A 67164-nucleotide genomic window follows, 5' to 3' on the forward strand; every position below is an offset into this window, starting at 1 on the left:
CATTAAACTCGGCGTAAAAATAGCTTGAAATATGTAATTTTCCGGTTCAATTACAACGCCACATCAGCAGCAGCAGCAGCAGCTACCTCTGGGGGCAGACTGTGGTCCGCGGATCCACATCAGAGTGGAGATGCATGTCCGCAGATAGCTGGACTCGAACTGGATTGGATTGGATTGGACACCGCGATGGTGCGCTGTGCGGTCCGGATAGACTCCGTAATTTGTAGTAAATCTCTGGAGCACGTTAGCAGATAGCAGCCGGGGGGATGTAGGTTGAATCTGGCACTTTGAATGGAAGTAGCTCCTCCCCAAGGACGACCCCACTGCGATTTGTTTTTGTGGATTTTTGAAAAATTCGCTTGCTGCGTGTCGCATTTTAATAAGCCCCAAATCAGATGGGAATGTTTAAGCGGAGAATCGTGTGAAAGCAGCTTTAATAAGCAGACTACAAGCTGTGCCAAGCATTTTTAATTGAAATAAACACGTGAAAACTCAACATTATTCCGAATATAAAAGGAAATAAAATCAATGCAGTCGAGCGCAGTTCAAAAAAATGCCAGTCGAGTAAATTTGAAACCTTGCCACGTGGCCATAAAAACCAGGCTAACAAATGTACTCAGGCCAGGAGCTGCGCCTGGCAGCAGCAGGAGCCGGTCCAGGACTAGACCCGACATCGGGATGTAAGTAACGTTGGGGGGCAGCAACTGGAACTGCATTTTAGGGCCATATTTTATACACACTTAGAGTCACACACAGACACAGAGGACACTGGATAGAGGATACGGGATACTGGATACAGAGAGCGCTGCAGTGTCAAAGGCAATGCAGGCAGAGATAAAGAACCGAAGGCGAGAAAGGAGCATCGAAAAACAAAAGGTTAAAAACTTCTTTGCCCGCACCAGCCCAGAGAGAAAAGTGTGAAAAAGTGTCGAGCGCAGGAACTGGGTTAAGCAAATGCCAGGAGCCAAGACAAGCTTCCCAATATTAATAAATGCGTCTCGGAATTAATGTGTTCCTCCTCCCCACTAAACACCACCACTAAACAGCGAGAAGAGACCAGAGACAAGACGAGACACTTGGGTGAGGGCAAGTCAAAATGCCCAATTGAATTTTAATTAACTAACAATGTCTGAAGCAAGGGTCGCCATCTGCTTGGACTGAGCTGGAAAATACTTGCGGCTAGATGGATATTTTCCATAAGATGCAACACATTGCCCCAAATATTTTCCACTGTAATTGCTGTTCAATATGCCACATCATTTTCGGCTCATTAATCACTGAGCCAGTTTCATTAGAGCGAAAATGAAAATATAGAAGGAAATGCTATAGAATTATTAGCCAATAAATGGAAAAAGTAATGAATGAAAAGAGATTTCATAAGAGGGAAAACTCTGCCCACAGAATGTCTTTGTCCCGTTTTAAAGCTGCTTTCAGCTCTTGGCACATTTGGCACTTTTCCACTTTTGGGCTGCAACTGGGATGCCGTCCATTCAATTGGAAAGTGGCATGGATGGGAAAATGTTGCACGCTCGTGTACGAGTCCGAGGGGCATGTGCGGCACGTTCGCGAGATGTCGTTGCCGTTCCGCTGCCATTTTGTTTGGCTGCTGACAATTATCGATCAGCGCAGACAGATGCAGGGACTGGCACTCGCACTCGCAAGACAAGGGCAGGACAAGGGGAACAATGGCACGCACAATGGCCAAGCTTAAATGGGGCAACGCATCCTTGGCCTCATTTGCATAAATGACGCGAACATCCCGCATGTTATAGGCGGTGGCAGGAAGGCCCCGAAAGAGGCATTTATATGTGCATATGCAGGAGAATGCAGGAATACGGGAATGAAGAGGGAAAGGGCTGAGATGAGGGTCCACTTTTCTCGATTGCCTTGCGGCAATTGTTGCATAAAGAGTCCTTCGACACGGATCTACGGACTGCGGAAAAGTGCGAACAGTTTTGTAGGTATTTTCATTTGTTGGATTCAAGGCCCTCCCCCACCCACTCCCACTGGTCGAGAGCCTAAATCAGGGCCTGCAATGAAATGTCTTCATGAAATTAAAATGTTCAACTGACGAGAAACATTGGATTGGAGCGGCAGAGAGAGAGAGAGAGAGAGGGTCAGGACAGACAAGAAATATTACGAAGCCAGTGCCTGGCCTGGACTGGGACTGGGACTGGGACTTCAGGCCAGTGTAATTGCCAAGTGTTTTATTGCCAAATTTCGGAGCACTAAGTCAGTCGCCTCCGTCTAACGTCGAACATTTGTCAGGGACTCTCAGGGCCATGGCAGTCCTTGCCGCCTGTCCTCGCCCCGCTGTGATCATAAATTTTAGCCCACTTGACTTTTCGCGTGGAATTCATTAGTTTCTCTCGTCTGGGCTCAGCTGTGAGCCAAATTAAATTACGTTTAATTACTTTGGCCCGACTCATAACTTTTGTCCACTTCCAAGAATGCCATCCTCTGATAAAGTCTCCCTGAGTGTGGGCCATATGTTCGGGTTCGGGTTCGGGTTCGGGTTCGGGTTCGGGTTCTGGCCTGGCCTTGCTTGGTCTTCATCATTGCACAAATGTCCCCAAACGGCTTGTTTCGAAGTGCACTCCAAGATATCGTGAAAGAGCGTTAGGGAAGGGACACTGCAGCCGAGTTGGCCAAATCATTTTTGGCCAGCAAAAGTGGCCGCTGCAAGGGCCTCGCCATCGCCATCGCCATCGCCATCGCCGCCTGCCACTGACAGCTGAAAAATATTTGTGTTGATTCTCAAGTGGAGACGGCAGGCTAGGACTGAGATGAGTCCTTGGCCAGGACAGGACACGACAGCATAAGATAAGATGAGATAAGTTGGCCCAGGCTGAGAGTTTGCAACTGCAGGCGATGGCTAATACAAATTTCTATTTCGCTTCTGGCCAACACACTCGAGGCAGGCAACGAACCAACCCTGAAGGTGGATGCTATGCAAGTGGCTGTCCTCAAAAAGGAGATGGATTCTGCAGGACATGCAAGCACGGAACACACGTATGAATTCAGGCTACCTCTCTCAGACCAAAGATATTTTGTTTATTGAATTTGAATCAATTAACAGAAACTGTTAAAATCGTCTTAATCGTGTTATTCTGTTAGGAGAGCTGTTAACAGCCAAGTTTAACAGTAACGCTACCCTCTAACAGCCTGCAGCGCCAGCTGACAGAGCTTGCAGCTCAATATAACAGCTCAGTTTAACAGCTCAGTCTACAGTGCTGTTGCGCTCTCCGAAAGCGATCTGAGAGTAGTCGCTCTCACGATCGATACGATATACACACACACACACAACAAAAGCACCTCCGTTTACAGCTTCTATTGCGGTGTTTAACGTTGGATAACAGCAGCAGCAATCCACGCTCCTAGAAACACTTATTTATTCTAATGAATTATAATTATTTATTTCTTTCTGTGCAAAAAAATGAAAAATGGATTGGAAAATAAAATGGTTAGGTTAAAGATTGAATTAAATTGAAATTCCCCATAGCTCGAGTTTGTAGCCCGAACTTCTGTGCATGTTCCAGTCAACTTTCTAATTACCTGAGCCCCGCCCAGAAAATACCTCGATGAGAATGCCCGCTGCCAAATGCCTTTGCTTCCATTTTGGCTTTGCCCAAAACAAGAGCAAAACTAAAGTTGGCCAATTTCTGGGCCAGGCACTCGATATCCAAATTGATGTTAAATGCCAAATAGCGAAAAAAAAAACTAGTAAGGAGTTTGAAAGCTTGGCCTCAATTAATTTCGAGTGCGAGCGTCAGAGTGAAAGTTTTCCTGTTTTGTTAGTTTTTAAATAATTTCGCCAATTTTAATTGAACCCGGATGGCATCGAGTGCATATGTATATGTGTATGTATATGTATTTGTATGCATGTATTTAAAGCTAGCTGCAGCATTGTTGCCAGCTGCGATCTCCGCTTCACTCAACCGATTTGCAGTAAATAACTTTCGCCGGTTCCGCCGTTATTCCCGATTCCAGTACAGTACAGCACTCCAGCAGCCTGGCCTGGCCTGGCCTGGCCTGGCCGGCTCGTTGATGTGTGCGGCTGACCGCAGCATGTGGCCACTGTTTGCCAGCTTCTTTTTGGGATATTTCCACATGCACTGCACACGCATATAAATAACAAAGCGAAGAACTACACGCCAGTCCAACAAAAAAAAAAAACAGAAAGGAATGGAAAGAGAGCCACGAACGTGGCCAAAAGGCAGCAAGTGTAACTAATATATCAGTGCAGAGCGGCTGGAACGTGAATGCAGCGGGCCAAAAGGCACAAATATGCGCTAGCCATAAAGTTTGATATAAATATAAAGAACAGACAGACCACCCACCGATTTTCTCGCGGAAATTGACTAGTTTTGACAAGCTGCAAGCTATTTTGAACAATAATTGAAATGTATACGCTAATAGAGAAAAGCTCCACAAATATGATTGACTAGAGGTTGATCATTCGATCATAGGTTCAAAAGTAATATGTCTGAGTTGTCAGGTCAAAATCCCTGTTAACACATTGTTTACCCTGTGGCGGGAATACCAATATATATTTAACTTTATAAATATGTGGTTTAACACTGATTGAAGTCAACACAGAACTCACTGTCCGTTCGGTCATTGCACATGTCCGATGCAAATATTGGGGCGTTTCTCCTGGCAATTATTAAACTTAATCAAATGAAAACCGCGCACCGAACCTCAATTAACTCAGCTATAAAAATCATTTGCGGTCATTTGGCGTTTGCAAAACAACAGAGCAGAACAGCTGAGCTGGGAAAACCCAAAACGAGACGAGTCGAACGACACTTTATGCACATATGCATGTACATATGTACAATGTATACATACATATGTACATACATATACATAGTGCGTGTACATTTCCATAGTGATATGTTGACCGCAAATTTATTTCGACTTTGTGAGGACTATTCCCACTCGTTTATGTTGCAATATTAATCCGATTTACATTTGTAATTATGTGTACAATATTTTAATTTGCATAATTTAGTAACTGATGCAGCAGTCGGGGTTGGGGTCGGTGTCGGGGTCGGGGCTGACTGCCCCGAAGCCTTCACCTGCCTGGCTGATAGGATAGCCTTGATGCTAAAATATTTTACGAGCGCTCTCTTGCCATCGAATTAATTCGCAATAGTTTCGTCGCATTTCCCAGTTCGCATTTCCAGTTTGGCCAGATTGAAAAACTTTTACTCAGCAGACAATGGCAACGAGGGAGCTGCTGGGGGCTGGCGGGGGGGGGGCAGAGGTAATGAAGCATGGGTCCGGCAATTGAAATGTTTATCCTCGAGTACGCAAATCCAATTGCCAAAGGGGCCAAAACGAAAATCAAATGCAATGCATTTGCCTTGTGAAAGCAGACAGAGACAGAGATGAGAAACTTTAGAGACTGGCCTGCCTTTCCATTGTGGCACGCTCGAAAGAGGGTCCAATGATTATGGGATGGGCCATGTACAAATCTCTTGGGGGTAAGAACTTTGTGGATCTTATGTAGAAGAAAAATGGAGAAATATAAGAGCAGGAAGAACAACAAAAAATTGCATTAAGGTTGGACTTAAGGACTTTTTGGTTATTTAGTTCTCCCCACTTTACTTTACCTCAAATTAGATTTGAAAGTAAAATGAAGAGTGTACAGTCACCGTGTTACCATGGCAACAAATGTGCCAGCCACCCGTCTTCTTCGCTGGCAAATGCCAATTCATGCACAACATTTTGCATGCTCAGAAGTTGCATTTTTGCTCAATAAAATCGCAATAAAGAGGCGATGGAGGGGATAAACTGGACATTGGGCACTCGTATCGTGATGCCCTTTTGTTACGCTGCAAGGCAAAACATTTGCTCAAAGGATGCACAGGGATAGCATCAATATGGCATAAGCAATTGATTCGCAAAGGATGATCGAATTAGGGGCCAAGACCGAGCCCAAACCCAAGAGCAAATGCTTTGCATTGCCGAATGTCTCTCAGCCCCTTGGGGAGTGTGGAGAGTGCTGGACTGAGGGCTGCCCTGCCGCTTTGAGTGACAAATTAGCCACTTTTGGGTCTGTAATTCCCGTCGTGGCAGGCGACAACAAGAAATGACCGCAATTTGTGCCGAGAGTCGAGTGATTGGTGAGCTCGGCCAGGACAAGTACGAGCTCAAGCAAGAGAACGTGAACGAGAACGAGAACGAGGACAGGGACAAGGACCAGGATGCTCACCTACAAAACGGAATAAAGACGCTCGCGGACACCAACAACCAACAACCAACATCCAACAACCAAGGCAATGACAGTTATAAATAGCCGCAACAGAAAATGTCGACGCGACATCGGGCGGGCAGTGGGCACAGTGGGAGGTCCGACACGGTGGCTGTAAAGTAGCAGCAGCAGCAGCAGCCTGACACGATTCTTGGTCTCCTCTTCTCGCTGCTGCTGTTGTTGCTTGTTGCTGCCTTCCTTCTTGATTCCCTCAGACTGCTCACAGAAGTTCTAGTTTATTCAAAGTTACGGGACACGATGTCCTGCCACCCGGTCCGGCTGCCAGGCAGGACATACTATTCGTGGCAACGTCTGCTCTTGCTTCTGCTTCGTCAGCATCATTATGGCTAATAAACATTGCCATTTGCGGCTGGCAGAGGCAGAGTAGGGGCTCTGGGACACGGCCCAAGGAGACTGGCGAAGGCTGACAGAAGGTGAAAGTTAGCCGAGTGATGGGCAAAGTTTCCCTTAATGATCAATGAAAGTTTCAGCGGAGTCAGTGAATCAGTTGCTACAAAGGCTAACAGATCAAAGAGCAAAGTTGATATGGCAAGGATTATTTATGGAGATCGAGCTGCAGTAGCAGGATGATCTTGACCATCAAAGTGTAGAGTGTTGTCTGTAGTACTGTCTGTATACACTATTGATAGTTAAAGTCAGATGTAGATGTGTCCCTAGAGTAATCCCCACTTAACTCTGCGGAAACGTAAGAAGCGATTACTAACCACATCCCATTCCATTTGACAAACAAACATAAATCTGAAAGCTTGACACAGGTCGGGAGTTGAAAAAGTGAAAAAGAGTGAAAAATCATCGGAGGGGGGCAGAAAAAGCTCTTTAGAGCTTCTGATGAATCACCTGCTAATATATCACCTAGCTGTTCGGGTGGGTCCATTGTGCTGCGGACTTGTGCGGGTATGCCGAAAGCACTCAGCACTCAGTTTTGCGCTCCACGACTTTGCCAACCTTTTCATAAAATTTGAATCCCCCTCATCTTTGCTCGCTACTCATGCATCAAATGTGGACAGACTTAAAAATTGTTTGTGAATAACCAAACACGAAAGCGGAGTGGCCATGCTCAGGCTCGGGCTGGGGCTCCGGCGTAATGCATTATGATCCTGAGAGTGTTGAGGAGCAGCCAGACAGAAACAAAAGTGGCTTAAGACCATGTTTGTGCATAAACAAATTAAGTTTTCGCAAGTCTGAGCCCAAATACGAGAGGTCGAAGGCAGCAGCTGATGCTGCAACTTTCTCCACGCAGCTCCATCTAAACTTATCATATAAATACACGTAGCTAAAAGGTGAGTGGAGGAGCTACGAGCAGGCTAAACGAACGTTCGGATGTGGCTCGTCAGCCTCTAATTAATTATGAAAAGTGCGAGAGCACAGCCACACCTCCGCAAACACTGGTACAACCATATACTCGCACTCGTAGACTCGCTTTAAGCTGTGGCTGGTTTATGGAGCGCGAAAAAAGTATAAAAGTTGAGAAAGAAATCCGCAGCAGGAGTCCTAAAACAGATTCGACCTGGCAATACCTGGCAATGGATTTTTCACCATCGTAATGTTAGCATTGCAATGGAATGGATTCAAAATTGAAGTTTTTCTGTGTTACAAAATGTGATGGTTATAAATTGCTGCTTCGAGTTGCTTCGTAAATTCCCTGACACTTGCAGGGTATCCAACAGCTTTCGGCCTATCTAGCCGTATAGAAAGAGCTTGCAACAGGAGCCTGCTGCTCCACTTAAGGACTATCCAGCACATTCGCATTCCGCCTCCGAGAAGGCACACAAAGCAAACTGCTATAGTCAATTTAATTAAATTTGTTTGTGGGCCCAGCGAAGCGCAGTCGACTCCCAGCAATAGCTGCGGCTCTACTGGGTACGAGGGATGGATAGTCAGCAGCCGAAAAAAGTCCTAAATCTCGTTACCATCGCTAAACGTATCCGAGTCGATACAAAAGGATGCGTTTATCCCTATTCTATTTACTCAGAGAGAGTCCGGGAAAGAGCTTTGGCAGATTCCTCGATTGGCGCTGGCTTCAAAGCGCTTTTCAAATGTTTACCGTGGAATCTTTGCCAATGCAATTTTTCGTTGCCAAAAGACGAATCCATTAAGGGCAAAGCAAATTGTCTGTTGTGTGGCAGGTCTCTAAATCTTTTGCATTCTAAATTTGGCTGATTTCACATCACGCGCAGTCAGCAAATCACTTTTCAGCTTCAAATTCTTTTCTAAATTCGATTAATTGGATTCCTGATTATGTCCAGCGATATGCTCGTAAAGCCGCAAAATAATTCAATGACAGAGAACAATGCGATAACTAAATCCGGCAGAGCTGGCCCCAATTAAAATTCTCATGCAACAAGTTGACCCACGTCGGACTAATCCTAATTACAATTTGTTAGCTCTGCCCTACCCTTGCCAATCCCAAATTACATTCCTCTTTAATTTGAAAAGCCAATACAAGGGCAAACACCCATTTTAATACAACTTTTTTTCCATATGCTGTTGTTGACTGCGGGAACTTTAACGCTGCGTGCGTGCCATTTATTTACAGCCACAAATTATTTGACTGCCCTGTCTATGGGGCTAACCAGGATGTTGCATTGCTTAAACATTTATGCGGCCATCTGTGTGTGTTTGTCTAGCAAACACGGCATTCGCTCTTTCCAATTGAAAATTGACACCCAGCCCCAACAGGTGAGTCACGTCAATATGGGGTCCTGCATGATACTGTCGTGATATTCCCAAATTTTCGGTTTGAAAATATTCAATATGTCGGATCTTAATATTGTTTGCAGTGCATTCTTGGTTATTCACTACGAATTTGCTTGCAGTGCACTGCAGTGCTCCCTTGCGTTATCTGCTTTGCACTTTACCGTTTGTTTTTGGTCAGTTCTATGCATGCACAGTCTTGTCTTCGGTCTGCCTCATAGCTGTTTTGTTGTTGTTGTTTACGAGAGCCAGCGTAGGGAGAACGATGATGTTCAAAAGGGAGACGCAAGCTGCAGCAAGCTGCTTTGGTAGGGAGAGCGAGAGGGAGAGATTCATCGAGAGAGAGCTACAAGCTACAACGGTACAATCTGCAGACAGTGAGTCTGAAAGCGATGGTTCGCGATGCTCTCAGTACAGTTGTTGTATGGAAACTTGTTCGCAGGGGAATTCTGCTAATTGAACGACCTCAAAATTGGAGAGCAACGATGGCGTGAAACCTGACTGGCAATACCGACAATAATTCACTCCGTCACATACAAAATACAATTTTACCCGTACAACCTATGAACATATGTGCATATGTATGGGATAACACACAGGTGTCGCTTTGAATAGGCTGAACAAATATCAGTGGTTCGGGGTCCAATTGTGCAGCGGGAAAATGATATGGAATGCAATCTAAGAAGAGGGATGGAAGCCCTCACTCCTTCCAAATTACGAGTTTATTTGACTGTATTAGCCATTTTTCACGCTCATTTCCATTGCGAATATATTTAGATTGTCTCTAGTTTCGGCTGCTGAGTTCTCCCAGCTCATTAGGCGTGCTTTGAATGCAACAGTTTGGCGCTTGATTGTTTCCCTCCGCTTGTTGCATTCATTAGACAGCATCTCTCAGCACTTAATGCAATTGCCATGCACTCTTATGCAACAAGCCTGAGGACGAGTGCACGCTGTGACCTTGCGCCACAGCAGATGAGGAGCGGAGCACATCCCTTTCGGCAGAGGATGTTGCCTCATATGTACACACACTTGGCCACATCCACAGTCTGAGCCGGAGAGACTTGCTCTCGGCAAACCGTCAATTGCCAAGTAATTGCATTTACCAGGCACGTATGTTGACGATAGTTAATTTTGTAAGTGTATCTTGATATCGATTGCAGCAGCTGGCTCCTGCCTCTGCGTGGCAGAGTTTGTGCAAAGTAAGCGGATTACACCAAAACCAGAGAAGGCAGAGCCAAGGCAGGGCAGCTCATGCTCAAGTTATTTACGATGGCGAAATATTCAGGGGTGTGGGCGGAAGGCAGAGCCGGTTGGAAGACGAGGCTGCTCGATGGAAAAATGCAATTGCCAAGGCAAAAGCAACAGGAACGGCAATTGCAAACAATGATACAAATTCCACTAAGCGGAAAAACTCTCGAATGGCTTTCGTTTGAAGGACTTTGTACCGAAGAATTTCAATCGCAGCAGCGAAAACAGAGACCTCGAGGCGATTATGTTGATTTCTTGCCCAGAAGCTGAGGCTGGTCCAATTAGACCGAAAAATAGCTGAAGGAATCGGTTAATTACGCGCTGATGCCTTCAAGCTTGCACGTTAAGGTGCTGCCATCCTGCTACACCCTCCACTTGGCCAGGCTGGCTGTAAACTCAATCACTTCATGCATTTCTCAGAGCCCGAAATCATCAGCAGGATGTCCTGAAGCGATCCGCGTCTAAGGGACGTAATGGCTTTTTTAAAACCAATTTCCGCTCCATTCCAGCGGTGTAAGGAAAAACAAAAAAAAGACCCTGAAAACTAATAACCCGTTTCTCGTACTCGCACTCGCACTTGCACTCTCGAGGGATCGGAAAAGCTGGAGCCACTCAAGCATCTGTCGAGGAAATTGTTTCAATTTCAGGGAATGTTCGTTGTCGTCGAGCAAAGGGAGGCGATTAAAATTCACTTTCGTAATATTTATATAGAAACAAATTAAATTTTCCCTGCTTCGACAAGTTTTTCGGCGAAACAATTTAATTTCGCAAAACAAAGTTGAAGCACAAAATGAAAAAAATCCAAAGAAATTAAATAGTAAAAAAAACCTGTACTTAAAAATTTACGATCCCAAGCGTCTCCTCGCCCGCCTCGATTCTTGTGGCCATAAAAGAAGACAGAGACAGGAAGAGAGCAAAGACAAAGACGGCGAACATGGGAGAGAGAGAGAGAGAGAGAGTGAGGTAACCAAAAGTCAAGCCATTGACTGACTAGCTAAAGTTCTTCCAGGAGCATTGTATCTATCTGTGTGTGTGCGCTTGTAGGTGTTGCAGCTGCGAATTGAAAAAGTTTAGACCGATGCCTGGGTGCCCAAAAACTTTACGAGTGGCCCGCATGCTCTGTACACTTCCCCTTCGCCACCGGTGGATGGCGGCTTTTTTACGGCTATTTTAATGGCAGAACAGCGGCCAGAAAAACTTTGCCGGTGGTCAGCAGGGGCAAGTGCAACAGCTTCCCAGGGAAAGAGCTGGTCCCTCCCACAGGTTAGGGTATGGCAAGCTGATGTCCATATTTTAGTCAAAGAATCGTCAATGAGTGACACAAGACTTAACCTTAACCGAGAAACGGAAAGAGTTCAGTATTCTCCGAAATTTCTCGATTGTTTTTAGAAACATTTCACATTTTTCGGGATATGCCACATTTTCGAATTTTGAAATGGTTTTTAATCTGGATTTTAAAACTATATGCACTCAGAGGTCTGGGATGGCCTCAATCGGCTCTCTATCCCTGAAGAGACCGCAAAGAAGTCAGCGTGAGGAAGCCACGGACATACGAGTGTGTGGAACCCCTAAATTAAAGCCCGAGGCTGGCGGCAGGCGGCCAAACGCCAAATGGCGGACCATAAACCGCGCCGAAAGTGGCAGGATGAGGAGGATGCCAAAAAAAAGCGCGGCTGCCGGAGGCTGGCATGTGTCCGCAAAACAAAGAGAAACACGGAGGATGACCATAAACCAGAGGGAAGCAAAATTCGGCGGGGGAACGCGAAGACCAAGTAGCCGCAACAGGCAACGGGCATGAGAAGGCCACTGGAGCCAACGACCGTTGAAAAAAGCCTGGGAAACAGTAAAACCACAAACGGGTAACGGACAGAGAGAGAGAGAGAGATCGAAAGCGAGAGGAAAGCAGTGGGGTTAGTTGGTAGTCGGCCAAAGACGTAGCCAACTTCAATTTGGTTTTTTCGCCCAGTACGCCATTGCGATTCAAATCGCAGTTGCCCAATGCCAGTCCTCAGTCGCTGCCTCTATCGATGACATCAATTGCACCACCAACCATTCCGGCTGTTCTCGTTTACAGTGGTTTATTTTAGCCGATTACTTAATTTTGTTTTTTGTAAAGAATTTGCATGATCCGTTCCACAGTGACCGAAAAATTGTCATCCGTTAGAGCATTTCTGCTCATGCTTCGACGCCTGTGCAATCGCATTTGGCATTGATCGGGAGGGGAGCGAAACAAAAGACGAGGGGGAGACAAAGAAACCGCAGTTGCATTACTGGTTTCACCATTCTTTCTGTTCCCTTTCTGTGCGCAAATATTCATTAGCCTAGAGTGGAGCCATCGATATGGAGGGGAGGGGAAGGGCGGCCAGTATCCGAGTCCGTTCAGCGGATATAAAACTTTCCGCTCATGTCAGCTTATAGTTTTTCCCCGATTTCAGGCTCCTCCCCTGGCTATAAATTTCCCGGATGGCCAACTATTCAGCACTCGAGCGCATGCCTCGCTGTCTGTCTGTCTGTCTGTGTGCAAGCTATTTTGGTAAAAATTTTAATTAAAATCCCAGACAATTACACACACTCGTGGCCGCAAGTAGCTAACGCTGGAAGAGGGCGCAGCGGTATTTCCAGCTGAAGTGCGTCTGCCGTGTGCTCAGGCAAGCCAATCACCTCCCCATTGAGTCTTACTGCCAGATGCGAATAAAAGCCGCGTACCAGACACTTGGACGAGGCTGCACAGCGATGTGAACTGTTTATGTTCGATATTTCTTGTATACAATTTATTGTATTATGTCGAGGCACCTGTTTCCATATGCACGGCAGCACTCGGACGTTATACCTCTGATGAAAAATAGAGCCAATGATACGTATAACATATACACAGTCTGAACGACTGGAGCACTGTTTTGAAATCGGAAATCGCTTTCGTGTCAACTTCTAAATGCAAAGAGCTTTCCTTATGCACACACCTAATGAGGGTGTGTGGCGTGAATGTTGTCAACAAATAACTGTTATTACACCATTTGCATAAGGTATTAGACACAACAATTGAATCGTTTCGACACACCCTACCAATGGAAAGGGGAGAGCGTGTCACACTGCTCTCGTGCTCGCTCTTTAAAGATCTATGAAGCCATGCATTTTATCAAGAAATTGTGGATGTGTCCTGACGCTAGGAACTCGGTCATGGAGTGTTTCCAGAGAACAGAGACAGACTCCACAGTCGGAAACAGCTCGGAGACAGCTGCGTGGGTTGTGGGACGTGGGAAGTGGTACGTGGTACCGCCCCCTCTCCATCAGTGCTTAAAGTCAAGTTTTATTATAATTACAACTATAACAGTTATTAACGGCAGCTGTTGCGCTGCTCCTTGCTCCTGCTGCAGGTGCTGCCAGAGTCAAAAGTGTGGAAGTGGAAGTGGAAGCAAGGGGCCAGGACACAGCGAGGAACATAGTGTGTCTCGTAATATATAGTTGCATATTAGCGGAGGACCATGTACTTACAGTTGCCTGGCTTGGCCTGGCCACGCCCCAGACCATACCATTCCCTACCATTCCATAGCGTACACTTCTATTGCCCTATAATGTTGCGTGTTATGAAGCCATTACGGGCCAAAAGTTGTTCCTTCTTTAAGAGCTCTCTAATTTTAGTTTCTGTGTATGACGATGACGATGAAGATGATGAAGAGAGAGAGAGAGAGAGAGAGGGCGGGCGTCGGTGTGTGCCCAAAGATTCAGCTGCTGCAACGTTTTTGGCACTTAGAGGAAAAGATAATGCTTTGCCTGGATGTGCAGCAGCAGAACCCCAGCGAAGGAGGAAGACTGCTAAAATGAAAACGGCTCAAAGATGCTGCCTGAGATATGAGCTTGGGAAGGGTAAAGAGGCATGGCAGCGAAATTAAGTGAACGCCAAGAGCAACGTTTCTTCGCTTAAAGGTTACTCAAATTTGGGGCAAAATCATCCCCAGAAATATCTAAAAATGGTCGAACATTCTTGCAACATAAACACGCAGACCAGACCAGACCAGACGGACTCAATTTACGCATCTATGTACATCCCGCACGACTCGGTCCTCAGGCCAGCAAATTGAATCTTTCAAATGGCGGATTTGACTAGTTTTTCCGCATTCCTTTTTATCATTTTGTCAAGCGGTCATTTGGACAAATTGAAGGGGAGAGGAGAGGAGCTGTTGCCAGACAGCGACCCTTAATTCCATCCGCGGCATAATTTTGTCATTTTTACAGCAATTGATCTTGGATTGAATGACAGCATCGGAATGGGCAACATTTGTGTCGGTTGCTGTCCTGCTGCGATAAAACGGAAATGAAAAATGTAAATTTAATGGGAAAATGCTTTGTATTTTTGTGTCCTTAAAGCAGCTTTAATATGGGAAACGGACATATTTTTAGTGCAGCTGTAGGGCTGGCTTTGGCTTGCGCAAATGAGCGCAGAATTACTCACCCAAAAGTTGAAATAATAAAATATACAACATTATTTGCATGTTGATTTTCCGCCAGCATACTCGGAAACTAATCCATGCCCTTTCCCCCAGTCTGGCCATTCAACAAACTCCAAATGAAAGCCACACAATGAAATCAGTGAAATGTACTTTGTCTGCGCGTAATTGTTGGCCTTTTAGCAGTCGGCATTGGAGGGACAGGACAGGTCCCGCACCCGGCGAAACGTTTAATGAGGAGCAGCTTAAGTGAAGGATTAGCCAAATATGAATATATAATAACCAAAATAAGTGTAGAATAATGTTTTGATCAGTAATAGTTGCGTTCAGAGCCCGCCAGATCCGGCACAAAGTCTTTAGCAGATGCTAATGCCCGGGCACTTATTTTAATTTCCGACCACTCAAATGTATTATTAGCCCAAATCCCGCAGCCCTGAGCCCTGATTGTGTATGCAGAATCCGAAGTGGGCCAAAACAATTACCGCATAATAAATCAATTCCGAGCTCTATGATTTTACCAGCCACGCCCTCACCCATGCCAAACCGCCTTCAATCAGTCAGCCAGCAAGTTGATGGAGCTGCCCCTGATGGGTGTGGGTGTGGGTGTGGGCCTGTGCCCCGAGCAGAGCTCGTTGGCTGACAATTTTCAGCTCAAATATGCAAATTACTGACAGTTGCTAGCCTCAATTCGATTCGCAGGCGCTGAAATGGGAGCAGCAAAAAATCCACAGAAGGAGCACTCCTCCGACCAACAAGAAGGACAATTTCAAATGGGCACAACATATGGCAGCACACTTGCATTTTAAATATTTAATTGAGATACATTTTTCCCAGAACCGATTCTCATGACAGCGCTAGAATATTCAGAGCAAATTCTAACACTTATTTTTAGTGTTTTCTAGCATGGAAATAGATGTGAATCTTCATACATGTGGGCTGGGTTTTGCCAATTGCGATCCCTAGACAAAACACCAAAACGAGCAAGGGCGAATTCGCGTCACTGCGAATTCCAAACAAGAGAGCAAACGCAAAGAGAAGACGAAGGAGAGCGAGATGAGAGCGAGAGCGGACAACCGATCGGCGAGAGAGCGCCGAGGGAGAGTTTCTATCCAACCTCCGACGTAAAAGGTTGTGTGCGAGACCAGACGACGAACGACGCAGATATCTAATTCTTGTACCGTTATACCATACTTAATCACTTATTAACCTTTACTTATAAACAATAAACATAAACCCCCACATACATGTATTTATGCATAGATTTATTTGAAATGGGGCAAAAATACACAGAGTTAGAGTCTATAAATTACGATGGGAAATGAGATAAGAAAATGGCAAAATGTTCATATCCCAGCCATTTACAATATCACTTTAAAAGAACTTCGATTGTGTGCACAGAATTTATTTTTGAATTCCCACTGAATACTGATAATACTGCAAACAAAAACAACAAAACACCTACAACAACAAAAATATTACAATTAAAAAAAAGATGCTAATTAATTAGTATCGCTTTCCAGATGAAATGCAATGCATACTCGTCGTTTTTAATTGCAGGCTTTCAACGTTTTTGCAGCTATTTGTGTGAGTATAACCTGGCAGGGGCTATAATGAATTTAAGAACATTTAATTAAACTCTGCAGTGGAGCGAATAGAGATACAACTTTGCATGGATTATTTGCTGCAGCAGAACATTCAGTCAAGATTTCTGATTTCCAAATTCCTCCATTAGAACTTGCTTGTATTCAAATGCTGGAGATGTGTGATGCAGCAGCTTTGCACCCGGAGCCATTCCTTTGGCAGCGTGTGTCTGGCCTCGTGGTATTTGCACACTCGCGTCACGTTGCACCCGACACACGCCGTGAACTGCGCTTCATTTGATTTGACACGTTGTCCTGGCCGCAGTCACCCTGGCCCGTGTCGCTTGCAGCTAACAGAAGTGCCGTGAGGGCAGGTGCTGTGCGTGCCACAACTGCCACAACTGCCACATGTTGAATTTAGTGGACGGCAATGCATTACACCATGAGCTGCGAATCCGGCAAAGTGGTCAATATGCAATTATTTCCAGTGGTGGCTAATCGCTTTGGTCTGCTCCCGGACTGGGATGGGATTAGCTGCATCGAAAAAAGGTCCCTTCAACGACGCAGCACAGACCCAATGCAGTGCCAGTAAGAATGGAATTTATGCCCAGCATGCCACACATTAGCGCATTGTCACCGCACTCGGCACACTCTCAATAAATAACGCCAGCACACACACACACCACGGAGCAGAGGGGCAGGAGAGGCGTTGTGCCTAGTGTGCCTGGCGCCTTGTTGCGACATTTTTTCGCAAAGTACGTACAAGGTAGGAAATAGTAGCCGGGGGGCAACAGAAATCCGCCATAAATAAGGGATAACAATTTGTTAGCCGCGCAACAAGTGCTAACTAAGTCCCCAATGTGAGTAGATCTCGGCCCCACAGCTCGCAGCACACATGTAAACTGTGGCAACTCCAGACGTTACAGCTGAAACTTCCCCTGATGGAATGCTCTGCCTGAATGCATGCGCCTGTACTCCCCGCTGTATGCCTGAATTATGGCAGCCATATTTTATGGCAGAACAAACTGAAGACAGGCTCCGCTTTAAGAGCGAAGCGAAAAGTGAACGGGTTACCTTTTCTCTCTGGAGTTTATGAAATGGAATGGAAAAAAAAACAAAGGAAAACGGCTGCTTGGACCCTTGCTTTTATGTAGGTACTTTATGCGAATTTCCCTGGCCACAAGAGAACAGCCTTCAACCAACAGCCAAGTGTCCCTTTTTATTTAATATCATTCATGTAATTTTACGCACGCGTTGGCTGTTGTTGGGGCTTTCCCGACTGATGCCATTACTTTTTGCCTCAGGCAGAATATATTTTAGGCATCAGCGCTTCATTCCCTTTTACGTTGGCTCTAATGAGCGGCCACCGAATCTATTCTAATGCCCCCCCCCGGACAAAGAAAAGGCGATCTAAGCAGAAAACAATGAGGAGGACAATGGGAGGTGGGAAAGGCGCTGTGGCTGATGACTCCTTTGTGGCACTCACACCCGAATGGAGCTGCCGCTGACATGCTCAGCAGACACACAATGGGTGCAACAATTCGCTTCATTAAGTAATTAACACGCAAATTGTAATTTAATTAATTTTATCGAATGCACAAATGCAAATACAAGAACCAAGGCAAAGCATTAAGCCGTAGAATGGAATTTATTCGTACATTCCTACATTTCTTCCGCATTAAGATTAAATAATTAAAGTTCACTTTTACACGCCATCAGAGAACTGCATATTGAGTTCAGTTTAGAAACGATCTCCCAGCGTTAGCCATTCCTTCAGTACTTCAACTATGTATATGGCATACGGCCTTGTGGACACTATTTTTCCTTGGAGGTTTGAATGCAGATTGCTGCCCTACATATGGAGACTATTGCCTCGATGCAACCCGCGTTGTAGGGCATTATTGCGGTTATGGAAAATGTAATTTTTATGGATGCAATTGTGGCGGCGGGTGTGGAACACGAAACGGAACCATTGCCATTTTCAACTATACGTGTGGAGAAATTATCAGGAATATTTCGATTATATTGTGAAAATATCAAATGTAGTTTCTGGACACACACTTTGTGTTTTTGCCTTTTCTTTAAGTTGTAAAACACCCAATATATAGGATGTGAAATGCGGAAAATGCACTTGGAATGCTTTAAGGGAGAGAGAGAGAGAGAGAGCAGAAAGAGTTTCACTTTTACGCATACTCCAAGCACTCGGGCTCCACCTTCTGGACTTAACGTAGCGTATCGCAACACTTCGCGTACCCTTCAACACTTCACTCCCCTCCCACACTTGACCCACACTGCTTTTGTGCTGCACTTTAGATTGTCAAAAACACAACAGCCCGCCCCTAGGCCTTCTATTTTTTGTGCTTGTTCCTGTCATTCGCTTATAGAAGTGAGAGCCAGAAAGAAAAGCCAAAGAAAGAATTCGCAGAAGGCTCTGGCTAACCGGAAGTCGGGCATACAAACGTACTAAAAGCCGCACTCAGCAACAGCCTGTGATACATACATAAATACATACATAAATACATACTTTGTACATAAACATATTTCCTATGAATATGAGGCACAACTCCTTACAATGTGCGCCTGGTCGTGGACACACCCACACACTCGTACTCCACCGAAGGGGAAAACATTCAAATGGTTCCATATTTCTTGACAATTTAGGACACCATTAGCGAGAAATTATTGCTGCGAAACGATGGCTGCTCCAGTGGGAAGAGAGGGGCTGGCGTGGGCAACTGGAAGTAGTGCCAAATAGTGTAAAGCGTAAAAAAAAAAACACATTGTTAGTAAATAATTTAGTATAATAAATTAGAGTGCATAATTTGTACCTATACATGCAACACCGATGCAACATACCCAAGAATACCCTAAGAATACAACGAAATCGACAATGAGGCTGGCCGAGGGCGGAAGTCTTTCGAGTTCGGCATTGCCACAGCAGAAAATCAAATATTTTCTTTAATCTGTTGACTCACTCTCAAATATGACGAAATTAGGAACAAACTTTGAGAAATCTTTGCCAATTATGTATTTGATCAAATGTGCTTTTACTCAGTTTTTCAAGCGCCCAACACCACTGTGCATGGGCTGCTGTTTTTTGTTTGTTTTATTTTTCGGAAAACAGCGCGGAAAACTTATGTGGGTGCTTAAGTGAACCATTAGCGCCGCGCGTCATTAAGTTGTTTCCGCTTCGCACAATTCTTCTGCTGTTTTCCATTTTTGTTGTTTTTTTTTTTTTTGGGTGTATTTTTTGGGTTTTGTGTGAAAAGGGATCTGAGGCCTAGTCTCGTCCCAGACGTGGTGGAGGTTCGGCCGCACTCAGGGACATTCTCGCGGGACGTATTGAGTGTTGTGGGCCAAATCATTAATGGTTGTGGAGACGCGGACCCAGACGCAGACACCCAAGTGGAGCTGTTTGCCTTTTTTTTTTTGCCGTCGCGGTTCAGTGACCAGCCCAGGGGCGTGTTGATTTATGCCTGCCCAACGCCGGAGGCGTGGGACTCCATTCGTAATCGTTTCAAGTGGGCTCAACATGTTTTCCGCCTGCCTTCCTTTTTCAGCGCAATTAGATGCGATTGGAGCATATTGATGGCACCATGCGGTGCGGTGCGGCAAGTCTTGTGGCAAGTCAAGAGCGAGTCCCAGCCAGTGTCAAGAGCAAAATTCAATTAAACGCAAATCGGTACAAAAATCACATGAAACGTTGGACAGCAAGCCGTGCCAGGCAGCAGGCAAACGGAGGAACAGACCGCTTGGCTATCAATAGCAGGCTCCACCACAGTTCGTGTGGCTCATAAACACTAGATGCAATCGGCCCACACGCACACGCACACGCCTAGTCTGAAAGCTGAATACCTGACCAGCCGTGGTCGTGATGCAACATGGGGGAGGCACATACACACGCGTGCAGCAAGTTGATGGCAAATAAAAGCCAACGCCCGGCAGCAGCGGCAGCAGCTGGATCAGGAGGCACGACCCCAAGGCCTGGGAGTCCCGACACCCATTACGGCCTAAATGGATCTGATGAGCGTTTATGCGCAGCAGTGGTGGGGATTGCACGTTCTAATTATGACAAAGCACTGAGCCCACCCTGGCAGGTGGAGTCTTACGTAAGCTTGATGTTATGCAAATGTTTGCGTTTATCGCTGACTTACACTGAATTGAACTACAAGAAAATGGGCTGCTAAGCTGCATCATTAACGAGTAAAATGTGATAATGTTTTCCTATTTGAAGCTCCAGTAAGTGTGGCAAAAACAATGAAGTTGTTTATGAATACATTTCAGTCTATTGTGGCTGACCAGCTGCCGTGCATTCTATGCTTTATGGAGTCCAAAATGATGTATTTTCAATGCAAAATTCAATGTGCAAGGCATTGACCATTGAACGTTGTCCATGTCCGCCCCTCAGGGCTAGCCCTGAATGTGCATATTTATTATGCGTTGACTCTAAGGCGGTAATGGCAATAATTAAGGCTGATTCACAAGATCACATTGCGAACAGCACGGAGTGGCCCGGGCAGCTTACCTACTCGAGTCATGACAACGATGGGCAAACAGCCTGTGCCATCGACACAAATTTCCTGTGTGTGGAATGGGGACTGGGACTGGGACTGGGACATGGTCCTCCAATGCGTTTGGTGTTCAGCCAAAGTGTGTGGTCAAACTGGTAATTATTAGCACATTGGGACAGGGGACTAACAGACAACATGGAGCTGGATGGAGCTGGGACCAGGACTAGGTGCTCGGGACCAATCAGCAGGGAACTTCGAACAGGCACATGCACAGGAACTGCATGCCAATGCAATGCAATGCACTCAGCGAGCGCTTTTAGCTGGCAAATGAAATGAAATGCTTCCCGGATCGCCGATTGAGCTGCACCAATTTGGTTTATACCTTTTATGTGCCAAACAAAAACATTCTGCACGTAGAAGCAATAAACCTTGCACATGCCTCATGTGTGTGTGTGTGTGTGAGGCTTCAAGTGGGCTCCCGACTGACTCAGGGATTGCTCAGGTGATGGCATTGAAAATAAAATAGAGCCACTTTGGCCCAGCCAAGCAAAAAGAGAAAGAGGCAAAGCCAAGGAAGGTCCTCGTCAACGATGATATCATTCCAAATTGTTTTCAATCAAATGTGACTTGCATCTGTAATTTGTATGCAGTCGAGTAACTAGATGTCTGGGCATCTTCCTCCATTCCCAGCTGATTTGTGATTGACAAGTCGTCTTGGCGGAACATCAGAGCCAAAGCGGCGAAATTCCCTGTGGAAAATTATAATAACTAAACACATTAAAGCATTTAACTTAAACAGTTTTTAAGCTCCATGTCGAGCAGTTAAAATTTAATTTGATATTTTTCCTGCCAATATTTGCGGTTAGTTTGAAGCGAAACAAGATGATTTGTTAGTTTGAAAGTTGCACAATTATTTACACAGAGAATGGGGAAAGTCTTTGCAATATATTTTTGTGGGAGAATATTGGCATGTACACCTGATGCTGGTTTACTTTGCGTGACCTCTACACCCGCCAAAGCAGTTGCATCCAAATAAATTGCAATCGCCCCTTCCGCAATAGGCTCCATATACTGGCAATCCGTCGTCGCAGCGAGTTACTATGTTGATTCCGACAAGTCCATAGCAGCATACTGCCGCTGCGCCCTTGAGCAACACCAAGACCAGAAATACGTACGCCAGGAGGCACATAGTTTGGTATTTCTGCTGGCAGGTTGTGACTCTTACTGTTGAGACGATAATGGGGGATAAGTCTGAGAGCCACAAGCTCTATTCTATAGGTTAACACACGTGGAACGAAATAAATACTGTGCGCCTCGAGACATTGGAGTGCCAGATTAGTGTCGGTCAGTGGCTGCATCTGGGAACAGCTTACAATTGGCTGCATGACCTTTGGCAGTCCAAATTTACTTACCGAGTATATTCCCTTGTCTAGGCTTATAGGAACAAATTAGAATTACTTTGCTGCATTTTTATTTTCACCTTTCCAATTCTATGCACCCGCCATCACATCTGCAACCAAAAATATTGCAAGGGCCTCTGCCGCAATAAAGAGCCTTTGGCGGCTTGAAGTCCATACACTGAAGCCTTAGGTTAAGGCCGACCACTGCATGGCAACAGTCCGGCATGGCGCCTTTGAGGAGGAGCACCAATGCCAGAAATACGTACGCCAGGCGCATACTTCGGGTTGTGACTCTCACTGTTGAGACGATAATGGGGGATAAGTCTGAGAGCCACAACTCGAGAGACACTTCCTCTATTATATAAGTTAACATGTGGAACGAATCAAATACTGCGCGAGTCATTGAGACATTGGAGTGCCAGGTTCCTGCTCCTCTGCACCAGGAGTATAAGAAAGTGAATGTTTTATCTCCCCAATTGCATTCGTTAAAAACCAAAAAAAAAGAATAATTTGAACAGATTTCATATCAGATAGATCACACATAGGTATAAGGCTAAGGCCCATCATTGCATAGCAACACTCCGGCACGGCGCCTTCGAGGAGGAGCACCAATGCCAGGAATACGTAAGCCACCCAGCGCATGGTTCGATGTTTGACTGCCTTGACTTCAGCTCAGTTTCTGAACTGATCGCGGCAAATACCAATGGCAATGGAAAGATCTAATTTGGCATGCTGTTAATGTGATTTTCCGTGCTACTCAAATGCATTTGAATGGTTTCACTGTATTGCGGATAGTCCGTCTAATTGGACTGCACTGTGGTCCACGAGTACTCTGTGGAAAAGACAAAAACAAACTTACATGACAAGGATCGGGTGTGCTTGAGTATTTGTGCCAACACAGACGTAAAAAATCTGCTACTTATAAATTATGTTTGTTTACGAGTATTTATTATATTTTGAAGCAGCTGCGCCCAACTGCGGACCGAAAGAAAAACTTGCCGCTGTCAACGATTGTCGTGGCATAACAAAGCCCGATGCTTCACAAGTCCCAAAGAGAGGACTGACAAGACTGTGGGGAGACGGGAGCGAGTCCGAAAAAGTGTTCAACAAATGCTGTTGACAGCGGACGCACTCCAAATCCCGGCAGCCCATTCAGTTCCAGTGCCAGTCCCTGTCCGTCTGGACAAAATACCTAAAAAGAAAAGCAGAGGGACCAAAGCCAAAGACGAGGGTAGCCCCAAATTGGCAAAGCTGACAAAATTGGTCAGCAGTCACTGCCAAGACCAGTGGGACAGGACATCTTTGGGGGCATTTGCTGCTAATAATGTTATCGATGTGCCAAATACACACGGAATGCAATTTACATAAAGACTTAGAGAATCCTTTAAGAATCTCAAGTGCATTCGTATGATTCCATTTATGTATATGGACTTTGGGAAGCAAAAAAAAGGACCTTAAAATGTGCCAAAATGGCAAATTCGAGTGGAAATATTTTATCTATCATTTTTCTATTGATGAACGAATAAAATCAATCAAACCCGCTCATTGGCTTCATTAGCCCTGTCATTTGTCCTTCTTGGTTCTCGGATTGGACAGCGGCTCTCACGCTACTCTGCGGACTACAATCTAATCTGTCACAGAACCTTTCACTGCTGTCCTTTTCGACTCAAGACAGAGGGCTAAAGGCAGTGTTGTTGCTCATAAATTGCCTGCGCACACCCACCGAACACACCCATACACAGAGAGGACTTGCTAGCGGTGCGCTTACTGTTATTTATAAAGCAATTATTGGCACAATTCATTTGTGATTGCATTTCGTGCGAAGTGCTGCCGTCGCTGCCCAATGCACTGGTGGCTGGTGCAAGGCTCTTGCAGTGGCTGCACTTGTAATTAAGGATTTAATTGGTTTACATGGAGGTCTGGAGTCCTGCTTTATGATGCTAATTATCATTTTGCGGTTCAATTCAATTTCACTCGCCAGATCAAACAATGCTAATTGAATTGTGCCCCAGGACACAGCTAATGTCCCGCACAAATGCAGTAGAAGTTACGGAATTTAAGAAGAAACTTAGAGAAACTCACAAAACATTTGTCTCATATTTGTCTCACCTTGCAGCTGCCTTGCACCTGTTTGGAGTTCCATTTATTTTCCTTTCTGCATCTCTGAAGTGCAGAAGGTGCTGCGGTTAGTGTCGCCAAAGTGTCGTGAAAGAAAGTAAAAGACAAATGAAGGTGTTGGATGGAACACTTGGGCTGCTGTTCGAAGCGAGTGTACTCTGCAAGGGATCGGGTGGATCGGATCTGTGGTCTGTCACCATAATGCAGCTAATGCATCCACAGAAAAATTAGAGAGAGAAATGCCTACAGTCCCGCTGCCTTAAGGCGAAAGTTAAGTGTTTGTTGTCCTCCAACGTGGACTAAGGAAATCATAGAAACCGAAATTCAATTTGGCCGAAACGAGTGTAAGGCAACACACACATTTCCACTTGTTCCACCTTATCGGAATCACAATTTATGCGGTCCCAAAGGAAGTGGGATTCTATTGAAAAATGAATGAAATTAGAATGTCTGATGGCATTTTGAATTGGATTTTTCCACCGGCTCTTACTCTCTGTTTCCGGTTCTACTTTATGTGTTGGTTTCTGGCCAATTTCATGCAAACACCGCCAGACAGGCGGCCACAAAATGCTCTTCTGTTTGGGTGGCACCGGCACCGGCACCCTCCTATCATGGCACAGCCTTCGCTTTTGATTGCTGTTGCATGTCAAGATTTGTCAGGCGAATGAAAATATTTTTGGTCCGGCCGTCTCTTTTTTGAGCTTTATTTGCCACGTCCCTCGTCCCTCGTCCCTGCTTTCAGTTTTCAGTCTGTTTCGTTCGAATGTCATAAAACATTATTGACATTTCAATTGTAAAAGCGTTTTGTGAGTGACATTTTGTGCCGGCGGCCAGGGCACGACATTCCCTTACCTCTGGCCATGTACATACATTTACCACTTTGCTCAAAGGTGCCGCAAGGGCGACTCCGCCTGTTGCCCCTCGATTCATTAAAGAGCAGAGGGAAACCACTGCACGAGTATCTCCTTTGCGGCACACGCATTCTCGTAAAACTCCCGGCAAACAAAGGCGGAAAAGCGAAACAACAAATAAACAAAACTCAAGTTTTTCTTCCTCTCTGCTGGCTGTTGGCTTACGAAAACTTTTACGACCTTATAGCGGGCACAAAAACCGAGCGGACAGCAAACAAGGAGCAAACAAGACAAGACATGACGAAACACACGCACAGGACATGCTCAATAATGCCAAGCTGCAGTTTTGGACAGGGGCAGAGTGTCGGCAGGCTGGATTAAGACGAGCGGCAGTCACTTTTTGGGCATCTGTTTTGTTGGCACTCCAGACATCCGTTCAGGTGAAGTTTGGAAAGTTATAAGGTGCCAAAGGCCGTAAAAGATGCAATCAAAATCAAACCGATTTGTCCCCAGGGCGCAATGCCAACTTTTATATTTACCAGCCCCATACGAACGAAGATGGAATACACTTAAAGTTGATTTCCTTATGCTCACTTCACAGCAGCAGATATAGAAAATAATATCACATTTACTCGTCTCATCATCGTCTGCGCGAACAATACCCAACCTCTGATGCATTTTTTTTTGCAGCCTGACAAGGGGAACCTAGAGAGGGAGACTAGGACCCGGACTGGGACAGGAAAGATGCTCCGGCAGCTGGGTGCTTTAATTAGACAGTCGCAGTTGTGTGAACTTCGGGCCAAAGTTACTGGCAGGCGGAGGAAAAGGAAGCTGGAACAGGGACTGAGTCTGGAGTTTCCTCCCTGCAGTGGCCGTGGCTCGGCTCGGGGCGAGTCGCGGGTCGCGGGTCGCGGGTCGTGAAATTTATGCGTTCAAATTGCATAATTTGCAGACACAGAAAAACTTTCGACATAAATTCTAGGAGTCAAGGTAACGAGCCGAAACTTTTGACTGCCCAATGCTGAGCTGTCTGTGACCTGTCCAACTTATCCTGCCCCAGGGCCATATCAAATTAAACACTCTCTGTATTTGCTGTCTACTTGCAGCAGACACAAAAAATTGCTTACAAAATGAAGCGTTTTTCTTTTCACAGCATTACAAAAAGTTGCAAGCTTAAGCTGCAATGTTGTTAAGTCCGATTGATTTACAGCAAAGCAAAGATCTTCAAAAATAGCATTGCAGCAGACTTAGATGAATCATAAGCCATTCACATTTTTGGTGTAACGAAAAAAGAGGACTCTGGGACATATTTGTGTACAAATATTGATAGCTACGCTCGAGGCACACACGATTCGATTTTAATTTCCTGTTTCGGTTTCTTTCTCCTCTCCTCTCTCCCTTCGGCTCTATCCACCCTCGAACATTGCCATTTCGTTGCCTCTTTTCTAATTTGCAAAAATGTGGAGAAAAAAGAGCTCCCTTTTTTGTCCGTTGTTGGGCTGTTGTTATTCTAAGTGAATTTTTTGTTGCCCCTTAATAGTTTTTCCCTGCGAACTTTATTTAGTGCTCCTTGATGGATTTTCCCGTTTTCCCAATTTTTCACCACATTTTTCGGTGGCCAATGCCCAAACAATTTTGCAATGAATTTCGTTTTGGATTCTGTCTGGGTCTGGCTCTGGGTCTGGCTCTGTCCCGCTCTGTCTGTTTTGTCTGGCTGCGTTTTTATGAAGATAAAAAGCTCAGCCGTTCAGCATTCAACATTCTGTCTGGCCGAATGCCCCATGGCTGCCCGCCTGTGGCTAATGGGGCGCTGGCCTAGGCACCATTTGAGCAGCGCCAAAGCATTGACATTTCGGTCTGAGTTTTGTTTTGCCGGCAACAGCAATAATTGTTTATGGCCAGCAATGGATTTAAATGGTTATCGATTGCAGGGGCGAAGCAATAATGAATGGAGAAATGTGTTGCCAATTATTGGTAAGGGCTGTCCACATTTTGTATGCTTACAATAATTCTTCATTTATATAGCTAATACGTTATATGTTATCCTTGAATCTTTTTCAGTTTTCACTTTCATTGGGGTCATTGTGTGTTATGTGTGGAACTTAACCCTTTTTGAAGGTTACTACGGACTGCTTTAAGCAATACTCAGGACTGCCTTAAATTGCGAATCAGCAGCTTAGCCGTTTACCCTGATTGTGTCGGGGGGGAATTTTGCAGTTCCTGGGTTCCGCAGATGGCTTCCGATTGGACGAGTTGAGGGTTTGGGTTTAAGTTCAAGCGGCAGCTAACAAGATGCTGCCAAAATGCAAAATAAATACAACAAACTGAACAGTCCAGACGAGCAGCGTGAAATCAGTGGGAAAAACAAATCCTGTCGCATAATTTTTGGCAAGAACGTGAAATTAATTATGCGCAAAAGGAAAAGGCAAATGAGAGAATGGAACAGGGATCAGGGAACTGGCAACTGGGAGCTGGTAGCTGAGGAAGCAAAGGGCTAACAAAGGACCTCACATAGCATCCTGGCCAAGTCGCGTCAGCTGCCAACAATTTTGCAGGCGCGACTGCAGGGCAGTCCGCCCACTGGGAGAATTCAGGGATTATGTTAAATTTAGCGGTGACGATGACACACAAGACACTTGGCAAAAGGCTCTTACACAATGGCCGCCATAATTGCGCGGAATCGGGAATGCGGCAGGGGCGGAGGCGAAGGCAGAGGCGGAGGCGGAGGCTGAAAGGTGGCCATTAATTGTACCAAGTCAGTGCGGCTGGAAATGCCAAAGTCAGTGCCAACGAATGCTCCGTGCAGAGCCAGGACTGTCTGTACATTTCGTTGTTAGTTTTATTGTCATTTTCATGGCTCTGCAGTGTTTGTTTAATTTAAATACAAAGCCAAAGACAGACTCCACCCCACCAATTAAATACAATTTCGAAAACCCTGAAAAGTGCCGCGAACAAACAGCAGTCCAGCGCAGAACCGGAAGGCACAAAGATAAATCATTCACAATTCTCGAACGTTTCGCTCCTATTTATCAAGCTCAGCGGAATTCCATGCCAAGCGGAATTATTTGAGGGGACATATACATATACTCATAAACAATCCAAGTATATACTTATATCTATGTACATTTGTATGTATTAATGTACATGTGTACGAGCATGCCTGCCTGTTGTGCCCCAAGTATTAAATCCAGTTGCACCCTGCTCACATTTACTGGCAAAGATCGGTAGAAAAACCAGAATAGAGTGCTGCATATTTTACTTCGTTTTGCCAAGGCTAATTTGTTTTAGCCACTTCATTTTCCAATTCCACTTCACGTAGTCAGTGGTGTGGCAGCTGAGGGGGAGAAGGAAAAACAACATTCCAGGCCTTCTTCTTTTGCGGTTGGCCAAATATTTGCATTAAATTTGGCCAAGTGGCAACGTTTATTCTACTATAATATATTTTTTTTCTGCTCCGCTCCCCTACTCTGCCGTTCTACTGCTTTCAATCGCATTTTTCCTTGAACCGGGCTACTCCGTTTTCTACGCCACTTGATTTTCTCATTTTCCATTTCCTCTTCATTTTGCTTTGCTCTGTCTGTATCTGTGTGTGTGTGTGTGTGTGTGTGTGTGTGAGGTGGGTTTTTGTAGTTGTACAACAATTTCTTTGTTTGTTCTGTGCTTTCGTGGCGAGTTAATTTTGCATTTCCGCTCATTTAACTGCATTTTTTCCACTTGCGCCCCCTGCTGTGGCATCTGCTACTGCTGCTGCTGCCGTTTTGCCGACTCAAAGTGCCGTGAAGTTGTTTTGGCCACAGGCTGCCACAGGAAGTTCATTTTGAAGCAAAAAATTCATATGAACGTGCCCAGCAGTGGCCCAGTGGCCCAACAACAGTCCAGTTCCAGGCATGAAATTACACTCGGAAATAAAACAGAAATAAAAAGATTTCAGAGTCCAGCTCTTAGTTGAAGGCAGCAAACTAAACTACACAATTCTGCCCATTCAAATATTATTTTTAGTGGCTGGTAAGCAACAAACAATTCTGTATTTCGCAGCTCTGCTGCGTGAATCCCTTTGTGCATTCGCGTTTTAAATAATTTTATGCCTATGTGCTCGTTGCAGCTCCAAAATCTCACACCTCAGTCATCAAAAGTTGAGGCGAACGTGAACGTGCGTGCCAGAAGTTTCCTTCCTACGCAAGTAAGGAACACGGAGACAGCACACATACTGCGCTGAGCTGGGATGCGGTAGGGGTGGTTCCTTTAAAGGTGTTTTGCATACATCCAAGTCAAGGCAAGCACAACCCTATACCATTTTGCAAGATACATTTAGAGTCCCCATTTGGGCAACGGCCCTGCCCAGACACATGGACAGCGACATACAAATTATATATATGTCAAGCGCAAAATCTCGGGGAAACTCTTGAACGTGCAAGAGGCAGAAGCGTGTATCTTGGTAGAAAGGGAAGCTCCATCTGAGAGCGTGTGTTGCGGCATTGCGGCTAAGATTGTGGAGTGAATTTGGTTGAAAGTGCGAGTGTAGACATGTTGCGATGATGTGCACTCCGGAAATCTGATTATTTGATATTTAAGCTGCATCTCAAGCGGGTTGAGAGTGAAATTTGATTTACCATCGCCAGTCCTTGCCAGCCTGAAAACTTTACAACTTGACAAATTAAAAGGGGGACCTCGCACCTCATACGTGCTCGTATTTTCCAGGTGTACATTTCTATGCACTCTGAATGTATTTATGTAACTTGTGCGAATCTACTCCGAGAAATAGCAGCAGCAGCAGCAGCAGCAGCAGTAGCAGCGCCTTGCTGTCGCAGCATGACATTGCACTCAACTTTGCTTTCTGCAGCTCTTTCACCTTCATTTTTTTCGCATTTCTCTCGTCGTCTCCCCTTGCTCTTGGGGCTGCCACTGCCCACAAGCGGCAACCAGCTGTTGACTTTTATTGTGGCTTGACATTAATTTGTTAAGTGCGGCACGGCTGCCTGCCTCCCCAAAAAAAAAACCTTGGCCAAGTCAACTGTGAGGCAGAGACTTTGAGGTGAGAAACTTGACTTGTTCCACCATCTTCGGCATCCACCTCATCCATGTCCCTAATTGCGTTTGAAACGCTTTCGCGGCTGCCTTTTCCCCATGGAGTCTTCAGTCTTACCCATAAAATCTGGCCTTGGAATCGGAGTGCCGGAACCGGAGTCCCGACCGGAGTCGACATCATCGTTGCTTTTAATTATGGCCGATGCACTGCGAAAATGCTTAAAAATGCAAATTATGCGCTGTGAAATGCAACGCATGCCAAATGCTGCCGCATAAATTATGAACCGCATGGCGGGGCTCCACTTCGTCCCCCCCTCCCCGCCACATCCCACTGCATTCATTTTCTGCTTCACTTCTCTCCCCACACCTTGACGGGCATCGGCCATCGTTGTGTTGTTACACATTTGGTTTCGTGTCATTGACGACCGTCTCTTTCTGCCTACTGTTGATACAAGCTCCCTGATTTGCACAGTCGTAAGCACATAAATATGTTCGTACATATTACCAAATAGAGATGGAAATACATACTTGCGTGACATATTTGTCTCTACTTCTATTGCTTGGGACTTAACACTTTGAAAGCAGAATAAGTGACAAGACTTAATTATAATATTAAAAGACGATCGTGGCTATATATTTATGTTTACATATGTATGTGAGCTGGGCACGAGCAAGGGCGAATTGGCGTCACGGCGAATTGCAAACGCTATAGCAGAACGCAAAGAGAAAACGAAGGAGAGCGAATTGAGACGAGAGCGAAGAGCAGATCGGCAAGAGAGACGCCGAGAGAGTTTTAATTCAGCCTCCGACGAAAAAGGTGTGAGCGAGACAAGACGACAAAAGATTATCCAATTCTAATAACATTTAATTTTTACGCTATACTTTTAAACAATAAATATAATTGTGTACTATTTTGTGTATTTTAAACCTTAGCTTCATGGTTACCTCTGTATTCTTAAGGCTTTAGATGCTTTCAATAATGAACGGCAACGAAATGTAAATTTCTACAGCAGCCAGCCAGTTGTCCCAACGTGTCACGCTCTCATCTCCACCTACACCAGCCCACACTCGTGGGTCGTTCTCAGACTAGCGTAATATTTGTTTAATTAGCCCGTATTAATGAGGCTGCAAGAGCCCACAGAGGTGGCAGCTCGTTATGATAGCCGCCAAAGAGCCAATCGGGCATTGTTATGTGGGCATTGCATCCTGGTTGCCCGCTAAACAGAACCCAAACTCTGCTACGACACTCTCGCCACGCCAGCAATGCATTGATTGGAATTGCATTTGCATGGAATGCAAATGGGCTGCTTATGGGAAACCTTCTGCTGCTGACCCAGTACTCGAATTTCGTTTCATTTCATTTGTCTATTGATTGAGAAATCATTTGCATCCGCTCACAATAAAACCATTTGTGAATTCAATTGTGGCATTCATAATATTGTTCATGGGCTGCTGCCAAATCTCTCTTTCTCTGCCTAATGACGTGATTTCTGTTTTCATGTGCATGGCATTGTGGAGGAGAACTTGACATGAGCAGGAAATCGAGCACTGTATTATCGAAATTACCATATTTCACTCTAGTAATCCCCTTTCATGCTGAGAGCTACCCTTCACTTTCTCAGTTCACATTCAATACGTTCAACACCCATTTATTGTTGCCGCAATCACAACACACAACATGTCGTGCCAGAGGAAAACTAGGCTGTGGGACCCCATGGCCAAAGATGTCAACTACATGAAGACTGCCACTCAAGAAATGCTAGAAGAGGGGGCCAAAGTGCAGAGAGCGGTGCGTTCAGTAGAGCGCAAGCTGGTCAACTTTCAGTCATTCAACATGGATGAGTAAGTGGGGAACCATTCTCTGGATTATCCAACAATTGATTTCGTACCTAGTCCCCGTTATGGTTCTGCTGACATTGAAGATGATCTGGAATTGCCTCTGGTGACCAGCTACATGCGCCACTACTCCCAGCCTTATCCCTCGCGCCTCAAGGCCCTGGCGCCGAGGGCCGAAACTCCTGATCCCATGTTCAATCGTTTGCCCAAAAACGACTTTGAAGCCAAGACGGGACTGGCCTACAAGTTCCTCGATGATCACATGCACAATGTGTCCGAGGTGCGCAGGAAAGTCAACTTTTTCAGGCAACTGCGGTAAGTGGCACCGTGACTGGGTGAAACTAGCTAAACTGTTTCCATACTATTCCACAGAAACCAATCATTCTTTCAATATTAATCATGACTACCAATGGACTGCGGACCCTCCATCACTGCATCAGTCTTCGTTATTTTAATTTATAATTTATATGTGCCATGGGAAAGTGGTCGAACGCAATGTGGAAGGGGAAATAACAATGTGATTTGGTGATCAATTTGCGGCAATTTGGCCAATCATCAGTGGAGGCACGCCACAAAGTTCCCATTTTGTGCCACAATTATAAATTACCCGTCATTACTGGGGAGCCCAAAGTTCCCATTTGTCTGCTGATTTCTCAAGGAAAATGTGTCAATTGCCTGCCTTTTCTGGTTTTCCAACATTTTCAATGGAAATCAATTAATTTTGCATAAATAAACTCGATTGTCAGCGTGGTCGGCAGAGTGCAGAGTGTCCCTTATTGGGTTAGGGACTGCAGCAGGGTAAAATGTTCTTGGAAAAAATATCAAACAAATTGCAATTAATAATGCATAAGGCAAGGACCAGGCAGCGCGAGACGGTGAACCACGTCCGATACTCCTCGCTGCCCTCTGGTATTGTTTGCAATTTGCATAAATGCTAGAAGAGCCAGTGCCTCGAGAGGGGGTGGTGTCAAGCTAATGGCAAACTATGACAGGGATCTGATTTATTATGCACGGTAATTAGTTTGGCCTCTTTAGCGGGCCAAATGGAAGCCAATAAACCAGGCTGTCATGTCGGGACGGGCCATGAATTGATTTTCCAGAGGAAAATCATCCTTGTGGCGGATGCAACACAGCAAGCTCGATGGCGATGGCTGACGAGGGAGAAGTGGCGGTAAAGTGGCCAGAAACAAAACACTCCGACTCGACCAGTTGACAGGAGCATGAAAGTCAGATTGAATGCTCCAAAGTGACAGCCACCGAGGTGGAGGAGCCACCGCCGCGGGAATGGCGCCCATTGTGGCTAGACAGAAAACGCGACTTGGAAATGTTTGTCTGCCTTTGCATGGCCTTCATCTCGACTGGCGATGAATAGACTGACTATCTTCGATTCAATGAAAGCTGTTTTCTGAATGAGCAATAAGAGGCAATCTCCCAAAACATATCAACAATAGGCGGCAATGGGAAAGGGTAACTTTTCCTTAAATTAAAACTGCATTCATGAATTCCTGCAACGAAACCCCACATTGATGTTTCCCTAATGCAATGCAGAGTACGTGAGTGGAAGTGTAGAACTGTTTGAATAATCAACGTCCCACATGGTGGCATGGAGTCCTGGCCTTAATGAATGTTTTCGAAGGCCAAAAAGATCTCAAATCAATAAACGAAATGCCAGGGATAAGTGATTTTTGTCCTAGCTCCATCATCTGCGGAGGCTGGGGAACAGACGGCACACAAACAAAAGTTTGGCAACGTTGTTTGCTCAACATTTCGCACATTCTGACCAGACGCCTGACCACATTCGCCAGGCAAATAGGGAAGACGAGACGTCCACACGGCCACAGCCAGGAAGGCAGGAGATAACAGTTACACTGTTCCCCTCACACACGAGAGTCACAACTGATAAGCGCCGACCACCGACCTCACCATGTCGGAGACTACACCAACGCGAACACCTGGGAGAGAGAAATCCACCACATTCACCAACGAAAGCCGGCTGCTCTCTCTCGTTTTGCGACTGCGTTGCCCGAAGCAACTTCAACAACGAGGAACCCGCTCGGCCCTGATAAGAGCCAAGCCACTCGGCTCGGCTCGGCTCGGATGATGGACGGAAATGGGATGGCACGGTTCGGGCCCTTTCTTACGGCTGGCCCAGAGGACAGTTTGCAGCGGCAAATCAGTCGAATCGGGAGCGTGGCGATGTTCGTTTTGCGGCAGTGCTCGTTGCGGCCGGAGCGGCAGTTGCCAGTTGCTTGAAACAGGAGCTGCCAACTGAATGTGTGATTTCTGCGAAGTGTGGATACTAGTGCCAGTGAGGGAATGCAACCAGCCACTAGCGAGCAGCCAAGAAGTGAGCAAAGGCTGCAGCTGAAGCCAGTTCAAAAGTTCAAAACATCAAAAAGTGTCAAGTGAAACAAACAAATGAAGAAACACTTTGCGGCCGGGGGCTCTGCAGCGGCAGCGGCAGCGGCAGCGTGTGTGAGGGCTGGGCCTGCATGTGTAATTAATTTTTGGCATTTAACTTGGCCAGCATCAAGGCTTTAAATCAATTTGACAAATTTGCATTTTTCTGGTGGGCGAAAAGGCCAAAATAAGAATAAAACACAATAAAATAAAGGGAAGCCACCAAACCAAAGGCGATTTCATTTACAAATTACAAATTGATGTGCTACATGGAGGGAAGGTCTCGGAATACAGCAGCAATCAGGGGACGAGCAGAAGAGGAGGGACTTGGGGGAGACATGCCAAATATTCCCCTTCGCTCGTGGAAAGCTTGAAATCATTTGTCTGATATGAGGCAACGTGTTCGGCTCTGCGGATTAAGTGGATTATTGGGGGTCAGGTCATCTTAAGGATTATTTTCTCGAGCTGGCAGCTTTCGTTTTTGTACTCTCTTTTCCACTCGGTGAGCAATGATGTAAAAGGAGCGAAGACAGATAATATGTTGGATCTCCTCACAGAGGTTTTTTTTTTCAAGCTATTACTTATAAATAATTACTTAAAGAGTTGCAAAATAATATCCATGCCAACGAAATTCCTTAATTTAAGCAACTTTTCTCGCTTTCTCAGCGTTTCCATTAAAATTTCGTGAGAAATTTCATATTCAGGGAAATGCTCGGCATTAAAAAATGATATAACTGATTCAAATACTTTTCTTTTTGCATATTTTTGCCCATTTTGCTTGAGCTACAATGAGCTTAATGTGGTGCAAAGAATCTGAGGAAGGTCTGAAGGGTCGGAGCTGGAAAATGAAAGCTGAGAGACCGGGCGGGACAGGCAGTTGGGTAACAGCAAAGAGCAAGAGTAATAATAATAATAACATGAACAAAATGAAAGGAATGAGCAGAAGAAAAATGACTGAAACGTGCCTCGTATGCAAATATTTTCAAAGCGCAGACTAATAAGTGGAAGCCACCAGGACAATGGCTGCCGGGAATGGCAGGTCCCGAAAGACAGAATCCGTCAGGACCGAGGTGTCAACGGGTCCCAGCCGGGAGACGTTAGGGAAGAGTTTCGTTTGTTTCTCCATAAATTAAAGAATCGTTTTCTCTCTCATTTATAACAATAACGAAAGTCTGTCAAAGAGCTCGACAATCCTAAAAAAAATGTAATCCCTCCCACCAGTAACAAAAACAGTATGGGGGAGAAATGAAATACATTTCATTGCATAATTCATGGCGTTGGGGGAGGGCAAGACAGCCGCTTGCCATTTGGTATGGTCATAAATCTTTTGCCATATGGGCTGTGAGGAGCACTTCAACAACAACAACAAACACAAAAAAAACACACAAAAATATTTTAAAAATTAAATTGTTATTGTTCTGCCCAATCGTCAGTCGAATGGCCGTGAACAATTCGTCAGGCAGGAGGCAATCCATCACAAAACAAACAACAACAACAACAGAGAGTGCTTACAATTGCCTAAAAGGCCAGAGGACAACAAAATAGAATAGTTGCCAAATATATTCCATGAGAAGTGGCTAAAACAATAAGCACCGGGCGCTTTAAAACTCCCCTCTGTCCCTCTCTGTCCCACTCCAACTCTCGCTATCTCTCTCTCTCTCTCGGAAAACACAAACAATGAAGCAAAACTGTGGCAGCATCAGCAACATCATCAACAACAGCAGCAGCAGCAGCAGGTCCACTCTTTGGGCCATCAGCAAGAGCAACAGAGCCCACAATGTTCCAGGGCTAATACAAAAGTAACAAACAACAAATTGCCAGCAACAACTAAGCCAAAAGTTCGCCAAAGCATTTGATGCTAAAACAACAACCCAGAGGAGCAGCAGCAGCAGCATCCACATCATCAGTGGCAACTACATTTTTACAACGAATTTTTGTTATTGCACAAGGTAAGTCCTGGTCACCAAATCGAGCAACTAAAATGTGAAGCACCCTTGGTGTTTGTTGTCCCCACGACATGTTTGCTGCCCTTGGGAGTGGCAAAACATGGCTTCCTCTATGGCTTTCTGCTGCTGGATCCCATTAAGCAAGCCTAGTCTTCGATTTGCTTGCACTTCTACGCCTGAAAGGTGCAAAGAATTTGTTGAGAAGAAGTTTAGCCAAAGCAAAGGGAAATCCCTATAATTAAATGCTAGCCACATGGTTGGCCCGACTGCAGCGCACTTATCGGATGTGTCTGACTAGCCCACATCCTCGCACACAGCAGCAAGCGCCAGCACCGCAGCCGCATTCCACTCGAACTCAAGCACTTGTCCAACACACATATATCATCTTTCATGATGTTGCTGCAAAAAAATAGAGAAGAAAAATTGAGAAGAAAATGCTGACAGGCGAGTGAGTGGAAAAAGTTGTTCGAGCTGCCATTGAATACGCTTTTCAGCTGCTGCCGCATGGCAATCCCTTTTTAATTTTTCATGGCTGCCTCGCCAAACTGTGTGAAAGTTCGGTGTGCGTCCCATGGGTCCCATGGGCTATACAATGCACATGCATATAGGGCCAGAGTGCTGGTAAGTCATACTTAACTCATGGCAAACACACACTTGCCTGCACCCTGACTTCTCAGCCCAGTGTCGAGTCCCGACTACGCTCATCTTTCATCTCCTGTCGCTCACGTCCAGCTGCCAAAACTCAAAGTTCTCATATGCTAAGCGTGAAAAATTGCTCGAGATGACCCGCCGCTACCAATCCCGAACTCCACCCGGATCAAATATTTGCATAGTAAATGGTTTCTATTATTAACTGTGTACACTTCCATCTCTCGAAGGCAGTTTTCATAAAAACGCCGAAACAAAGTTGTTAAAATATTTGCCAGGCACTCTCTAAGTGGGCTCCTTAGCTCTCCTCAGCTGTGGCCTGTCCATGTCCTGTGTCTGTGGTCAGGGCCTGGCGCCTACTTATGCTAGGGATGTGCATAAACGAAAATCAATTAAAGCCTGTGCATGCTTTTAATTAAAATTCCCAATGGAGTTGTATAATTAAGTTAACGCTTGTGCATGGCTCACGTTGTATTGTTGGGCGTACTCGATCCGTGAAGAGTTAAGTAACCGAGGAAGGGGCTTGGTAATACCTGGGATGCCATTTGCGCAGTCGCCGCACAGCACTGCCGTAAATAAGGCGCGAAATTTAAAGCTCGAATCTCATTAAAATGGTTTTATTGCCAAGGCAGGGGAAGGTCCTTCCATTTCGCTACACATTCATTTGCCACCCATCCATAGTTGGAGCTGTTGTTGCGCTGCGGGTGTCAATTTCATTGAGCGCTGCTGGCTTTGAAGTTGGCCAAAAGGGTAGCCGAGCAGACCGAGTGGGGGAGGGGCGGCTTGGCACAATTGAAATCGATGGCGGAGAATGGCAAAACTACGGGGCGTGGTTGGGGCCATCTCCATCTCTCACCCACAAGCACAGACACAAAAACCGCTCAAACTCAATTTGGAGCCCTAAATATATATTTTGCCGCTCCCTCCCTCGCGCCACGCATTTGAAAGAGTGAAAGAGTGCCACAAGGACGGGCCGGGGTGGCGGGGAGTAAGCCAATAATTTTCATTTCAACTTGGCATTTTTTTGGCTGCTGCCAGACGCAGCTTCTTGCTGGGCTGGGCTGGGGTTTTGCAGCATCCCCAGCAACCGCAGGAACCGTTTAGGTGGAAAATTACACTAAAATAGACACAAAATGCTATTTGTGGGTGCCAGGCCTCTGCCGAGCAGTGGGGGGTGGGCTTGATATTTCGATTGAGAGTGCCAGCAGCAGTTGGGCAGACATTGGGGCCGAGTGGCGGCCCAATCCAGACCTGGCCATGACGTCATGTGAGTCGTCGCTGAGCATTGACATGGAATCGAACTTAGAATTTTCTCGAATTTCTCGGATTTATACAAGCATTGAAATACGTCATTTAATCAGTGAAACATCAGTTACAAGCAATTAATGGAACACATGTACTCATCCAGCAGTGTGCTCCCAAAACAAGGTACAATTAAAATATCCTTCAGGCAGTGACAGACTCGTTTCGATCAAACGGGGGCTGAATTTCTGAATTTCTGAATTTCTGAATTTCCACTTTTCCCGTTTGACAGTTCATTTTGGAGCGAAGAAATAACGAGAAAAACCGGACCGACAGCCCAAAAAAGAGCAGAGGGAAATTTTAAAGGGCCAGCAAACTTGACAGTTGGCCAATAAAAAATGCAGGACCCCAATCACAGTGCAAGGAAGAGCAGAGAAGAGAGCAGATGGAGATGGAGATGGAGTGCCAGGGGAAAGAGGGAGAAGATGCATTTAATTGTTCGGTGAGGAGAGGAGAGGAGAGGCGTATGAGAATAAAGTTTAAGTACAATTTTTGTGTTGACACTTGGCAGCAGGAGAGGCTGAAGGCAGGAATGTGAAACGAACACAGAGGAGCAACTGCAACAATCAAAAGTAAATACAAATAACAAGTTTTGTGCGACACGAGGCAAGAGGCAGGCAGGGCAGCCACTTATGCCGAGACGAGACGAGACGAGACAAGACAAGACTGAGCCGGAGAGTGCGACCGAGAGATGTGTTCAACAAAGTAGACAGACCGTGACTGCACATAAGTTGGGACTCGCCGGAGAGGGCTGCATCATCATCATCATCATCAGCATGGGTCTCGTGCCCCGTTCATCATGAGAAGAGAAGCTGAACAAATCCTTATGTCAGGGCAGGGCAGGGCAGGGCAGGGCAGGGACATCATATCCTTGTACGTTTGTCTTTCGGGACAATGCGATTCTTCTGCACTTTTTCGTCTGCTCGCTCGCTCGTAAGCAAATTCCTTTTGGCACAGCATTTGTATGCCCATCGTGAAAAGGACAACACGAGAGGCAGCCCTCTATCTGTCTTACGTCGTCTCTTTCTGAGTAGTTATTTAGGTAAATTTGAATACGTGCACGCCAGCTCTCACAAATGCAAAATAAACCCAAAATGCACTTCCGCCTTAATGCGTTTTGTTCTGGGGACACACGTAAACGGATATTAGTTTGCCTGATGTGGCAGCTTTGAGGGTGTTCCTACATAATTGTGTGTATCTCATGTAGGCTACGACCTCATAAACGATGTCGGAATCAAGAGAAATGTGCGCGTCAGAGGCAGTGAAAAATTGCAGCAAGTTGGCAGCTCCTACGGCACGTACCGAAAGAAGAAACCATTTATACAGCTCTCCCCATTTCCCGTACAAATATGGCACAAAAAATAAGTTCCCAGCGCGACGTTAGGTACATGTTATGCAAAATGAATTGATGTACTTAGGCACCATATGGGGGTGGGCAGCAGCAGCTGGACTTTGGGGGGATAAATGTGCTCCAGGAACTAAAAGGCTCTTGGATCTTTGGCATCTTTGAAAGCATTTAAATGTACTTGCCAGCTGGCAGCTAATTTCAAAGTGTCTCCATTTAATCACACTCCTCCCAGCTAGCCAATTCTATTGCGAGTGAATCACACGCAAGTTGATCACCAAAAGGGCCCACCTGCATAATCAAGTTTACTTCTGGCAGCAGGCTCGTCGTCTATGGCGGCACGTCGCTCTCTCTCTCTCTCTCTCTCTCTCGAAGTCTGCTGCCTAAGCGACTGTGGGGCTATGGATATGGGGCATTCTTTCTGTGTACATCCTGGCGCGTGCTCATCATTCTCATATCTGTGGCCTGCTCTACTCTGGCAGCTTCCCTTCCGTTCCTTTGGCTGGTTGGTTGCCTACCAATTAAGTACAAAAATATAAAACGCTGTCAAGGACAAACAAATGTGCATTTTAATTAAATTTTTAGCTCGTGCCGGGCGCGTGCCATTTAAGAATGCAGTTTCCAGTGCAGCCATGAAGTACATGCCGGGGAGTGGCAGTGGCAGAGCCCGAGGTGGAGGTGGAGATGGAGGCCCAGCCGAAGCCTGTCATAAATCACTTGCGAGAAATGCTACCAAAAATGTGCGTCTGTCGGGCAGGGCAGGGCAGGGGGTGTGCGGGTGCTGCTGGGCGTGGCATAATGTGTAACTGTGCCAAATGCTCTGCCACTAAATAAAATGGCTACGTGCAAAGTTTCTGGCCACAGCAGAGCACCGACACACACACCCACAAAAAAAGAAAGAAGAAAGTTAGAACCAACAACACGAGAAGGGAAAATGAACAAATGCCAACAAAATCTAAGAAACTTTCCATACTCGCAGAGAGAAGTTCTACGAGTTGTCCTCGCTGGTAGACCAGAGTAGAGGTTGAGTGGAGTGGAGCGGCGTGATGGAGCGTGCAAAGTAAGAGATACATATTAATTGCTGTTGTGGCAGAGCACAGCACAGCAGCAACAACTGCAACAACTTTGTCTGAAATGCTAAGCAGCAAGCTGGGAGGCGGAGATTTAGAGGCAGCCTTTTGGCCCAACAGACTAGAGCTCTCAGTGCCAGGAGCGTAGCCATAAAGATAATTAGCAGGGGCCTAATTTATGAACCCCAAAGATGAACACAGATTTGACGAGTGCTCAGCGCAGTGCTTTAGAAATCCCTTCGTGTTCGCGTCAAAATCAAATTCAATTCGCCTCAATCAAAAGTTATCCGAGGCAATCATGGAGCGGAAACACCTCCTCCATTGGCCATGTCGCCTGCAGTTGCACCATGGCTGCAGCATGACTGACGCTGTCTGCCCCCAGGCGGCTGTCCCGTCACCGTCAGGCGGTTCCCCAATGTTGTCTCGTTGAATTATAGCGCGCCACGCACTTAATCATTTGCGTTTTCTTTGCCACATCCGAAAAGTTTTGCATGTCTTGGGCTAAGATAGTTGGCAACCCGGGCTCTGATATTGGACTGGGAGCCATTGGTGTTGGCATTGGCAAGTTTTCTCGGCTACCGCAAAGAGCATGGCAATGACAATGCTGCGCGAATGTTGTCCTAGTCCCAGGACCGGGCTAGACTCTATCCGATCCGGGCTCTGGATATTTGTGTGCGTGCTGCGTGTCCTTGTCAAAAGTAAGCAAGTGTCGCGGTGGTTATCTCCAGCTCCGCAGCCCCTGCTCTTCCCTTTGGTGGGTCAACATTTCATACCCAACCACAATGAGCCACTCGAGGGAAGTTTGCGAAAAACAAAAACTTTTGACGTTCGGCGACTGCAGCCACAGAACACAGTCCGCCCTTTCGAGTGCAAGACACAGGGAAGGACAGGGGCGCGAGGGATATTTTACACTAAGAGAATTAAGTGATTCATTGAAATTTTGGGTTGCATCTAAGCATCGCTATTTGAATACTTATCCATCAACTGATGAACGAAAATTGTTCCATGTGCAAGCCCTTTCCATGCGGGTCGTAGGTCGTATGATTAATATTAAAGTTTTCTGCCAGAAGTGAAAATTAAACTTGGCCAGCCAGGCACCATACGTTTTTGCAGTGAGGCAGGGTGCAGGATGTAGAGGGACAGGGACAGGGACAGGGAGAATGGAAGCAGCAGTCAAAGACACGCAAAAGGTTGCCCCAGGATGGGGCAGACAATAAAGCGACAACTGTGCGGGAGGGGGAAATTTTGTCGACTGTTGCCAACGTTTAAATCAGATAAACATTCCATGGGCTCCCTGCGTGTTGCTGTTGTTATTCCAGTGCTGGGTTTTTCCTATGCGGGTGTGGCAAGCTGTGCTGGTGTTATAAAGCTGCAGGCGGCAACTTAATTTCTTCTCATTTTTGCCTCTGGCGGAGCAGCAAGTACAGCACAAAAAGCGAGTAAATCCAAAATAAATAAGACATTTGTTGTAGTCATTGTTATGGCTGTCTGTGAGCCCGAGCTGATGCTGCTTCTGCTGTTCTTGCAGATTTTCCCTAACAAGTCACTTCACCACAAGCGCCAGGCGAACATCTGAGGCTGCGGGTTGTTCGCGGCATATGAGCGATTTTTGTTCGTTGTTGTGCTTGCAGTGAGTGCCGGAGTGGGCTTATTAATTCATGAGCTCAGTTTGTTGCCCAACCTTTTTTCGCTTCCCTACATCACAGCCTACATTCTCCTGGTGATGGAGAAGGCCACGGTGTTCGATGATGTTCGACTCCTGCCCGCTGATGTGCCGGTTAAAGAATGAGCAACTTTCTCGCTGTAAGAAATTGTAGCACAAAAAGAGATTCCCTTCCACCCATTGCGTTCACTCAATTGCAAACAATATTTCAATTTTATTTTATTATCGCAGCACACGCGCTGGCTTAAAGGGAGCTACGGATATCCTTTACTTTCATTGTATTATAACACAGACTGATGCCAGCCAGAAAATCTCACTCTTAATCCCATTGCGACGCACACACACATGTTGGCAGGGTGCTGCGGATGGAGCTGGTGGCTGTGCTGGCTTTCCAGCCAAAAGTTATTGATAGTTATGGCCCGCCCCCTTTTTTGATTTGACCAAAATTCACATTTTTCCGCATCCTTTCCATTGTGGCACGGACTCGGGATCCCTAGCTGGCCCTCTCTGTTCATTTTTCCAGCTCGGTCACTCGCTTTGCAATACAAGAATTTTGCATAATTTATTAGGAATATTTAATAAAAAATGCCACAAGGCAAACACTGATGGCAACGGGTAAGGCTGCCGTTTGGCAAACTTTACGCTTCGTTAGCTTCTGTTCGCTGTTGTGCCTCTCCCTCTCTCTTCGCTCTCTCTTCTCTGTTTGCCTCTCTCGCTTTTCTCCTTTTGTGTGTGCAGGCACCAAATACGTTGAGCTACATTTATGCTTTGTTTCTCTCTCTCTGCCACACACACACACACACGCACACACACAATCGCCTGCATTTGCAATGTAGATTCACTTTTGTGAATTTATGGCGGAAAAACTCACACGCCAAGGAGCAGCATGCCGCAGCCAGGCACGCTCGCAGATACCCTCTCAGAAATCGGAGCGAACTAATAAACCAATGCCATAAATCACAAAACGGGAAGCCCTAAGATTAGGGTACGCTTCTTAATGGCACTGCGCCCTGCTTGAGCAGAGTTTTCTTTTGACTTTTGACAACAGCATGGAACTTAATTGAGGATTCATCTATTTTAAACTAATATTTATCATAGAAATTCGTGGAAATATAAATAATAATTATTACAAATCTTTTTTGTTCTTGTTACTTTTCCGCACAGACTTGTTTCGATTTCATTGATTTGGTAAAAGGTGTAGCCCCTCTGCGTGTGTGTGTGTGTGTGTGTGTAAACCTTTTAACATAAATCATTGCCAGTCGCTTGCCAACCTCAATGCAGCCAGTGAGGCACGCAGGACTGTGTGGAGGAAAAATCCTTTCGCATTGATTTGATTTGAAATTGTTGAAGCATGAAGTGACAGTTGAAATATCGTTTTACATGCGCCGCCAACGCTGACGAGGACGTTTGAGTGGAGGTATGGCGGCTGACATGTAACTCAACAAGCGGCGACAAGGCTGCGTGTCTCTCTGATTAGTCACTAGTCACTAAAGCAACTACACATGCGAGTGTGTCTACCCTTGTGGCTGCTTTTTCCCCTTTCCCCCAATCAACTTGCATTCTGGCACACACACACACACGCAACTGCGAACTTGACATTCCGTTGCGACTCGTCGCTGAATTTTGTTTTGCTTGCATTCAGAATGCCATGCCGCCACTTGCCAATTCAATTTCATTGACACCTGACATACAGTTTCTGGGTTACCACTGGTGATGGTTGAATAGAGCTGTTGTGGGAAAATCATTCACTTAGTTCGCAGAGACTAGAAGCAAGAGTAAACTATTTACTCTTAAACAAAGTGAAAGAATAAAGCACAAATGCCCCGCTCCCTTCTCTTAAGTTTGTGATTCGCGCCCCCAGCCTCAAGGGTCAGCATTCATTAACCCCTTTGCGATGGGTTGAGCTTATCCTTTAAGGCACACAATCAAGCGTGAAAAGTATATTTTATTTTGGATTCTCTAGCTTTAAAAGTTCTATGCATCCACATTAAAATGTCGTTTGTTTGGCTCGACTCCGGCATGCGGTACTCCAGTTTTGGCAGCTGCTGGGCTGAATCCACAAATTGGGCAACAACAAAGGAGGAGTAGCGAACATCACCCACAAATTGGGTATCGGTTAAAAAGAATCAAGTGCAAAAAAATGCTTCAAATTCTAATCTTTTAGTTCACGCTTGAGTACATCCCACACAGCCTACCGTACATATCCAGCACCGGCACCAAAGCGGTCCAAAAACAGTAGAAATTGCTTAAGGGAAACCTTCGCTGCTGTTAGCTGTTGCCCTGTGAATATGCAGAAGAGAAGTTAAAGCCCTCCATCCAATGTATTTTAATTTCCATTCAAAAGTTTCCCACATGTTCGCAGCTCTACTGTAAAATTGTTCTAGGCGTATGTGTATGCTTCTATCCAAATATTTTCACTAGTACTGTTTGTGTTTCTAGACACGTGTAAAAGCCAAATATTTTGCAGTCAATATATCAAAAAATATATTCTGCGCGCCTGCAGACTTCAGAGATGAATGAACACAAAAATAGAGTGAATAAGGGGCCATAGAATGGACCAAAAATATGCACCACACTCGTACATACCAGAAGGGTAGAGCCCATAAAAAACACTGAAAGAATTCGAGGCGAGAGTCGCTGCCTAAAACCCGAAACAGGAACGTCATGGGCAGGGCAGGGCAGGGCAGGGCAGGGGCGGACGCACACGCCTCTCTTTCACACTTTCTGCACTGCATTTTGTTTAAAACAAATACATTTTACGCCGAGACAAACTAACAAACATTAATCAAAACTTTTGCGGCTCGGGCTGAAGGTTGCCCGAGAAAATGGCCAACGCAGAGGGAGCAGATAGCACGGCCAGATAGTTACTCTCTGGATGGTGGGTGCGGAAGTGCAGGAAGGGCAGTGGCCAGATGACCAGATGCTGGTCGGTGGCTGGCCTCGGCCTTTTCTATATTAAAGTCCCCACCGCATGACGGGGCAGCATTTGCAAGCTCTTAGATACAATGGCCAAAGGTCAAATTGTTATATGGAGCAGCTGGGGTGGCACGGAAGGGATGATGCTGGAACTGAACTGAAAGTAGGCCGACTGCGACACTGGCAGGTGTAATCTGCTGCTCCGCCTTCGCGACAATCTGGGGCTTGGCCTTTGACCTCGCAACATTATGCCTGCGTCATTCCAATCATAAATGCTAGAAACTCGTATCGTGGCTGGGACTACACTTAGAGATTTTATATCGTCGGAAATTATGGATAGAATGAGTCAAAGGAGTTAGGTGTTCTCTCCTTAAAGGTTTCATTTTGGAACCCTGCAAATCCTTGCAACATTTATTGCGATATTTCAATTCCATCTAAAGTTAGGGTATTCCATTCGTTTTCTGTGCAATCAGCATCATGTTGGAAATAAATTTAGCTTTTGTGCACCGCCATGCATATTTAAAAGAAATTCCCCCACATATGCCCCACGTGCATTTGGAAAACTGTGTGATTGTCCCAGTTGAAGCTGCTCCTGCTGACCCCTAACCCATGCCCACTGTTGCTGTGGGATGTGGAGCGTGGCACATGTAATGCGAAAAGTGTCCTTGACTTTGCCTGCTGCTGGGGGGAGTTTTGTTTAATTGCAAACACACACACACACACACACACACACACACAAACACACTCAAGCGCTGTCGAATGAAATTCCTAATGAATGCAAATGAATGGCGGGGCTCCAACAACAAACTACTAAAAGTATTTATTATGCATAAAAAAAAAAAATGAAATTTCATGACAACCTAAATGTGTTAAAGGGCACGCAGGGGGCAGGGGGATAGGCATTTATACCAGTGTTTGCACATTTGCTTGTGACGGTGTTTGTTTGTTTGCTCATTTAATTTAAATATTTAATTAAAATCTCGAGCGCGGATTGATTCAGACAATTAAAAATAGCACGCTCAGCAAAGGTGTGTGCAGCCCAGCCCCCTTCTGCCCGCGCTAAACCGCTTGACTAATCCATAAATATCAAATCTCACACAACAACAAAAATGTGCCTACATTTTAGGAATTTATCCGTGTATTTGCATACACAATTTACTTTTACAGTGCGATAGAGGACACACGTTTTGTATATTTTACGTAAAATGCAAATTAAACTATCACTGATCATTATTTTTGTCTTTTATTTTATTCATTATTGTCCATTAAGAACCGTCCGCTCTCGCTCTCATCTCGCTCTCCTTCGTCTTCTCTTTGCGTTTGCTCTCTTGTTTGGAATTCGCCGTGACGCGAATTCGCCCTTGCTCGTTTTGGTGTTTTGTCTAGGGATCGCAATTGGCAAAACCCAGCCCACATGAATGTACCCAGAAAGGAAAATGACGGACCCCAGTTCTAGATGAAAGTACGTACACAGAAAGCTTAAATGTATCTAGTTGAAATCCAGATAACTAATTGTTAGATTCAATTATCAACTTTTTTTTGGCTTCTAAGGTCTGTTGCAGCGTTCTATTGGTGTGTTTTTATTGAAATAAATTGTAATGGCATTTATACTCGTGAGTGTTTTTCTGCGTGAACCGCGTGTGAATTTGTGTGCGTACATTTGCTGGTCATAAACATGATTAAAAATTGTTTGGCTCCTCTCTCCGGGGCTCAAATTAAACAGCCGAACCCGCAGCAGCCACAGCAGCAGCAGCAGCGGCAGCAGCAGCAGCGGCAGCGGCAGCGGCAGCGGCAGAGGAACACAAAGCACCTTGCGGGCTAGGCCTACACGCACACACACACACACATATACACATGCCCGTGAATGCGTATGCCTGTGTGTGGGTGGGTGGCTGCATGCGGCTTTGACGCTGTTTGCATTAGTAGGCAAACCCCCCACCCCGGCGCTGCTTGATTCCTTTCTCCACCGTTCGTTCGCTTTTGTTTTATTTGCTTTGTTCTGAGCTGGCGGCAGGATTTGGTGGGAGTTTATTTGCTCTTCGGCTTTTATGCGCGCAAATTGTTTACTCTTTTTAGTGGCTTTTATTATACTAGTACATGCGAGCACTCGGGCGGGGGAAGGGAAACGATTCCCAAATGATCTACAGGTCTGAAAAGGTCAACCCATGGATTTGGGTGGGATTACATCAACTTTGCTCTGAAATACGTTTGCAAAACGAAGTCACAATGAATTTGAAACATTTTCAGTGTAATCAGATGGTTGATGGGAATCACCGAATCAAACAAATACAGGAAAAGACAGGAAACCAACATAAATATACAAAACAGTCGCACAAAATTCATAGAGACTCATTACCCATAACTCATCTTCAGGGCCAAATCATTAAACTTTTAATCCTCTGTCCCATAACTACCCCTTAATGGGCAAACAATGCTCTACCCCTTTCACGGAGTACTTTTTTCCTCTCCTCATAAGCAAAGAAAAAGCACTTAGCACTGTGTTCGCCCTCCCTCTGCCCTGCATAATGGCGCAAAAGCGAGCCAAGCTTCCTGCCACATATGGGAGGAGCTACACTTTCGCCTGAATGTTGCATTCGCCGCCTGATGTTTGGCTTGGAAAAGCAAAAGTGCATACAAATGCGTTTCGTTTGTAGTCCTGAGTCCCCAAACTGCATTCGCTTTTTATGGTAATGCAGCAGCAGTAGCAGCAGCAACAGCAGCAGCGGAGGGCGTAAAAGTGTGGAGATGGAAATGGGAAAATTTCCCAGCATTGGCCTGGGATGGAATGAGATTGGCAGATTGAGACTTGGCTTGACTTTTATTAGCTTTCGATGGGATAAAATGTGAAATACTTATGAATCAAAATTAAATTCGCACTCTCGATAAGCATATTGCAATTTCTTGAGTTTCTTATTGCCAGTAGAACTTCTGACAAGTTTCGTACTCTTCCAAAGTGTGCCAGGGAAAATGTGGAGCAACTTATGAGAAGTACTACACATCCCATACCAACCCTCTTGCGCCCTTTTTGTGCTGGAGCTGCTGCTGCTCTCCGTCGCTTGACCTTCGCCTCGGAGAGGCATACTCAGAGAGCTCCTCAAATTGGCCAAAAGTTGTGCCGAAACGAGCCAGTGCACAAACACAAAGAGCGAAAGTGGAGCACAGACTCCGATCTCCTCCCATCGCACACATTTCACATGGACATACAAACTACCTACACACACACACACACACACACACACACACTGACACGTATCGATGATGGCCAGCCTGTTTTTAACTTTTGTAAGTTGTCTCTGGCATTTTTGATCCACTGACCTGAATTCTACATACATTCATATGTGTGTACCCATACATATTTGATGACCAAATGCTTTTCAATATCCTTACAACAACATCAGCGGCACATCGGTCGCACATTGCACAAAAGCCAACAACAATGGAGGAGAGTAAACTACACTCGTAGAAGCGAACTGGGTCTGTGGCTGTGGCTGACGGAATGGAATACAGTTTCAGGTGTGTGTACTCACGTGTGCATCCCCTTTGTGCCTGTATTGGCTCCACCGCAGAACATACAGTAAAAGTGTAAAAGTACAAAATACATTGAAATGAGCAACTAAATTGCATATCAAATATATTGTAATATATTGTAATACTGCACACAAGTTTGTCGCAGATTTAGTATGGTCAAAAGTTTGGCTAGATGTACTTAAAAGATACAAAGTGGCCAAACCTGGTTAAACCATGAAGTTTCAACCGCAAAAGAGTCGATCTCGGCTGTTCCCCCTGTTCATGTGCATATTTAAATACGCGAACGCTTTGTCATTCTGCATAAATAACTAGAGCAGCGAGGGCAGAGGAGATTGAATAGGTACAGGCCCTCAAATATATGCAAAACTAGTGCGAGTCCGCGTATGTGGAAATGGGAAATCCATCAGAGAGCGCTTTTATTCATAACAATTCCTCTCACACAGCACCGCCTTTATAGAGGCCGTGTTCTGAAATGATTTAAACGTTATCTGGTCAGACTAGCTATTTTAATTAAGCCAATGGGCAGGCAAACGCTCGTCTAAAAAGCGCTTTTAGCTATGAGCAATATGCACATAAAATGCTAAACCAAACACATTTATAATCGTATCATCGGCATATCAAAATATTTGTAGAAAAACGAGAGCACTCCTCTTTCACGCACCTTTGCTGTTTGCTTGATAGTTTCTGATAATCATTTTTAAAAGCGAATCTATGGTAATCGGATATCCGGCTGTGTAGCGCTGACCTCGACGCGGATCTGCTCGGCGGTTGGTGCATCATGTCAACATCATAATGCCATTAGATAAGGGAATAAAAATGGACACTTTTTTATGGGCCAGAGCTACGCTTTCGATGGCATTTGTTCTATGCAAATGTTTGCATATTTATTATTAAAAACAGCAAAAGAATTTGATATAATCCGCTGCATTTAATTGACTGAAACTAACAACTGAAAAATGCATGTGGGTCACACGAGAGTCTTTAACAAAAACAAAAAAGGATGCATAAAAAATAAAAACCCATAGGTTATATGGCTCGTTCGTGGTATTATGGCTGCTTCTGTGGATAATAACTCATGCCAGGATACAATAGAGACGGGGAGGCGGTCTCCATTGAAATGCTTTCAATGGGCAGGGGATCGGGGAGCGTATTTATTTGCATTCTCTGATCCGTTACAATTTCAATTATGAGAAATGGGCCGAGATGTGTTTGCATTTCATTTCGATGAGCTCAGCGCCGGATGACAATAATGAATCGATGCTTTTCCCATGTGGGTCTCCGGGGCAGGATGAGCAGCGAAGCAGCAATGCAACCGAGTAAAAGTATTAAATATTAAATAAAGATGAGTCCATTCATGAGTCCTGACATCTTTAAGTAAGAACGAAAGCAATTTGAACCACTTCTCAAGGACGGCAAAGCGCTAATAAACAAAGATTTTCAACCAGCGGCAGGATAAGAAGGCAAGGGAACGACTCCATCAGGGAGCCACCAGTTGGAGCCTGATATCTATCCGTTATCTGCTATCTGTTTGTTTAGCTGCCACTACATGTTGTTGCAAAGTTTTCCCGAAGCAATCAACTGCGGAGGTCCTCGAACTGCTTCCCTCAATTGGAAAAGTCAACGGCTGGCACCAGAGCCAGCGCCAGAGGCAATATTGTCCCTCATTTGATGAGATGCGGGCTAAGACAAGGGGAAATTGAGAACAGAAATGCACTCGGCAGATGGCAGACGGCAGGTGGAAAGGAAATGCAATCAAGTCGGTAACTGTCTGAGCAAGCTCCTTGTCATAAGATGATTTTTTCGTAACATTTTCGCCATCTTATCCGGCAGCAACTTTGGATGGGAGCGCTCGCAGATGGATTTTCTTGACTAAATAATTAAGGAAATGAATTTCAGATTCCTCCACAGCCTCCATAAACTAATTGTTTATTTAAGGAAATATTTACTGTGCTACGCCACAGCCGCCGACACACATTCCTGAGAATAATTGTTGCCTTGTGGAAAAGTATTAAGGGCTGGAATTCAAAACGCCGGAATTTGTTTGCATTTTTCAATTTTGTTACGGCAAAAATATTTGCAGAGCAGAACGAGAGTGAGTGGCCATGGAATTTGGCTCAATCGCATGCAGTGCCATTCAGGCGAAAATGCTTCAACCTCTGTCACTTTCCGACCGCCGCCCGATTCAAGTGCAAATCGAATCAGGCCGGCGTGAGAATGCGTCAGGAAAAAGGGAATGGCCTGGCATGGCATGGAGTGGAATTCACCAAAAATACGAGAATTATATTATTATTGAGTTTTTTTGTGCGTTGCATTGAAAAACGTTGAAAATCCTTTGCCATGCCCCAGAAAGGCATTTCAAATGGAAAACTTACTTCTGGGCGTGGAAAAGCGTTGACGTTGAATGGCATTTTATAGCTGGGTAAAGCTGCCATGCCCAGCTGGGCGAGTGCCTTGGAAAAGCAAAAGCAAATCAAATTTCCGGCTACAGCATCGAAATTTCTCATCCGAACTGGAAGCCCATGCCTTCCCCGTCATTAAAGTTGCATCCTCGACCCGAACAATTAGTTGGGTTGGACTGCTCCCATTTCGTTGATTTCCCAGCAGCTTCCGTACAATCGGCGAACCCTCTGACTAAATAATCAATAACTGTCACACAAAACCAATTGTGATGTCTCTCAGGCGCCTGCAAGTTTTCGGCTCACAAAAGTTCTACGTGGAGTTTGCATGTTGCCCAAACAAAAGAGATCGAAGCAGAGCTGGCCATAAATGGAGCATTGAATAATAATCGCAGCAGGTGGAACGGCCTGAACAGCGAGTGTGTTAGATGTCTGCAAAACTTTTGGCTGCCTCCTAGACAGGGTCTCGACTGATTTGTGTTTAACTTTGCGAGTAGCTAGCTAATCTAATAGTGGCTATGGCTGGTACACCTCTAATCAATTTCGAACTCGTATCAGCACATGAAATCGATGATTAAACCCAGCCCACACAGAGCCAAACATTTAAATGTTTGGTGTTCTATGGCTTACCTTGCGGCAGTTGGGTTCTGGCACGCCCCCTGGCTACGCCTCTGACAATATGCTGATCAGCTTTTTTTTTTGTTTTTTTCCTGCCCACATTCGGGCTGACTTCTGCACATTTTATGGTTGGTTGTCCGGGGCTATTGTCCTCGTCGTCGTCAATGCCATTCACAGTTTCGTTGTGGGCTAATTTAATATTGTGCTTTGTATGATTTTCACATATTATCAAGAAGTTTTATTGCGGCAATTGAACACGTTTGCAGAGGAGTCTGCTCCTCGTAAAATTCAAGCACCAGCCCCCCAGTATTTTTGGATATTTATGTGCTCGATATTGTGTGTAAATGTGTGTGGGTTGTATCGCCCTCGCCCCCGGGCTGTGTATCCTCGGGCTGTTTACTTTTATTGGCATTTCGGTGTTTCGGTATTATTGGTTATTGTGGATACCGCCGAAGGAGTCGGAAAAGGTGCGCCCGCATGTCTAGCTGGCCGATATACACTTGCAATTGAACCTTTATTTCTGTATTTATGGCTTAATAAGAGACACGTGTGGCCCGCGGGGCCTGCAGTCGAGTAGGCCGAGTACGCTTATCGAGCACTTAAGCCAACAACTTTTTTACAGCCAAGATAAACGTTTATTTAATTGCCACAACACGCTCACACAAAACTTTCACGCCGTCCATTCTATTTGGGACAAGGCCATAAATTTATATTTGCTTATGATGATAATTAGCCAGGCCGATGGTAATGCCATTGAAAGGCACTTCTGACAAGTGATTTATCATGCCCAATAAGTGTCCGGCTCAATGGGAACTTGTGCCCATGTCTTGGACAACAAAAACACTCTGTAGTACAGCTTATTGAAAACCAATAGATGAAGCATACCTGGAGGTCCGCGGATACCGAGGTCGTTAGCATTGCCGCTGGCCGCGCAGTTAATTAAACGCTGCGGCGCTGTTTTAGCATAATTTAAGGCTGGGGCTGGCTAAAATCATGAACAAATGGCAATGCAAATGTTGACAAAGGACCAGCAAACAATAAATATTCGTAGCAAAACAACAACTACTGAAGTGGGCACTCGACAGAAATGGGAGCGCGAGCGGCTCGAGTTGGGTTGGCAGAACTAAAAAACAATGTGGGGGGCCAGATTGGTTGGGGCTAGCCCGGGCCCAAGGCGCCCGCGCAGCTGCAACTGACCACGGCTCGTGGCGGCAGGAGTCTCCCCTGCGATGCGAATTCCCCAGGTTACCCAGTGCCTCTTGAGAAGTACCGCTTAGCTACTGTTTTCTCTGGTCCCCTTCGCTTTTCCTTTCCTTTATTTTCCAGGCATTTTGCTTGGAGTTTCTCGTTTTTTTCGTTCTTCGCTCTTCGCTCTTTGCTTTTCCCATTTTTGTTTTGTTTTTCGCTGGTAAAGTCTATTATGCTTGTGAAAATTGCTTTACAGCTGCAAAACAATGCGGCAAAAAAGGTTACACAGCACAAAAAGAAAGGCACACAAAAAATGAATAATGACTGCGAGGAGCTGGAGGGAATGGACGGACTAGAGATTACTTTTAACTTTCCTTATCCCTAGATAGGCAGATGGAGAACGCCGTAATGCCCTTACACAGTCCATAGATGCGATCCGATCACTTCGGAACAGAAACATATCAGTGCCAGTTACCTATGCCTCTGATTACCTGTAAATATTTACACTTTCATCAGCTAGCCTGTTAGGGTATTAAAGGGGAATTTGCTATCAAAGCAGCACTGGAATAATATTTGGGACCTGGAGGCTTGGGGAATGAAAGTGCAGCTAAAATAATTTGCACATAATGAAGCCGGAAGTGTGAATGCAAAGAATACAAGAAAAGCGAAAGAAAAGAACTTCATTATCAGCGTAGAGCAGGAGGAGAGAGCGCAAGAGCGAGAGCATTCAAGCAGAGAAAATTACACAAAAATCTTTGCAGGGATTTTCTAATTAAAGTTTCAGCAAACGAACGCAACGCGGCGCCAAAGTGAAATTAATGGCGCTGCCTTTTCGGACCTTAATTTCGTGTTGTGTGTGTGTGTGTGTGTGTGTGTGCGCGTCTTTATGAAGTCAACGATGGCAGCACTTTTGGGCACTTAATCTGTTCTCTCACTCCCACCAGCCGTAGCCGTAGCGTGTCTGTTCCCTGCGCAGCTCTCCCGACGCCTTGCCTTGCCCTTGGCGAAATGTGTGTGTAATTTATTTGCAATCAATGCGGCCCAAAAGGACATTATTTTTACATTAAAGCAAGGGCTAGAATGGTCTGTGTGCGAGACTACCAAAGTTGGCCAACAAAATCTCTGCCAGAAACCAAAAGCACTTGGCAGCTGTCACCCAATACTTTTCCATGCCGAGCAGAGCTTGCACAGCGAGAACATCGAAGATCTGCTAAGTCCCTGCTCATCATCGTGTGACATGTGTGTGCACGGAACAGCCGACATTTCAGGAGCAGGAACCACCCCATTAATGGAAGTTTCATTAGGCCGAGCAGAGGCCATTGCCTGCGCCACATAAGGTATGTACATCCGTATGTGTACAGCAACAAAAAGATTCTCGAACCCCGGGCACGTACGAGTATCGTGTGTCATAAGCAGGCAAGCGGCTTACGGCACAGGGCAGACGGCAGACGGAGACACAAATGACGTTGCAGTTGTGCAGTTGGAAATAAAATTATTAACCTCGCTGCAATGCAACATAAATAGGATTAGTGTCTGCAGTAACTGCACAAGAAGAACAAACAGAACTTGGACTCCAAGGAGTAGAAGCAGGAGACGGCAGAGAGGAGAGGCCACAACAAAGCGGAGCCAGGCACATTTGCATTTGCATGTTGCATACTTCACGCTAGCGTGCTTCACATACGAGTATGATAAACGGCAGCGACAATGCCACAGCCAACCACAACAAATACACACTCATACTCACACTCACATGTGTCTGTCTGCGACCATTTCCCTTTTGCAGTGTCTGCTCCATGCACGTTTTGTCTGCCACCATGCTGCCTTTGTTTGGCAGCACAAAAATGCAGCTGAGAATTTTCAGCAACATGCAAAAACTTCATTTCATTTCTGCGGCTGTCGTCCAGTGTATTGACCCCTAGACGCCCTCCACATGCATTAGTGGCCAGGCCCTGCCCTGCCCTGTCCCGCCCTCCCACCATCGCGGTTTTTGCAAGCATTTTGTTTGCTTTGCGGCTTCCGGTTTCTGTTCGGTTTCCTATCCACCCAGCACAGAATTGGTCACAGTCCCAAAATATTCAATGCTTAGTATTAACCCGATTCTGATTTTTGCTTTACTGGATTGGAAAAATATACACCTAAAGGTTGCTCCTTAATGTAGTAAATATTGAAATGTTTGCTTATCTTCGAGACATAATTAGGTAGTCAATATCAAGGCAATCATGCAAGATGCTTTCTGCCACTTTGATTATCTCATCAGAATACTTTTCTCTCTTGGAAAAGCTAAGTGGAGATGGAGAGAGGCTGTTGGCAAGCTTTAAAACTAATCGCGGATAGGCTTAAATGTTGTGCATACGCCCCGAATTTTTCGCATATTGAGCAGAGCAGCGGGGCAGGCCGCAGCACGGTAGGAGCATGGTCGAGGCCCATAATTGCAACATGCCACACAAAAACACAAACACACAGAGAGAGAGAGAGAGAGCAACTGTGTGGATTGCTTGGGGGGGCACGTAGCCAAGTCAAACAAGCCGCGGGGCATAACCGACAGTTCTAGTCGGAATGTGGTTGAGCCGCGGGATTGTGGGCAGGAGAGGTGGGCTGTGGCAGAGGTGTATGCCGCTTTGGGACTCCTTGGTGGCGTTGTTATGACTTAATGTCGCAACAGCGAGCTATGATGGCTATGATGGAAGTACAGGCCCATTGGCCAGGCTTATTAAAATGTCTGGCAGCTCGTGCTTGAGTTTATGACAGCCGCATTGATGTGCCCTTTTCCGCTCTCGTTTCTTTGCAGGCTTGAGGGAGTGGTCTGATAGGAATCAGCTCATCTTCTAGTATGCCATGGCAGCGGCAGCAGCCACATCGTCGCTGGAGGATCGAGCAAGACCCCACGACATAGCCAGCGACAACAGCGCCCAGCATCGCACGCTGGCGACGAAGGTGCGCCGAAAAGAGTCGCGACCCCTGCGGCGCCTGCATCCGCCCATACCGCTGGGGCAGCTCCTGTGGCTGCTGTGCTGCCTGAGCCAGCTGCGCGCCGAGTGCCCCTCTGTGTGCGAGTGCAAGTGGAAGAGCGGCAAGGAGTCCGTCTTGTGCCTTAATGCCAACCTCACACATATCCCCGAGCCGCTCGACGCCGGCACACAGCTGCTCGACCTCAGCGGCAACGACATTCAGTCCATACCCGATGACAGCTTCGCCGCTGCACAGCTGCTCAACCTCCAGAAGGTCTACCTGGCCCGCTGCCGCCTCAGGCTCATTGAGCGGCACGCGTTCCGCAAGCTCATTAACCTTGTGGAGCTGGATCTGAGTCACAACCAGCTGGGGGCGATCCCTTCTCTAGCCCTCTACCACGTATCGGAGCTGAGGGAGCTCCGGCTGAATGGAAACCCCATCCTGCGTGTCCCCGACGACGCCTTCGCGCACGTGCCGCAGCTGGTGCGCCTGGAGATGAGCGACTGCCGCCTGGTCTTCATTGCGGTGCGAGCTTTTGCCGGTCTGGAGAGCAGCCTCGAGTGGCTGAAGCTGGATGGCAACCGGTTGAGCGAGGTGAGGAGCGGCACCATCACCTCTCTGTCCTCGCTGCACGGCCTGGAGCTGGCCGGCAACGAGTGGAACTGCAGCTGCTCCCTTCGTCCGCTTAGGGCCTGGATGCTGCAGCAGAACATACCGAGCGGGATTCCACCCACCTGCGAGTCTCCCACCCGACTGACTGGCCGCGCCTGGGACAAGCTGGACGTGGACGACTTTGCCTGCGTGCCGCAGATCGTGGCCACCGACACGACGGCGCACGGCGTGGAGGGACGCAATGTCACGATGAGCTGCTACGTCGAAGGAGTGCCCCAGCCGGCCGTGAGGTGGCTGCTCAAGAATCGCCTCATAGCGAACCTCAGCGCGGGTGGCGAAGACTCCGATGAGCCACGCACTGCAGCAGCCACACAGGGCCGCAAGACCTATGTCGTGAATATGCTGCGGAATGCCTCGAACCTGACGATACTCACGGCGGATATGCAGGATGCGGGAATCTACACGTGTGCGGCGGAGAACAAGGCCGGCAAGGTCGAGGCCAGCGTGACTCTGGCCGTATCTAGGCGTCCCCCGGAAGCTCCGTGGGGTGTGCGGATTGTTCTGTTGGGCGTCGTGGCCGCCCTGCTGTTTGTGGTTGGCTCCTCGTTTGCGGCCATCTGCCTGTGCTCCCTGAGGAGGCGCCGGAAACTGCGGCTCTGGAACTCCGTGCCACCCGTAAGACGCAGCGAGAGTTATGAGAAGATCGAAATGACGGCCCGAGTGCGGCCGGACCTGGGCGGAGGGGCCAGCTGCGGCGGCGGCAGTGCCAATGGTGCCGCGCTGTTCCACGATGCCGAGGAGCAGGGCTATCTGCGAGCCGCACACACACCCCTCAACGACAACGATGCGGGCCAGGCGGCCATTGTGAATCCCAGTGCGGGTAGTGCCCAGCGCCGCAATGGCGATTATCTACATGTGTCCACGCACTGCGACGACGACGAGGAAGACCACCAGCAGCAGCAGCATCAGCAGCAGCCATCGCGAAAGACTTCTATGGGTGGCGAGTCGACAAAGCGACAGACAGGCAATGTTGTCTCCGCATCCGCATCGGCATCCGCATCCACAAGCACATCCGCTGCGAATAATTCAGTGGCTGTGGCAGTGGCGCTGGAGGAAACGGATCTGCACATCCCGCGCCTGATTGACATCGGCGGGTAAGTTGACCTCGCACCCTCACAGCCTGAGTGCTGGTGCAGCTTTTGTTTCTGCGGCTCGTTACTTCGAGTGGCAATTGTCCTATGCCTGTCCGTGTCCCTGTCAAAGAGCTGTCATGCTCGAGTGAGCCGCACGCCCGGATCCCCGTATTCCGTCCGTATTATGGGCAACACTTGACACTTCCACTTTGTGCTCGAGCAGCACTCGCTCCGCCCATCTCCCCTCCGAATCTCCCTCCACCATCTTACAACGCGCGTGCTAATGACGCGCGAAATATGCGAGGGCTGGCCCCACAGCCAACAGCCAACAGCCAGCAGGCAGCAGCCAGCATCCAACATCCACGAGAAGTGCTTTATTTTGGGCTCACACACTGAGACCCCACTCTGCCTGATTGGCGCTGGTCGTGTGAAAGGAATACGAGTGCGGGTTAATGGATGTGGGGCTGGTTATCGTCACGGACATGGACATGGACATGGACATGGACATGGAAATGAACGTGGAAATGCAGCAGCAAAGGGAGAACCTACAGTGAAAGAAACACAGAGCAAACTTGACTCTGTTTCCCAGCTTAATGCCACAACTAATCAAAAACATTTTCTTGCCTCTCTCACAGCACCGATTCTGCATCCAGCTCCATCTCCAGTCAAGTGGATGCCGCCGCTCGTCTGGCTGGCTATGGCGGGCATGCTGTGGCATGGAAGACAACGCCCATAGCCACCACCAAGATCACTTCGCCGCACAGCAAGCCCACGACGATGAGCATGCCAAACCAAACTAGTCAGGGTGCAACCACGCCCTACTCCCGCTACGGCAATCACCCGGCAGATGAGATGGCCACGTCCGTCTTTTGCAGCAGCAACGGGGATGGGCCGGACAACGATCTTTTCGACAGCAACTATCCGGATCTGCTGGACATAGCCAAGTATGCGGTGGCTCAGGCCCATCAGCAGCAACAGCAGCAGCAGCAGCAGCAAGGCCACGGCTATACACAGGGAATGACGGCGCCCAATGGGGGGCTGTGCACGCTGCCCCGGAAGCTGAAGACGAGCGGCAAGTACTTTCGCAACTCGTCGGACAGTCAGTCGCCGCTGCTGGCGGATAACTCCAGCAAGTATGGCAGCAGCACCCTGGGAGATGGAAGCTTTCTCAACGAGGCCATGGGCCTGGGAAGGCGCTACTCTGCGGAGTCCAGCTACGCCAACTATGCCAGCACCACAACCTACACTGGCGGTGGCCAGAGGGCCAACAGCTTCCTCAATCTGGTCCAGAGCGGAGCGCACAAGGGCGGGCCCCACAGCATCGGGCACAAGCCCAGTCTGCCATCCAGTCCGGTGCAGCATCAGCGCTCCTTGAGCAGCGCGGCCACGCCGCTGCTGGACTTCTCGGCACTGGCCAACAGGGCGGCGGGGGCAGCCAACTCCTCGGTGGCCGCCTACGACTACCATGCAGCGCAGCTCGAGCGGTTCCTCGAGGAGTACCGCAACCTGCAGGATCAGCTCTGCAAGATGAAGGAGACCTGCGACACCATCCGCAAGAAGGAGACGCCCCTGAGGGTGGCCATTGGCCAGTCGGCCGCCCAGCTGGCCGATCCAGTGATGTACAGCGCCGCCTCGCACAGCCCCAAGGCGCCGGCAGCCACCAACCTGAAGACGAAGACGCTGCTGCCCGGCCAGCCGCCAGATCCGCCGCCCTACTGGCTGCACCGCAATGCCATGCTCAAGCGACTGAACGGCGATGGCAATGGCAATGGGAGTGCGAGTGCGAGTGCGACTGGCGTTGGTCCCTCCTCTCCGCAGCCTGGACAGGATATTTTCAAGAGCTAATCGAACCCGTGTACAGATGGATGGATAAACGAAGATCATCCTGGAAGATGTTGAGATGTTGAGAGTGATCCTGCAGGCCTGATTGCATTTGTCTGCATAGGTAGTAAGGATTAGGTAGCTGGAGGACGGACAGTCAGACGGACTCTGTTGTATTATAGACACACTTTTCCACTCTTTATACTCGCTAATACGCAATATTAAACGGATGAAAGCCGACAATGTAAGTGTATAGTATCCCTTGCAATCCCTTAGAACGATAAAACACAATCTCGAACATCCCTAACGGAACCTTAACCCTAAAACGCTCTCGTGTTAGTCCAACTAAAAGTGTTTTTGTACTTTAAGCGATCTCAATATAGAAGAAGGATAATCTAGCTGTATTGTAAGTTCATTTGCGTTGGCACAGACTGCAGGAATTAATCGATTGATTGACGTCGTACTCGATGTATTGTTTGATTGTTAGATGGTTTTATTTTTAGGTACACAGAAACCAACTTAAAGTTAGACATTCAACTGAAATTGTAAGCCAATTAAATCGACAAACGAAAACTCTACACACTAAATTCAGTCTAATGAAGAAAATTGTAATTTACAAGCATAAAACAAAAACATATTTTAGGGTGTCACCAAACTAAAAACTCAAAAACATTTCACCCAAAAACAAAAAAAAAAACGACAAAAGCAAAAATAAATTAGTTGAGAATTGAAATGAAAACAGAAACAAATCGGATTTTAATGGTTTCTGGCATGTCCTGCGAATGGTCCCGCTGGGTAAAGGACTGAAACGCTGAAACGACCTGGCAGAAGTAATGGTCGCTTGTCGTGCAACATTCCGTTTTGGCGTTTAGTGGCGGGGCGTCTAGTGGCTAAGATTAAACAATAATTTCACAGCACACACAGTCCGGGAGGGAGAACCACCATCATCACACTCACAGCCACCAGCCACCAGCCACCTACCTCCACTCCATTCGAAATGGCGGCAATTGGTTCGGCGTAAATTTCTTTTATTACCGCACCGCATACCGGCTGGCTGCCAAATGAAGTTGTAAAATGCAAATGAAGCCGTCGACGTAGTCGACAGTCACATGCGCGTTAAAGTTCATGTTCGATGTGATGTCGCCATAAAGCAGGATTAAAAGGAATTTATGAACCTTTGACACGGTACGAGCAGGAGTGCGAGGACAAAATAATACGAGAAGGGAGACAAACCCACAAACGACAACGACGACATGATAGCTGTTTCATTCAGACCACCTCAGCCGCTCTCGCTATTTCCCAGCAACTTATCGCACGTCCACAGACTCACAAAGTTGCCTACTTTAAACGGCAAGACCATTGGGGAGACTTTGTTTGTGGTAAATAAAAGTCACAAAGAACAACTACAGCTGAAGCGATACTGCCGAATAATCGTACAAATATTAATAGCTTAACTTACAGATCTATTTTTGCATACACTTTACGAGTGTCAAGAAACTATGATAAATATGTAAAAAACAGCTACAGGACTTGTACATAGAATAAAATCGTTAAAATCGGCACTTGGATGTGGTTATCTTGAATAAATTGAATTGTATTGGACCAATACAATGCCCACCAATGCTGTCATTATCACCCTTAAGTATGGTAATTACAGAGCTTGCCCGAGTCTATATTTTATCAACTAACTGCCGCTGCGGCAGTGATCCCAACTTTCCGCCATGCCCTTTGATTTATACCTGAATAACATGTAATTATGCTATGCTGGCTGGTAAATCTACCTGCTGGCTTATGCATTTTGAACACGCAGCAAAGAGCTTTGGAAAAGTGACCAAAATTCTGGTAACGAGCCAAAGGACAGTCGGTAAGCCAGAGTTACTTACTAGGGAGCTGGCTGGGCAAAGAACCAGAGCCGGATACCCGCCCAGCTCTTTGCGGTTTGTCGGCTTTAAAGAGCAAAACCATTTACATTCCCCCCCTCCCCCCCCCAGGTCCGACCCACTCCACCTGACTGCATCTGGCTGCCTTCTGTCCAGCTAAAGCGAAAATAATGAGCCCGATGTTGGATCCCGGTGTGAAGCACAGCAAAGAGCAACAACGCAGAGAGCAGCCGAGTTCATGTCAAGCTGTCAGTCAAGGTCGATTTCGTTTTCCGTCCACTGCTCTGCCCACTGTTGCCTCCTCCCCCTGCCTTGTCAGGACCTGGTGCAGGTGCAGGTGCAGGCGCTTGCACTGGGCCAGGAGGAAGGTCGGCAAGTGCCTTTTTGTCACTGTCTTGCGGCTGCCAGTGCAATTTTATGTGTGTCGAGTGCGGGGTATTAAGGCATTACGGGTATACGCTATGTGGTGTTGATTCTGTGGGATCTATGCAGTGAAGTAAACGTTCCCCCAACTAGCATTTAGCTAAGTATCAACTAGTTGACTCCTCCAGCGGCTCCAGCCGGGGGGTGCTGAGCGATGGGCAAAGCCAACGCAGCAATGTATGCAATGTGTATGTGCCCAGGGAATTTTTCCATCATTATCAGCGTCCTTGTAGCCGCTTCCACATGCCACTTAATGCCAACGCAGCAGCTCTCGTTCCACTTTTGCATGACGTCGACGTCGACGTCTTGGCATGCCCGTGTCCGCCCACCAACCAACCAACCAACCAACCATCCATCCGCCCACCCTCCAGCCATTCTTCATGCTTCCCACAACGTCCATTATATTCAAGCATTTTTGTGGCATAAGTTGGCACTTTAGCGCCAGGCACCTGCTGCCTGTTTTTCAGTTTTTTTTCAGTTTATGCAGCTCTTCCTTTTTGGTGTGTTTGGTTTTAGCATCCAGCAATGGCTGCCTGCACATTCTCTGATCCAGGGGAAGTACGAGTTTTGATTGCTTTCGGATCTATCAGTCTCCCTTCGAGTCGCGCGGATCCACAGCCAGCCGCAAAATGGAGCCGCACTCGAGCGAGTGCAAGTGAAGGCCCCATGACTCCCGTTTATTCGTACAATTGGTGATATTTGCAATCGATAGTTGCACCCTGCTAAACGTGCTACAGCATCTGATTTTGCAACTGCCTTGCCTCAGCTGCTGCTGCTGTCGTCCATTTTAATGGATGTTGCATTACTTTCCGCGGCAGCTGGAGGAACACAAACTTTTCCACAAGCCAAAATTGAAAAATAGTTCCGCAAGAGCGCAACACACCGAGCTGCACCAAAAAAGTTGCGCCCAGAAAGTTAATGCCAATTGCATTTATTGATTAGCTGAGCAGAGTGCAATGTAATTTAAAAACGCGTGACTTGGTGTGTGTTGAGCTCAACCAGCAGCTGGTATCCGCTCAGCCGCTCAGTTCAACAAGTCAACGCATCAATGTCAAATAATCCTCTATAGGCCATAGAGAGCGAGTGCCATTCAGTGCGCCTGCCATGGACACAGCGTCGGCATAAAGCAAACTCAAGGCGCAGTGTCACTGCCACGCCTCTTTGCCCCAGAGCCGCCCATTAAGTGCTGGTAATGAGCGCTCTGATAATTCATAAAACAAAGCGTCCAAAAAGGAACAAACCGAAACCCAAACCGAAACCGAAACGAGGCGAAATCGCAGTGCAAATGGCTGCGCTGCTGGAAAAATGTCAAGGATAGCTGTCCTCCGCTTGGCAGCCGGACATGAAATGGGAGCAAATTTTAAACTTTATTTCTATTTTTTCCACTGCATACTGAAACAGGGTGCGGAAAGAGCGCAGAGAGTATGAAAGTCAATCGTTTTCTGTGTGCTTTCGAACGTTAATTAAATTTCGAAATAAGTCATTTTCTGCTGTACAATTATGTAACACAAATGAATTTATGTAAATTCATACATATATGTTACATATTTGTTACATATTATTTTCATGTTTTATCTGAAGAGCCCGAAGAGAGCCTCTTCGAGCCTGAAGAGTTTCGCGTTTGTTCAGGCCATGTCAGTGTCGCAAGTAATTACCTCCATCAAAGCTAGCCCACAGTTTGCCTCCATCCGATCCATTTCCAATCCAAGGCACAGCTTAAGCTGTGACTGGCAAAGCCCAAAAGTCGGGAAGAGAAGCAACAAAAAGCAGGCAACAAGCTGGAGCCACTTTAATGAAAACTTTGGCTGAGCGCTTAGCGGTTTTGAAGCTGCAACTGGAACGGGCTAGTAATCCATGTTATGGCACATTTCCACTCCTTTGCCGTGGCAACCTTACGGATGCCGAAGGTTCAAGGGGGATTACACGGCCCAGCGTTGCACTTGAAACAGGATCATCTCGAACCGTGTGCAACCTTTTCTCACCCGAAAGTCGAAGTCTAGTCTGGTTAATGAATTGAAAACAAATCCGTTTTCTCTTTCTATTCGGCAAAAACACGGCAAATAAGTGTTCCAGGTGCTTGTTTGATGTCTACTTAGTGGCGAAAAACTGTCATAACTCTGAGTGGCGGGCGTTTTAGAGTCGGTATGATTAACATAGCTTTTTTCTTGCCTGTTTGTTGTGGCTGGTTGCCTCTTTCGAAGTTTCTTAGAGCTTTAGTTTTCCACCGCCAAACACATAAAGTCAAATTGTGGCAGAAAACTTTGTGCAACTTATGCAGCAAGCTTGAATGCAGTTTTAGATTTTGTTGGCCTATTTCAAAGACTTGTTCGCAGAGCCAAATGTAATGCACAGCGAAAGAGTGTCAATCCAAGGCTGAGCCCAACCAGAACGAAACTAGCTGAAGGCTAAGTGCAATTGTTGCGCTTCGAACTTATTTGCATATTGAGGGCGAGAGAGTGTGCATTTAAATTGAATTTTATGGAATTGTTAAGAGAGCAAACACCCAACAAAACTCGACTGCTCGAGCTAGGCCACCTTTAACCCATATACCAACAGTCCTTCCGGGGCGCTGTTCAACATTTGATGTGAGCAAACGTGTGGCGGACAGTTGGCAAATGTTGTTCGATGAACAAACCAGAATGGCCGAAAGCGCCACACACATACCTATACACATATATGTATGCAAAAATACACCCACGCCTGTGCAGACATCCTCCACACGGACACAATGCAAAGTAACCAATTCCCAAGTTGAATCGTTTAGTGAAATCACTTGAGGCGATTAAAATCAATCACAGACTATCAGCTCCAACCAACAACAGCCACCGGAGAGAGACTGGATGGGGAGCCAAACGGGATAGGCAGAGGGATAGAGCAGATGAGCAGGACGTCCATGGACTACATTTTTGCTGCCACTTTGCGATTTTATTTAATTTGCACTTGAAGAAATGTTGAAAGTTTCCGCTCCCCACCAACTCCCTGGCTAGCCGAGGAGGGAAATTTGATTTTAAATTGGATTTGCCATCGATGAACGTAAAGTTTGCTTGTGCCGAGCAAAATACCAAAGTGGCAGAAACTAACAAAGTCCATTTCCATGCAGCCACTTGCGAGTGGGAGTTGTGCGAGTCGGAAGGGTGTGGTCCAGTGTTTTGGCATAAAGAGCCACAGGTTATGTTTGCCTGAACGGGAAAAATAAAAACACCAACAAACCTCGAGCAGTGGATAAAAAACAAACACTTTTACGCAGGATGGCAAATGGTCTGCAAATATTTTCTCATTGTAAATGAAATTTTGCAATTAAATTTAAGTTTTATTTAAGTTTACATTACCGAACTGACGGACTTTTTCCTTGAGCAAATCACAGAAATTCACGCTCCAGGAATATAGATCCAGGTTAATTAAATTAAATTAAGAACAATGTGGCCATGCCGTAAGTACTGTGTTCAAATTTTAAACTAATTTTCTGAGGCTGGCTTTTAATTGTATTGTCACGTGTTAGATAAATTTCTACATAAATGCATTAAATATTCTCGATAAATCTTTAATTATTGCAATAGTAATGCAGAGCAGATAAAAGAACAAACGTTTATTGTGGCCGGTCCGGTCCGTGGATATATTTATATAATTTCCAATTAATCTTTTCTAATTTATTGACACAGACACGAATGCAGACCGGCTTTGAGCGGCGCGGCGCGGTGCATGTTTTGCTGGCTTACCGTCGAGCGGTGCATAATTTATGCAAATTTCGCTAAATCAATTTTTAATTAAAACCTCACACAGATACTAACTCACACGAGTGCATACATTTCAGCAGAAAATACACAGCTGCTTTGCTGCTTTGCGAAAACAAAATAATTGAAATGGCACTCCGATGAGGCCGAGGGAGTGGAGAGATGAACGGCTGCTGGCAAACAAATCAATGTGTAGAGCCATCAATCCATCCAGCTGTCTACTCGAGCATTTTATCCATTTCATTCAACGCTCCAAAAGTGTCAGGCTGAACGATAATTTTATTTGCATAACACTAAACATAAAACTAATTTGTTTGGCTCGCTTTAGACTCCTCAAACAGCACTGGCTGCTCGGGACCGACTGGCAGTATTAGCCAATTAAATCGGGCTACCTGCTTTAATGCAAACTGCACTCTTAATCATAGCCTGTATTTGCATGTGTATCGTATCGCAGCTTCGTTTAGTTCTCGATCTAAATGCAACCAATTATCCCTGTTGTGTTCAAGGCGCCAGGTTATCTAATCTACGTTTAAAATATTAAAATGATTAACATTTATTAGCAGCACAATGGACCTACTGTGCCACATAAATAAAACCAAACATATGTCTGCTCATTCATCTTACAAAAACTGACAGATAAATGTGTGTCTGCTCAATGGATAATGTCACGCACGAGGTTTTCCTCTTCGCCAGAACCAGATTTCCGCTGGCACTCTGGCATATCCGTTTCCGTCCGACGCTTGTTTTATGACATTTTTTATTTAGTTGAAGCTAAAATATTGCACACGGGCAATTTAATGTGTCGTTTAATAGGAAAGAGAAAATGGATGGATGGCACTTCACTTTCGCTTCCATTTCGCTAGTCTGCACTTATGGTTGAATAAATCTCAATAAAATTGAATTACACAATGCCAGCATTGGCCTTATCAATGTGCGGCCAGGGCTCGACTCTCAGCTGCCTCTCAGAGACCCTACTGGAGACCAAGCCTTCGACGGGCCATTGCCAATCGAGGTCTGGGCCATGACAATGGCAGTTATAATTAATTTGTGCGGAAATCAGATGGCTGTCGACAATGCAATCTCAGCGGCAAATCTGTTTTCAATTAATGGCAAATTGTCGAGAACGTAAAGCTGTTCAACCTCAACCAAGTCCAAGTCCGACAACAGATCTAGGGCATTCCAGTCAGCCTAAAAAAATATAACACACACACAGAGGCAGACACAAGCTTTGACCGAATGCAGATGATCTGAAAAGAAGATGTTTCCAATTACGATTATTTCCTGTTTTGCCCTACACAAACCCTTCAAATAAGTGGTCCAAGTGGGGCGGCGGAATGGATTCCTTAAAGCACTCGAAAAGCAACCAAAAAAATTACTTTTATGGTTAGTTTCTCCATAAATCAAATCGAACATGGGAAACTTGAGCCATATTGGGGGCGAAAGAGTTTACAGAAACAGCCTTGCCCCCGGCCTGGCAGTCTGGCAGCCTGGCAGCTCCTCTCCCAACCATAATGGCCTGGAGAATGGAAAATGTGCAAATGCAAACATTGAAACTTTGCTCGCCTGAGCATGCCATGGAGATGGGACAGCAGGACATTTCGCAGGGA

General features: G+C 46.2%; 2 protein-coding genes across 2 annotated transcripts; both read left to right on the top strand.

Annotated features, from left to right (window-relative positions):
* Positions 1-31777: 31777 nt before the first annotated feature.
* On the top strand, positions 31778-32745 carry LOC117584193. Its single transcript, XM_034272961.1, has 3 exons — positions 31778-31994; positions 32046-32303; positions 32361-32745. Exons 1-3 carry the CDS (start codon positions 31831-31833, stop codon positions 32383-32385), a joined length of 447 nt encoding a protein of 148 aa, XP_034128852.1. The 5' UTR covers positions 31778-31830; the 3' UTR covers positions 32386-32745.
* A 1391-nt stretch (positions 32746-34136) lies between these two features.
* On the top strand, positions 34137-60195 carry LOC117584429. Its single transcript, XM_034273326.1, has 4 exons — positions 34137-34335; positions 35822-36337; positions 55797-57723; positions 58338-60195. The coding sequence occupies exons 3-4, from the start codon at positions 55844-55846 to the stop codon at positions 59545-59547; spliced, it is 3090 nt and encodes a 1029-aa protein (XP_034129217.1). The 5' UTR covers positions 34137-34335; positions 35822-36337; positions 55797-55843; the 3' UTR covers positions 59548-60195.
* Positions 60196-67164: the final 6969 nt, after the last annotated feature.

The sequence above is a fragment of the Drosophila guanche genome, unplaced genomic scaffold (assembly GCF_900245975.1).
Source record: "Drosophila guanche unplaced genomic scaffold, DGUA_6, whole genome shotgun sequence".
Lineage (NCBI taxonomy): Eukaryota > Metazoa > Arthropoda > Insecta > Diptera > Drosophilidae > Drosophila > Drosophila guanche.

Bases quoted from the DNA above. Each gene is read 5' to 3' on its own strand.
- LOC117584193 (XM_034272961.1), top strand. From the start codon at position 31,831: ATGTCGTGCCAGAGGAAAACTAGGCTGTGGGACCCCATGGCCAAAGAT. The intron at 31,995-32,045 runs GTAAGTGGGGAA...TTTCGTACCTAG, and splicing joins CAGTCATTCAACATGGATGA to TCCCCGTTATGGTTCTGCTG. The intron at 32,304-32,360 runs GTAAGTGGCACC...ACTATTCCACAG, and splicing joins AACTTTTTCAGGCAACTGCG to AAACCAATCATTCTTTCAAT.
- LOC117584429 (XM_034273326.1), top strand. From the start codon at position 55,844: ATGGCAGCGGCAGCAGCCACATCGTCGCTGGAGGATCGAGCAAGACCC. The intron at 57,724-58,337 runs GTAAGTTGACCT...CCTCTCTCACAG, and splicing joins CGCCTGATTGACATCGGCGG to CACCGATTCTGCATCCAGCT.